The sequence below is a fragment of the Haematobia irritans genome, chromosome 1, assembly GCF_050003625.1.
Source record: "Haematobia irritans isolate KBUSLIRL chromosome 1, ASM5000362v1, whole genome shotgun sequence".
Lineage (NCBI taxonomy): Eukaryota > Metazoa > Arthropoda > Insecta > Diptera > Muscidae > Haematobia > Haematobia irritans.
The window spans coordinates 71752054-71824142 of NC_134397.1; the positions used below are offsets into that span (position 1 = coordinate 71752054).

The following is a 72089-nucleotide window of genomic DNA, read 5'->3' on the forward strand; positions in this document are numbered from 1 at the left end:
TTCGATTGTGCATGAAAGTCTTTAGCGGAACTTTGTGCGGTTGTATATACTTGTTTATTTTTTATACAAATGTAAAATCGTAAATAGGTTTTCAAATTCTGGGGGGGCTAAATTTTTTCTGGGGGGGTCTAAGCCCCCTCCCCAGAGGCCTTCCTACGCTTATGGTCATTCCGTTTGTAACACATCGAAATATTGCTCTGAGACCCCATAAAGTATATATATATTATGGGTCGTGGTGAAATTCTGAGTCGATCTAAGCATGTCCGTCCGTCCGTGTGTTGAAATCACGCTAACTTCCGAACGAAACAAGCTATGGACTTGAAACTTCGCACAATTAGTTGTTATTGATGTAGGTCGGATGGTATTGTAAATAGGCAATATCGGATCACTTTTACGTATAGCCCCCATATAAACGGACCCCCAGATTTGGCTTGCGGAGCACCTAAGAGAAATTTAGAGAAATCTCTAAATTGTGTTGGTATATGGTCTCTAACAACCATGCAAAAATTGGTCCACATCGGTCTATAAATATATATAGCCCCCATATTAACCGATCCCCCGATTTAGCTTGCAGAGCCTCAACGAGAAGCAAATTTCATCCGATCCGGCTGAAATTTAGTACATGGTGTTGGTATATGGTCTCTAACAACCACGAAAAATTTGCCCACCTCGGTCCATAATTATATATAGCCCCCATATAAGCCGATCCCTAGATTTGGCTTGCGGATCTCCAAAGAGAAGCATATTTCATCCGATCCGGCTAAAATTTGGAACATGGTGTTGGTATATGGGGCTAAACTGCAGTTTATGGGCCCCTCACCGATTTGCTTGAAATTAATATATGTTATGTAACTTAGTGTGCTGATTCTAACAAGGTACAATTTTTGTCCCGGAAATACCCGGGTCTTGAGATATAGCCCTCCAAAGGGTCAATAAAAACTGGATATATCTCCCTTGTTTTTGGTCCAATCTAAGCAAACTTGGTGTCATATGAAAGCTTATTTTACGCACTTTTATACGCAAACTATATTTTTTAAATATTTAATTTAGTTTGGGAGATATAAATAAAAATAAGAATTTTTTACCCTAATTTTTTGTTATTTTCGTTATATCTCAAAAAGTCTTCGATTACACCCAGGTTTTTTTATACGCAGTTTGAAAGCCTAAACTCTGGCCTTTTGTTTGATGTATAACATATCTTTATAGGTCCACTCTTAACAAAGTTATTGAGCTTTTATTCTGAGTAGGAACAAAAAAAAAAGATTATTAGTGAAATATTTACCCTTTGGACTCTGTCCATAGGAGAAAGTCTTAAACCCCGGCCAAAGCCGGCTACTTTTCCCCCCTTGGGATTGCGTTAGCCCACTTTGGACTCTGTCCATAGGAGAAAGTCTTAAACCCCGGCCGAAGGCCGGCTACTTTTCCCCCTTTAAGATTGCGTTAGCCCATTTTGGACTCTGTCCATAGGAGAAAGTCTTAAACCACGGCCGAAGGCCGGCTACTTTTCCCCCTTTAAGATTGCGTTAGCCCATTTTGGACTCTGTCCATAGGAGAAAGTCTTAAACCACGGCCGAAGGCCGGCTACTTTTCCCCCCTTGGGATTGCGTTAGCCCACTTTGGACTCTGTGCATAGAAGAAAGTGTTTAACCCCGGCCGAAGGCCGGCTACTTTTCCCCCCTTGGGATTGCGTTAGCCCACTTTGGACTCTGTCCATAGGAGAAAGTCTTAAACCCCGGCCGAAGGCCGGCTACTTTTCCCCCCTTGGGATTGCGTTAGCCAACTTTGGACTCGGCCGGAGTTTAAGACTTTCTCCTATGGATAGAGTCCAAAATGGGCTAACGCAATCCCAAGGGGGGAAAAGTAGCCGGCCTTCGGCCGGGGTTTGAGACTTTCTCCTATGGACAGAGTCCAAAGGGTAAATATTTCAGTAATAATCATTTTTTTTTTTTGTTCCTACTCAGAATAAAAGCTCAATAACTTTGTTAAGAGTGGACCTATAAATATATGTTATATATCAAACGAAAGGCCAGAGTTTAGGCTTTCAAACTGCGTATAAAAAAAATGGGGTGTAATCGAAGACTTTTTGAGATATAACGAAAATAACAAAAAAATTAGAGTAAAAATTCCTTATTTTTATTTATATCTCCCAAACTAATATATTTTGCGTATAAAAGTGCATAAAATAAGCTTTCATATGACACCAAGTTTGTTTAGATTGGACCAAAAACAAAGGAGATATATCATTTTTTTGCTGACCCTTTGGAAGGCTATATCTCAAGACCCGGGTATTTCCGGGACAAAAATTTTACCTTGTTAGAATCAGCATACTAAGTTACATAACGTATATTAATTTCAAGCAAATCGGTGAGGGGCCCATAAACTGCAGTTGCTCCCACTGCTCTTATCTGAGACCCCCATTACATATTCTTTCCCATGATGAAATTCTAAGATGATCTCTTCTATGGTGGGGAGTAGGTTTTCTTTTTCCCTGACTTTTACCATTCCCGGGAAAGCGGGAATTTTTTCTAATTTCCCGGGATCCCGGTCAAAGGGAAACTTGCTTCGATGTGGCTAGGGATGCCAGATTTTGAAGATGCAAAAAGAGCACATTCAGTTTATAAAAAGAGGGAAAAACGAAAAAAAAGAAAAAAATTTTTCAAATAAAATAAAAACATTTAATTCCATAATAATTCATTTAAACATAAAAAAGGTTCATAACAAATACATAAAATAAACCACTTTCAACTCAAGCTAATTTTCTTACAGTACTTTGTAAGTCATTTGTTTGGGTTTTTTGTGAAAAATGTTATTGAAAGAAGTTTGTTTACATTTAGAACAGAGTACAAAGTGGAGAAGCAACATCGGCGTGCTCTTCTTCGACTCTGATATATAAAGTAAAACACTATTTAATTAGAAAATAATGGCGTAGAAAAATCTCGTAGTGTGACATTTACGTATGTTCAGTTTACTTTTACCATTTATTAAATCGAGTTGGAGTAATATTTGTTGTGGTGCATACAAAGAGCACAAACATAGTACATAACTAAAAATAGACCACTTTTGCGTGTTCTTTTTGTCCATCTTGTTTTAAGAGCACATATTGTAAAAAATAGTCTTGTAAATTTTGATTACTTTTGACTACTCGTTACTTTTGAATTGAGTACTCGTTACTACTCGTTACTTTTATAAAAAAATTAAAAAATGTATTGTGGGCACTTTTTAATAATATCTTCATCTTTTTTAAATTTAAAAACAGCCCAATAAACACAAACGTTTGAAAAATGCTAAATTTCAACAATTTTTCAAACATTTTTTCAAAGGATTAGGGTAATATTCAAGTTGAGAAATTGTTGAGAAAATCGCGTTCTCAACAAAAAACAGACATTACCCTCAACAGTGAAGTTCAAGACATTAGCAATAATATCTCAAGTGTTATCCTCAAATTGAAATGCATCGCTACTCAATAATTTGTCAAACAATTTTCGATGCGAGTCAAATTCAAAATTAACATAGTTGCAAATATTTTTCAACCTAAATTTGTATGAATGATATCCCCACATCAAATTGAAAGTCAAAGCCAAAATTCTATGAATTTTGTATAATTTATCCATTTTTATCAAAATAAAATATATAATAATACACTACACTACATAATACACTACAATACCAATTAATAAATAATAATCTTATTAAACATATCAACAAATAAGAACAAAAAAAAAACAAACAACAAAACATTAAATATCTTAAACATTATTAGTAAACACTTTTGTATTGATAATTCGATTTCCTTCCTTTTATTAACATGCGGGCAATTTAAAATTGGGAACGTACTGGACCGCGTGTTAGAATTGATTTCCAGCAGAAGGAATTCACAAAATATCCATTTTAAACTGATAATAGCATATGAATTAAACTGACGATGTGATGCACATTTTCATCCAGAAGTTGTTGATTTCAACAATTTGTTGTTTTTAACAACTTTAATTGGTTGCACTTGTAATGTTTCTGGAAACTTTTTCTTGTCGATAAGCCACACATTTTTATTGGTCAGCTTCTTATTGTTTGCAAGAACGTAGCATCCAAAGATTTTAGTTTTCTGCAAAGAGATTTAAATTTAGTGACTTCTTTAAAGTGTTGATTTAATTTTTCATATTGACGTACCAATTATTATAAACTATTTGAAGCAGTTCCAGTTAATTGTCCACCATTTTTTCATTGGTCAGCTTTTTATTGTTTTCAAGAACGTAGAATCCATAATTTTAGTTTTCTGCAAAGAGATATACATTTAGTGACTTCCTTAAAGTTTTATTTCATTTTTTATTTTCACTTACCTATTTTTATAAACTATTTGGTTATTTGTCTAAAATTTTCCATTTTTTTTATTTCTTGCAATTGACCACGAACTTCGTTGCACAAATAAGTATTGAAAACCACATGGTTTTTTCGTTGCATTTTAGGGTAGTGTTTTGTCAAAGTTTTCTCAAATTATCTTCAACACCTTTTCAAAGATTTCGTCAACATTTTGGCAAATTGGAAGTAATTCGCAAACAATTTGAAGATGTTTTGAAGATGAGCTATTTCAAGTCAAGTTGAATTTATGTTGAAAATTATATTTACCCTCAAACTGAAAAGTTGTTGCATTTGAAAAACGCTCATTCTGTGTTTATTGGGAGTATAGAAAAGCTAATTACATTATCCAGTTTTATTCTAGTGTTATAAAATGTGATGTTGTAGATATATGGGTCTCGTTAGAAAAAGATTTTCACCAATCATTAAAATTTTAGAGCCAATTTCGTATTTACTATTTGGTATTTTTTCGTCAGGGTATATTGTGTATTACTGATGCTTGCAATTTGCAAACTTTTTAAATCCACCATTTTCCACCATTGACAGTGGATGAAAATATTAAGCGATCATTTTTATCGTGAGACCCAATGTTGAAATTTTCCGAGGGTTTTTGAATAAGCTTGGGTACCTTCTCTGAAAACAATTGGATTGAACCAGCTGAAGTCAACGGCATTATTATTCATACTATTCGCATGAGACGTGATCCATGTGGTGCTTTAAATTATAGCTCCCACCTACACCCAATGCAAATTTTTTCAAATGCAAACGTTTTTAAGAAATCAGATAAATTTTTCACTTTCTTCAAAGGAAGAAGCCATATATCATTTTCGTGTTATTTTAACTGATAAAACGATTTTCGAAAACTTCAATTAATATTTTCCAAGAAGTCAAGAATTTTACTTCCAAACCGCCAACTTACTTACCGTCAGAAGAAAACAACTGGCATTGAAGATATTGATTACTCATTTACTAGTAACGAGTACTCAAAAAATTAGTCGGTAACGAGTACTTGTAATCAAATACTCGTTACTTTCCCAACACTAGTAAAAAAGAGCACATGTGCTCTTTAAAAGAGCACGTCTAGCATCCCTATGATGTGGCATATATTTAGACTTTTGAATAAATTAGAAATCGCCTAAAGCTACGGTTATAAGGCGCTGTCCAGACAATGTATTATTATGTTAACCGCTTATATCAGCCATAAATGATCTTGTAATACACAAAATACAAAAAACTTTTACAATGGTTACAATGGAAGTCTCTTCCGGTATATTGGGATTTTTTACATTTAAAAAATTGTATGGAAATGTTAGAAACTTTTTTCGATGTCACCATCATAAAACAGAGTCACTATACTTCACTATACGTAAATTTTCGATCAATATTCCCGAAAGAAATACACCACCTATATTTGATATTAAAGTAACTATCATAATAAATGTTGCCATTTTTATGAACACATCCTTGCAATAATTATGAAAATATTTTGAAATTATGCATTTGAAAAAGTGGATATATAAGGTAAAATTACCAATTGTTCTTAAAGGTTTACTTAGTGTACCAGTCTATTGGAATGTCGGTTTATAGAAATATGACGATAATAAATTAGGAAGAGCAACCTTCTTTTAAACAATTGGAAGGCCTGGGCTAGAACCCACGACTAAATTATATCCCGTTCATATTAGACTCAAAATCTACTAAAAATTGATTTGAAATCCCTTATTTACATAGAAAAATACAGTTAAAAATTGTTAAAGTATATTTTGGAAGTGTAAAGAGAATGATGATTTACCAAATGGTACTAAAACAAAAATGTTTTTTGTAGTATTTATCCCTCCATTTTATATAAAATGTTGTAAAGAAAAAATCCCGGGAATTCCCGCATTTAATTGCCGGGAAATCGGGAGCGAAAAAATAGCGAATTCCCGGGATCCCGTTCCCGGGGAAAAAACCCTAGTGGGGAGCCATCATGGTGAAATGGTTAGCATGCCCGTCTTGCATACACAAGGTCGTGGGTTCGAACCGAGTTTCCAAACACCACAATTTTCTCAGTGGTGGGTTATCCCACCTCAGTAGTGCTGGTGACATTTCTGAGTCTTTCAAAGTGGTTTTACTGTAATGGGGAACACCGTTCGGACTCCGCTATAAAAAGGAGATCCTTTGTCATAGAATCGGGCAGCACTCAGTGATAAGAGAGAAGTTCACACTGTGGTAACACAATCCATAGACCTTATAATACATAGGATGGCCATGGCCCATGGGTGTCAAACTATGTTTGACAGTTCCGAAGATTAGGAATAAACGAGAAAAATAAGAGCACGCTTACAATCTCTTTCGTATTCTATTTTGTAGTTTGCCAATTTTACACAAAATTAGAACGTTTATGATGCAACAGAGGATTTATAAATAAATTAATATATTAAAAGTTCATATTTGAACAAAAAATTGTGACCAAAACCGCGAAAATACAAAATTTAATTTTGAGCTGCATTGATCTTTACGAACAACACAAAAGCAAATGCGCGAAAATTAATGTTTGGGACTGACTCTTTACGAAAAAATCAAAACGAAATGTCAGAAAATTAATTTTTGGAACTGACAAATTTTTTTTAAGAGAATAGTGGATCATCTATGTATTATAGGTCTATGACACAATCGAATAGTCTAAGTGAGGGGGCTGCCACTATACCTATCCTGAGCATGGGTTGTGGAAAATTTCGACAACAATTATACAGTTTAACTGCCAAAAAATAGTTTGTTTATAATAAAAATACGTTAAATTTAGCATTAGTTTAACTACAGACTTTTTTCTGTGTTTTTTAGGGATTTACCCTCAAATTGATTATTCTGCGGTGTAAACTCGCCATCGTGTGATTCAATTTTATTCTACGGTGTAAAATCGACAAGTTCTACATTAACACACCACATGTGATCGATAGGATCGGTCGATATGGACGCCGTCGAAATTGTCGGAAAGGCTCTGTGGAACAACGTTACTAACCAAACAGGGAATTGACCGTTATTTTTATGACGCTGCACGCCTTTAGTAGGGAATTGACCGTTTTTATAGTGACGGTAAATCAAATTGCAAATAAATAGAATGTCTCATCTGGTTGAGCTTCAGTATAACATTCAAAGTCTTTGGAATAATAATTGTTTGGTACGCGGAATATTCTCTTTTGTGAATAAAAAAATGAGTGTTAAGTTAAATCAAGCAGTTGAGCAAACATCACATCAGGATCCCAAAGAAGATATAGTGGATCCTTGGACAGTAGCAAGTAGCAGTGATTCTGGTATAGACTATGGAAAGCTAATTGGTATGTAAACCACAATCCACATGAGTCAACTTTTTGTCTCATATGGAACGGTACCTTGGACTTGTTTCTCTTTACAGAACGCTTTGGTTCAAGTCGCATCGATGATGATTTAATTAGACGCATTGAAAAGATAACTGGGAAACCAGTTCATCACATGATTCGAAGAGGCATATTCTTTTCCCACCGCGAATTGGATACCATACTAAAACTGAAGGAAGAAGGCAAGCCATTCTATTTGTACACTGGCCGAGGACCAAGTTCGGAATCATTGCATTTGGGTCATTTAGTACCCTTTATCATGACGAAGTAAGTAATTTGTAATACTTAGGGCTCATTTTCATTTAATGGTTATTTTAAGAAAGAAGAATTTTGAGAATTGGCTCCTTCACGGGCGAAAATGTTGCCAAAGTAGACAATGTGATATTCAAACGAAAGTAATGACGCATTCCAGAGAATCTTAAAAATCCAGGATAATCCATATAAAAATTAAGAGAAGGACAGAAAATATACTCCTTGGACGTTTAGAACTGTTTTTTAGTACACAATTAAATTTCTTTTGTTTACCATATTGCCCATAACTTGGCTTAAACATTTTCCTCATCTCTCTTGGTTTCCTATCGTTAATATTTTTGACCTATTGCAAAGATTCTTGTATGTAATCTTGTAGTACAAAAGATCTTTTAACATTCGCCTTTCTTATATCACATATAAACTGTAATTAACTGTAATCTTGTTTATTCTATTGTTAGATATCTCCAAGATGCTTTCGATGTACCTTTGGTAATTCAAATGTCCGACGATGAGAAAACCGTATGGAAGGATCTGAAAGTAGAAGATGCTATAAATTTGTCCCATGAGAATGCCAAACATATTATTGCTATGGGATTTGATCAAAAGAAAACGTTCATATTCAATAATTTAACCTTCATGGGGTAAGTGAAAAAATATAATCAAAACATGCTAAGTACAGAATTTGAAAATTAAGGATTGTAATGAAAGTCATTAGAAAATCCCTCTTTAGAATTTTCGACTCTTTAAAAATTTGGAAAAGTCGACGTTTGCGATTATTGACACGTCGACTTTTGATGTCGCAACCTTTGGATTTTTGATGGATTTATTTTTTCAAAATTTGGAAAAGTCGACTCTTGAAAATACAATTTTCCACTTTTTATAAAGGAAAAGTTGACTGACGACTTTTGCGATTATTGAAAAGGCCGCTTTTGAAGTCGCAACATTCGAATTTTTGATTTAATGTCCACCTGATAACCTAAGCGGATGACTGTTCCATAGTTACACAAGGTAGAGAGCTGTTCCATAGTTACATGAGTTAGGAGCTTGAGGTAAAGATTAATTACAACCTCCCTGGACTTAGGTATTTCTTTGTCATATGAAAACTTTCTGCGCATAAATCGACAGCAACTAATTTCACATTGTGGACCAACGAAGTGAACCTAGAGCTTGATATCTACATTCGTTGCCAGAGCAAGAACTCCAAGGTTCTTGTTGTGACGTTTAATAGTTTGTTCTTTTTTTGAAAGCATTTGGAAATGCTTGCTAAAAACGTCGGATCCTGCTGGCATTGTCTGGTAGCACTTGGAGGAAAAATATAAAGAGACGATTCAAAAGACCTATGAGTCTATTGGTCCCCTTATCGATGCAAAATACTGCGTTACGGATTGCCACTGGATGTCACTCCAAAACACCACAACAGAATCTACTGCATGAGTCCAAAATGCTCTAGGAGAGGCAACACTGAGAACTCCTCACCCACCTGAGGGATAAACCACCCAACTATGCCATATCCAGGAGGCTACCACTGAACGAACCAAGCCCGTCGGATTCGATTTCAGGAAAAGACTACAATCAATTGACCACATGATCGGCGATGACAGTGATGAGGGAATAAGGATGGCATTGAGAGCGGTACACACGGCAGCGGTTCAAACAGAAGGGCACCTAATAAGTGCAACATAATGCTGGGTGGAAGACCACAACCTGTCAACGATAACGAAAGACGGCTGTTTATCTCTGCTTTTTGAATCCTATAGTCCAAGATGTCTTCCCAAATTGTGGATATTCGCCGCACATCACAAGGCATCTTTTGCCCATATGAAATACATCTACATTTCATTAACATTGCGGGAACTTCCCACCCAGTGTTATCGTATAAAGTCGATTTTTTTTATTCACTACTTTAGTTCGATACTGCGGGAAATGTCCCGAGTCCCGTATGTGTATTTAAGTATGTGCACTGTTCGGTACAGCTTAATATGTAGGAAAATTGTTGTTTAATAAAATCATAAAAATTCGTAATCACGGAAAATAAGTTAAGATATTCAAATGATATCATAGACATTGTTAATTCCGTGATATCAATCTATTCCACATAAATTGTGAAATTTAATTGATATTTTTTAACAAATCATAATAATTGAAAAATCATAAAATTATAAACTTACTCATTAATAATTTCTTTCATTTTTCCATTTTCTTTGTTATATTTCAGCCAATGTCCTGCATTTTATCAAAATATTGTACGAATGCAAAAATGTGTTACCTTCAATGAAATCAAAGATATCTTTGGTATGTGTGAATCCTATGCGGTCGGTAAGATTGCCTTTCCCATAATACAGGCAGCTCCAGCGTTATCTTCTACATTTCCCTTTATTTTTGGCAATCAAAAAGTTCACTGTTTAGTTCCCTCTGCTATTGATCAAGATCCATGTTTTCGTATGTGCCGTGATGTTGCACCAATTTTGGGTTTTCCCAAGAGTGCATTAATACATTCGATTTTCTTGCCTTCTTTGCAAGGTGCCAAATCGAAAATGTCATCTACTGTAGAGAATTCTGCTGTATTTCTTACCGATACACCTAAGACAATTGCAGATAAAATCAATAAATATGCATTTTCTGGTGGCCGTAATACCATGGAGGAACATAAGAAGTTTGGTGGTATACCCGATATTGATGTTTCCTATCAGTTATTGAAATTCTTCATGGAAGATGATGACGAATTGGAAAAGATACGAGTGTCCTATATGAAGGGTGAAATGCTGACGGCCGAAATTAAAAAACTGGCAATTGATGTAAGAGAAGTGTAATATTATTATTTTTTTACTATATATCCAAAAATATCATTCCAGGTTATCACACCCATTGCTGAGAAACACCAATCTGCACGCAAATTGGTGACAGATGAAATTCTGCAAAGTTTCATGGAAATACGACCACTACAATACGGAGGATGCAACTGAACATGGTTACACACAGCTGAGAAAAAAACATATACTTTTATATTAAACTTTCATTTGTGTGTTTCCAATAAACAAATTGGGCATTAAGCCATCCTGCATTAAAATCAGGCTAACATAAAAATAGTTTTCCGATGTGTTTAAATAGAACCCAGTTCTAAAGTCAAAGAAAAAGGTCAGCTAATAATAGCTGTCGGTGTCTGAAGTAATATTTTTGTACTTCAGGGTCTAGCGAACAACAAGTTGTACATTTTTTAGGTTTTAAAATAAAGGATGTTTAAGATCCAAAAATAGGTTTTTGTGTATTATGTCTTAATTTGATCAATATTTTTGGGCAAAAACTCGACATATTCTTCAAATATTATTTTAATTGTGTTAATATCGTAACACAATTAAAATTTGACATTTTTGTGTGTTTCAGCCAAACTAAAACATGGTTTAGTGTAATCGAGCTTAAAAATACCAAGGCAAGGTTTTGCTATCTCAGCAAACAGTGGCTGGTTTCCCTTTTTCTCCAGGTGTTTTTGCTGGTTTAACAGACTTCAAATTTCTTAATGGTTAGTTATGATATAGCGGCCATCCGTTTTTAGGCTCACATAGACAATTCAGTACATTGTGGTACCACAAGTGGTGAACTTCTCTCTTATCAATGAGTGCTCCTCGATTCTATCTTAAGTTCAATGACAAAGGAGCTCATTTTTATGGCAGAGTCCGAACGGTGTTTTACATTGCGGTGAAACCACTTTTTTGGTGTTTGATCGAAACTGGGATTGCTAAGACCTAGATATATACTAGGGCTGTCGCCCGGGATAAATCTGTTCCGAAATCCCGGGATTTTCGGGACGGGATTAGTCCCGAATCCCGGGATCCCGAAAACATAATTCCAATTTGTTAAATTTGTGGCTTTTTAGCATTATTTATTAATAAATTTGAGTTCTCATTCAGTGCAAACGGCCCTTAGATTTCATACCTGACAAATTGAGTTAATAAACATTAATGGTTCACCTTGAGTAAGAATTTAATTTCATCAAAATCCGAAGAAAAATATAAGGTCCCCCTTTGAACAATGAGTTCACGTGCAACATAAAATAAAAAGCAATGATAAAACGATCGCGTATATCGGAAAAAAATTTGGATGCCTTGATATTTTTAAGAAGTTACTTAAAACGATGAAGTACAAAAGGATTAAACCAAGTGTACGAAAGTATACCTAATCTAATCAAAATCCTTCAAATGTTTTGTTGAGTAATATAGCGGTATGAAATTGTTTTTTCATTTATTTTTTTTTTCATATTGTTTAGTTTGACTTGTTTTGTTAAGTGATAGCAATGTTAAATTGCTTTTTAATTTACACTATTTTTTTTTTGTTAAAAAATTAAATTAAACTAAATTGGTTTAATGTACAAAAAATGCTGTTGGCGATGCATATAAAGAATCCCGAAAAAAATCTCGAAAAATCCCGGGATTCTATATTTTGAAATCCCGAATCTCGGGATTTATAAAAATCGATCCCGAATGACAGCCCTAATATGTACTAAAATGATTGTAGTTCATATCTTTGGAATAATTAACCATTATGCTTTGAAAATTGTTTGAATTAAGTACACTTTCAAGCCCGTTCAGTGACATCTACATTTGTACAAGTTACTCTCGCGACAATAGAGAGCAAACTGTTATTCATCTTTGTCGTAAACACTTGACACATTTCTCTTTACTCTGACATTCGTTTGAATCGCATTGTCGTTGACCAACACTGGATCACCATTACTGAACAACACTGAAAAGCTATTGGCAACTACCAAGTAGCAACTTCAATTGTCAGTAAAAGTTGACTAGCAATTAATGATTTGTTAAAAAATAATTGTTATATACTTTAAATTAGCAAATACATAACAAAAGTAAGTAACTTGTAACGCCACACAACTAACACAAGGATTTAACAGCAACAACGTACTGAAAAACACCAACAATTACGTGGCGAAAGTTGGTCAACGAATCGAATTCTTTTTTGGTTGGGAAGCGAGAGAAAAAAAGGTTGTAAGCAGTGCAGCGATTGTAGCAGCAGATAGCGTTGGCAGAATTGAGGGATAGCAAAAAGGGAAAGGAAAAACAAAGGAAAACGTGAAATTTTGCAGCGAATTACAAGGCAGAAAAAAAGAAAACTTCACTCGAAAATAATACAAAGAATTAAACAAAATTCCCGGAAATCACAAGCGGTCTTCATAAAGAAAAGGTGAGTGGTTCGAGAGTTTTGACTGATGTAGACGACAGAAGAGGATATAGAGGCCTTTGAATGCAAAAGAAAAAATTAAAGGAAAAACAATCAAAACAAGTTGAGGAAACTACTACAACAAAAATAACCACCATCATCATCACCAATAGAAAAGAAATCAGAAATCATCGAGTGCATGCAGCAGCATATTGCACCACAACAGACACTTAATTTACCAATTATCATTGTACAATAGTGAAGTAAAGCAAGAACAACAACAACAACAAAGCAATATATAAAAGAAAAATAGCAAAAACGAACAAATAATCACAGAGAGTGTGCCTATAAAACATTTTTTTCTGTTGTCTCTCCTCTGGTTGCAGCAGCGGATTTTGGATTTTCCATATTTCCTTTGGTAAATCTAGCTTCGGAACAACAAAAACAAAAAGTAAAAGAGACCACTGCAACAACACCAATAAAAGAAAAAAACAGCCTCACAACATAATTATGAACAACAATAAACGCAAAAATCGCCCAAGTGGGGGTGGAGGAGGAGGTGGTTTAACCACTGGTGGTGGAAATATCTCAAGGTAAGCAAGAAATGCATTTTTTTTTGGAGCACTACTATTTTTATTTGGCATAAATTGCTTCCCTTATCTTAGACTAAGTTAATGACAGCAAAGGGCCCTTCAAATCTATTATGTAATTTCCAACATATGGAAGAAATGGAAGTTCACTCATCATGGTATTCATTTCTAGCCCTTTTTCCCATTTTTGTTTTATTTTCTACACATGTGGAACCTTAAATATTGATGTGGTATCTTGAACTAATTTCTTGGGATTGCTGGGGATTTAAAGAAATTAAAAAAAATATTTAATGTGGTTAAAAAAAAAGAACAATGACGAAAGCAAGGTGGTATAAAGGCAAGTAGGTTAAATATGCGAATGCTAAGACCATCTTAGTAATATATTACGAATTGCGAATAGACACTGGCACATGCAAACTGTTGATGGAAATTCTATGAACAGTGGCCCACAGTAGATTTATGGATATATAAAACAATTCAAAATTATCGTTCATCTTCGTTTAGAATGTAATAAATGTGGTCATTTTCTCAATTTGTGTGTACGATAGCTTTAAAAATGTTAATAGCACTTTCAGTTTTTTTTGTTTTTACCAAAAACAACCATATGCCGTTATATGTTTCCAATACATTCGGGTCTGGATATAGTGAATGTCTGCTATAGTGATCGCCTCGATATGTTTTATACACGCAGTATTCTAAACAGTGAACAGCCAAAATGCTTGTTTGGAAACAGCTGCAAGCAAACGTAAATTTGGAAGCCACTGTGGTGCAAAGGTTAGTATGCCCGCCTTGCATACACAGGGTCGTGGGTTCAAACCCAGTTTCGGCCAAACACCAAAAAGTTTTTCAGCGGTGGATTATCCCACCTCAATAATGCTGGTGAAATTTCTGAGTGTTTTAAAGCATCTCTAAGTGATTTCACTGCAATGTAGAACGCCGTTCGGACTCGGCTATAAAAAGGAGGCCCCTTGTCATTGAGCTTAACGTGGAATCTGGCAGCACTCAGTGATAAGAGAGAAGTTCACCACTGTGGTATCACAATGGACTGAATAGTCTAAGTGAGCCTAAATATCGGTCTGCCATATACTTAACCTAACCTAACGTAATAGCGAAATATTGAAGCGTTTATTAGAATGTATCAAGGCAACTGAGCTAAAATCAAAGCGATAATGGAGATGGTTTTTACGGACCCTTTTTGCTTTGTAACTTTTTTCTATGTGTTTCAGAAATTGTTATTGGAAATTTAAATGAAATTGAAGCCTACAAACCGTTTCATTTTGAGAAAGATACCTAGAATATTGTAGAACTTATGAATATGAAATACAGACAACAAATCCTGCAAAATTTTACAAAGCTATCGCTTGGGCTGAGTCCAAGGTGGTGAAGGTGGTTAATGAAATGAAAAGTTTCGTGTGATTGAATGGCTATACAAAAACTTAAGAAAATTGTCAGCAGCGTTGCCAATTTAGCTTTTTTCCCCCTAGATTTGGCTTTTTTTGAAGACGTTTAGCGGGAAAAAAATGCATTTAGCTTTTAGCTTTTTTTCTGGCTTTTTTTCATGACCCTTTTAGCTATTTTTGGCTTTTTTTATTTTCGACATGTTTCTATTGAAATATGGATAAATCGGCGTTTTTATCTAAACCTTGCTGCAAGTATAAGGGTTTCCACATATTTCAAAGCTCAGTTGAAACATTAATAATGAGCCCAGCCATTATGCGGGCATTTTTGTAGCAAATACACCTTGTTGTAAAGTTTTTTCATTATATACATAAAAGTTATCGTAAACTTTAAATCTACTATTACCATACAAATTTGTTAGATAAACTGTCAGTAAATTATTGGGAATATTATCATTTGACTCGTTTATCCTTTTTATGTTATTATAATATTCTAAAGTTATCGATATTACTAAATTAAAATAGTAGATGTGAATAGCTTTGTGCACTGAAAAAATATTGTCGTCTCCTTAAAATACGAACGCGAACTTTGGTTATAATAGCATTTGTGAATTTCTTTTATATAAACTGTTTTCCTTGTCCAAAAGACGATAAAGTCGTTTTGTCCTTATAATTAAGTGATTCAACTTAAAAATGGGTATGTTTTCATGAAAAAAGGAAGAATTAATGAAATAGTCTTTAAATGTGAGGAGTTTTTGCATCTTAACCACAAACCAAAATAGCGTTCAAAAATAGAAGATGTTTTTCAACACTTTATTTTAAAAACGTATATATACAATAATTTCTACTTGAAGTCGAGTCTGAATTTGGAAATTTAAGTTGGCGTTAGCACGTTTTTAAAGCACTTTGATAGCTCATGAAGAAAAGGAAAATGTTTTTACTGGGAAATGTAAACTATAGGTATTTTCTACAATTTAAATAAAAGTAATGTATTTCGAATTTTTCACAATTTCAAATCCAAACTAAAATTTTATTTAAAAAAATGACATCATTTTTTACCAAATCCAAAGCATGCTTAGATCATTTAATATTTTAAAATAACAAGTAAATAAAATAGAGGTGTTGGGAAGGTAGCTCCCACAAAACGAAGGACTTCCAGTAAAAAAATTGTGATAGTAATCAAAATGTATCGAATACGCAAACAGAGCTAATATGCCTTAGATATTGTTACAGTCTCACAGAAGTGGAATTAAAATGAAAATAATATGCATTGTAAATGAAATAAAGCCTTTAAGTTTGTTAAATTTCAATCAAAAATGTGACTTTTGATACAAAAAAATTTAGCTTTGTTTCTAGCTATTTTTTTAGCATTTTTTAGCTTTTTTTAGCTATTTTTTTTGGGCAAATCTAGCGGTTTTTGGTGAAACAATTCTGGCAACGCTGATTGTCAGTGTACAATTTCCTGGCTTGGTCTTCTGAAAGTGGACTGTATGCGGTTTTATCGAAGCTCGGAAAATGTAAGGAATGCTAAGTAAAAGAAAAGCAAAAGAAAAAGAACAAAGGCAGGTTTCAGAGTATGTAACAGTTTTTATTTAAGGATCGCTGCTGCTTACCAGGTTGAAGTGATAAATCCAAGAGAAGAAAGTAAATTATGGTAACTTATGAAGAACTATTACTATCAAAAGCGAGTACAATTCAGTTGGAGTAAGACAACTAGGCTTAGAGTATAAAAAGCTTTTCTTGCTTGACGACTTAAAGTAGAGTCACCACTAATAGATATAAAAAAGGGCAATTATTTTCAATGAAAGTTAAGATGATAAATTCATTATTTCAATTCATTTTCATGATCTTAAAGATACATTTTAAAATGTGATTAGAAAATAAACGACGACTGTTAAACTGTGTATAACAGTCAGACAGAGCTATTTTTAGATTGGAGACCACAAGTTCCAACCAATTTTATATTGCAGCTCATTTGTTTACAGTGGAACTAGAACACTTTTATAAAATGAATTTTTATGCAGTGAAACAGTTTTGTATGCGCAAAACTGTCCGATTTTTATCTCCTCCCTATGAATTTTTCAAACAATTTTATGTTTCGTACACGAACAGGATTCTAAAGTTGAAGAATATCGTAAACAATACGAGAAATTGGCATCAATAGGATGCAGCGCAGTAGCATCTAAAAACTGCTTAATAAGAAGTAGATTATCAATTTAAAGCTTCGAAACTATTTGATGAAGCAATGGTCTAATGGGTATTTGTTTGATGAGTTAATCATATAGATGACGTGTTTCTTATAGCCCTTAGTCAAAGTTGGGAGACACGAAACAGCATTTCCGTTGTACCAGTTTAGTACATTTGCTACAGTGTCCTTGTTCAATGAACTTGAGCTTGATGAGAAGTGCTTTCGATTTTCATCAAGAAGTTGGCGGATTTTCAGTCGAAATCGTCTAGCAAAAATAATGTTATTATGTTCATCTTTTGCTAGCGTGTCTGCAGAAATATTCAAAACCAAGGATCATTGTCTCAGCTTCAGAGAATGAAACCGCCGAGTATTTTTGCCGACCCTTTTTTGCCAGTCGACTCGCCGCCGAATATGTCGACTCATCTCGACTCAAATTTAGTCCTCAATTAATGTTTTGTAATCGTTGTATTTTCTTTCAAGTTTTTTTATTATTTAGTTCTATTACTGATAAAGTGCATCTCAAAACAGTTTCAACATGAAGACAAGGCCGATATCTTGACTTTAACCCTTATATTATGTTAGGGTCATTTGATGACCCACATCGTAATTTTCATCAGCTCATTTCTTACTTTTGGAATATAAATTAAAGTAAACCTAAATTTGATTTTGTAATGAATAAATATCTGTTGCCGAATATACAAATATATATCGGCTTAGCCGTCAAAACTTTAATATCAGCCGCCGCCGACAAAAATGTGTCGGCCTCGGAATAATTTTGACAGTCACTATTTGCATTTCAGCCGAAATAACTCCCTAATTTTCGAATTTTTAAACAGTTCGAAGCTGCCGATTCCAATATAATTTCCTTCGCATTAAAAATATTGATATTAGGTGTGTGTCTGAATAGGAAGCAATGTGTTAAGATTGGAGAGTGTAAAAGCAATTACAAGTTTGTGAAGTGTGGTGTGACACAGGGCAGCGTGCTTGGCTCTCTCCTTTTTAAGATTTATATAAATGATCTGCCAAACTTAAATCTCAATGGAAAAGTATTTATGTATGCAGAAGATATTTGTATATTGTATAATTATAAATATCAATTAGCATTGAAAGCAGTGATTGAATATGACGCGTCCATATTATGTGAATATTTTCAATTGAATAAACTTATTTTAAATGCTGATAAAACGCAGTTTATACGATTTCGTCCTTGTGAGCTAAAGGGAGATATTGAAATGTCCATTCACGTCGATGGTAACCTCATTTTGGAACAGCAAGCAGTAAAATACCTGGGAGTTTATTTGTCATACAACCTTTCTTGGGCAAGCATATTGAGATGATAAAATCTAAAGTATCCAAGGCAACAGATCTTGCGAAAATTCAAAAGCAAACTATCAACGGATACTATATTACGCTTTGATCCACTGTCATTTTGTCTACGCCACTACTATTTATGGCTATAAAAAGTGTAATGCTATTAAATCCTTACAGTCAGCACAAAATCAAGCTTTATAATGTGTGTACAATTTACCGAAGGATTACTCTACAGCACTGCTCTTTAAAAACTATGCAAAAACTGTGCTCCCCATTAGAGGAATATACAAACAGCACATTTTAGTTGCTATGTTTAAAAATTTGAGAGTCAATAACCCATACTTGAATTTCAAATGTAATAATGATGTCTCCCATATGCGTACTAGACAATATGGTAACTTGATATCAGCCCGATGTAGAACTAAACTCACAAAACAGAGAATCGAATATGCTGGACCTCATGAATTTAATGAACTACCACAGACTCTTAGAGATACTGCTATAATTTCTGTTTTTAAAACCCGATTGAAAATTTATCTCTTTAGGCCGGTACTCTGTTCGGTTTTCGCGTTGAAACTCCCCGTGTAAAAATTGGGGGATCTGATTTGATATGGTTAGATCTGAGCCAAGATATGGTCAGATCTGAGCAGATCCGAAAAATGGTTATATCTGGTCAGATCTAAATACTATGAAATTGGATCTGATCAGATCTCAAAAATGAGACACATCTAATCAGATCTAATTTGATATAATTGTATATTATTTGATACAATTGTATCTTTCGAGATCTTTCAACACATAAAAGCCCATAATTTGTATATAAAATGAGATCAATTGTTTTATTTAATAATACAGACAAAAAGTATGTGCATAATAAATATGTTTAATTTAAATTGATCCATCAAAGCTATTTAAGAGTATTGACAGTTGAGTTAGAGTGTTGTCCAAGGGTTTTTTCGTTTGTTTCTTCTGCTTTGGACTTAGACACGCGACTAAAGTATTACAGCGTTAAGGCAATCTGCAACAAAATTAAGTAAAAAAACAATTATTAAACAAATATAGGAGTAAACAAATATGGGAATATATTGAACTATGTAAGCAAGTATTAGTATTGTTTTGGATCATTCTTCTTTAAGTTGCAATAAAAATTGCCATATAATATTATGTTGCTTTTAATACTCACATTTAAAGTGTATTCGGGATTAGGTTAGGTATAGCGATAGGCTGTTATTTTAGGCTCATACATACTATTCAGACCATCATGACATCACAGTGATCAACATCTCACTTATCACTGACTGCTGCTCGATTCAATAATTAGCTCAATAACATGGGACCTCCTTGCTATAATCGAGTCCTATCGGCATTTCACGTTGCGCTGAAACAACTTAGAGAATCTTTGAAGCAGAAATGCCACCAACATTACTGCGAGGAGTTAATCCACCGCCGAAATAATTTTTGGTGTTGGTCGGAACTGGGATTGAACCCGTGACCTTTTGAATGCAAGGCTGGCATGTTAACCACTACACCACTGAGGTTACCTTTTTTTTCCAAATCTAGAAAATAGTAAAACAATATGAAAATGACTACTAAGGAAATAACAAATACAATCTACTTACCTACATAATCTCCGCAATAAAGGAAACGATATACACTTTATCAAAGGAACACATTTAAAACAATTATATTAAATTTCTTAATTTTCTCAGCTAGTCTGGCGTTAAATTTGTTTAGAAGTGATGCCCCTGACGGCGTTGACATTTGACATAATGACATTGAGGTTTAGACGTGTATTTCAAAAATCTTTTTAACTTGTTCATGATTTTTTTATTATATTTTTGACCGTATTTAACCCCATATATAGTCAGATATGATGTTATATCTACCATATCTTATTAGATATAGTGCTATATATGGTCCTATCCAAGCATATATTATTAGATATGCCAGATATAATTAAATATTATACTATATATGATGAGATCTGCAATTATATCTAACCAGATCTAGCACCATATATAGCATATCTGTGCATATCTAATTATGTCTGAACCAATATCTGAACAGATCCAATTAGATCCAATTTGATATTATTAGATAGATTGGATCCTCCAATTTTTACACGGGTCCATACAAAATTAAAAAATGCGAAAAACTAGCGAAATTTTTCCATTTGTGGTACTTTGTTTTTTCGAGTTGAAAAACTGACGTTTATAGCATGGCGCCATTTGCAATGTGAATTAAGAAATAATTTATTTATTAAAACTATTTGTGTGGGTTTATAACACAAACACGGATTATATTTTTGTTCCGAAACTATACAAAGGATCAAAGGAGTAGCAGATCAATTGCCCAAGGAAAATAAAATGTTTATTTTGTAATAACAAGCAACAACCACCAACATAATTCAATATCGCTCCCTGTAAAATAGCGCTCCAAGTTACCTAAATAAACACCGCTTTCTATGTGTGAAATAATGGTTTCTATAAAAGTTTTTCGCAAGAATGAACATAGTACCGGCCTTTTGAGAGAATTGAAACGTTACTTAAAAAATCATATATGCCCATGTTCCCAAATCCACTTCCAGGTGAATGTGAATCAATTCCACGATTTTCGTGTCCTACAATCCACTTTCACCGGAATTTTCGTGAAATCAATTCACTTGCAAAAGTCTTGGTGAAAGTTGAATTATGTCCAAGATGGATGTATTTCCAGTTAAAAAAAGTACTCGCGTAAAAAATTTGAAATGTTTTGTATTAAATACATGAGTTTTATAAAACTGCGTCATTTTTAATTAAAAAAATAATAAATTATAATAAGTCTATTGATACCACTTATATTGATTTCCGGCTTAGTGAATTTTTGGGTGATTTGTGCAACCCATCTGGTTACAGAAGAGTTCAAAAAAGAACGTGGAATTAAGAACACCAAATTTTCACGTTCGTGGATTTGACGTGAATAGTGGAAGTGGAATTGAAGTGAATATCGGAATATGGGTCATAATATTGTATCTCTATATTTAAATGAAAACTTTGAGTAATTTCAAAATGTTTATGAATTGTAATTAGAAAATTGCCAACTAGTCTAAATCCTTTATGGCACAGAGACAAACATTTCTTTGTAAATATTGAATTATTGAATAAAATAAATAAATAAATAAAATAAAAAAAAAATAATGTCACGTTGTCATAGAAGTGGTTCGAAGCACCTCGATCCTTTTTTCGGGGTTTTTTTTCGATGTAATTGTTTGGGTTTCAATTGACAAATTGTGCGGGATACAACGCGAACAATTTTTTTACGGTCAAATATTCATGCAATATTGAATGTTTGTTGGACCAACTAAAGCCTAATGTTGTCTCAACCTCACAATAGGTCATATGACGATCTTGCAATATCAGTAGGCGCAAAGCATCAATGGTTTTGGACGAACTTCACGAAATTCGTCTTAGAGTGAACTAAGATCTCGGTTGAATACCATTGATTTGCTTGGTCCATGACTTGAGCTACATAGCCAAAAATTGAATTAAGTTCATCGATGGAATGCTGCTGAGTTAATCCAAGTTTACATTTTTAAAAATAATCGCACCAACGTGTTTACGATTTAATTCCATTATTTGGGCGAGTAAAGCTCGTATGTCAAAACGTTCTGATAAAACTCATATAAACTCAAAAATTTCAAGCTTTACGATAAAGCTTTCAGTTGACAGATTGCACCACTAGAGTCGCCCAATCCCGAAATATAAAAGACAATTCTTGTAGCTGTCCCAGTCATCTGGTACTCGAGTGGATATTGCATTGTTAAAGGGATGCCTGCCGGATTTCCCCTCACAAATAAACATTACGATCAACGGCGTTCCACTTCATTTCAAGTCTTGGGTCTTTCCAATACCATTATCATCCCCACTCAATAATGCGCTTTACAGACTATCAATTATTCCGGACGACAGTGCTCAAACATATCCCATATATTGTGCACATTATAAGTTAAGTCCGAAGGCATAATCGATACTGCTGCATGTTTATGGGATCGATAACACATTTACCGATTATTTAGTCATCGCCGACAAGTCGTATCGATCCGACACACTGTAAGATTCTTTACAAACACCGACATTCCGTCCGGAATAAGTGATAATCTGTAAAGCGCATAAGAACTAATAAAAGATACAGTGAAAACTCTCAGATGTGAACACTCATGGTCGCCTAAACTTTGTCCACATTTAGTAGGTGTCCAGTTATGAGAAGTCAATTTTAACAAACGTGTCACGACAATTGTGTACTTATTAGATGTGTCCGGAATTCGAAGTGTCCAAATTTGAGAGGTTCCACTGTATATAAGGTATGTGTGAGATATTTTCATTTCAGAAAAATGTGTTTGATGTGCCACACATTGTGAGCTTCACCATATCCATTACAGCTTACGCGATTATACTTATTCACATCATAATTGTGATGTAACCTAATTATCACTCTGTTCACTTTCTGAGACTGTCTTTGGTCTTAACGATTTGCCAAGCATGTTACTTGCATTTTTTTTTATTATTGCCAATTGACCCTAATTACATGCAGCAAAATGTGCATTTCCTCTCAATACAATGTTGTTATCAATTATTGTAGATTGTTCGTAAAGATACGTGTTTTCTTTTGGCATGCAATCAGTACGGTACTCAAATAGTCGGAACTTCGTTGGATTTCTTCCTCTAAATTTGAGCAAAAATAGATGTATGGCTATTTTATTAATGCAGTTTTGCTGTTGCGTATTGCCGCCGTTAACGCTATCGTCTTTCTCATTGTCGCTGTTGTCTTTGTGTTCGTAATTCATGCTTGCTTTTGTTTACTTTCATGGCCTCATTCGATTCCCACCATGCCCTCGTCTTGTTCCGAGCTGACTTGAGTTTGCTTCGCTGTTTATTTATTTATTTGTTTTTGCTGCAATTGTTATTGTTGTATTTAGCCCATTATCATAGCTAAAATTTCTTAATTACTTTGTTTACATTTTTGTATGTTTTTTTACTTGAATTCGTGAACACTCCATTTTTTTTAGAACTGCATATGTATGATTAATTATGTCTATGACCGCCTTATACTGAGAGGTTCGATAAGGTTGTGGGGGGGGGTAAACTAACTTTGGCATTCCGTTTGTAACACATCGGTTTCATATTGGTCTCAGACCCCATCAATTATTACAGTGAAACCTCTGAAAAGTGGACACCCGCGGTCGTCAAAATTTTGTCCACCTTTCAATGGTGTCCAGGTATGAGAGGTTAATCTTGATGTGACGTTTGCTATCCCCAGACAACTGTCCATGTTTGGGAGGTGTCCGAGTTTCAGAGTGTCCAAGTTTGAGAGGTTTCACTGTATATACATTCTTAGTCGTGGTGAAATTCTGAGTCAAAATAGCTATGTTCGTACGTAGATCAGTTGAAATCACACGAACGAAACAAGCTATCGGCTTGAAATTTGGCACACGTTAGCTGTTACTAATGTAAGTCAGATGGTATTACAAACACAGTTGCCACTCGTGCTAAAAATAATCTACCGAAATTTTTCACGAATCTACCAATTTAATAAAAAAATGTCTTATTTTGGAGTTTTTAATCAATTTTTTGTGGTTAGTATGAAAAAACAAACGACGCCTGCTATTGGCGACAATTTTTGGGGTGCTTCAATATCCATCTAATTGTAAATGTGTTGAATTTTAAATGTTTTAACGATTCTAGCTTGTACCAACAAGGGAAAGTTGCTACTACTACAAAAAGGGAGAACTTGGAATTTATTTTAGCAAAATTTTATTTCTTTAGAAAATTTTGTCAAAGTTCTATTTCTATAGGAAATTTTGTCAAAATTTTATTTCTATAGAAAATTTGGCACATTTGTTTTATTTCTTCTATATATATAATTTTTTTTTTTATTTCTATATAAAATTTTATCAAAATTTTATTTCTACAGAACATTTTGTCAAAATTGTATTTCTATAGAAAAGGCAAGATGCCAAGATCGTAAAATTGAAAGAAGTATCTCTGTAAAATTAATATATATGCAAAAATTGTTTCATTTCTCATTTGGACGAAAATAACGATACTTAACTGTTCACTTTTTAACGATGTTTATCACCCTCTATGCCATGATTGTCATTAGCGATTTTATCGCTAGACACCAAGTTCAATAGCAAATAGTTATATGTGCATTGTACATCATTTACATTTTTTTCGCTGAAGAGTGCACAGGCCCATTACTGTTTCGTTGTGAATAATAAATATAGATTGTGAGTGAGTTACATGTATGTTCTTTTTGTGTATTCAGAAGTAATTTAGTGCAAATTTTTAATCTTTAGTGAAAAATGCCTCGAAGAAGTGAAGAGGAAAAACGCGGAAAAATTATCGGAATGGACCTAGCTGGCAAAAAAATTGGAGAAATTGCATCGGCGTCAAATCGTCGCCGCAATACGATTAGTAATTTTTTTAAAAAATCCCACAAACTATGATTGTGCTAAACGCAGTGGGCGCATTCCAACCATTGACCAAAGGATAAAGCGACATATACGCCAACTTGTTGCCAATACAAATATGAGCTGCAGAAAAATAAAAGTAGAATTGGATCTGAATGTGACTATACAATGAATACAGCAAATTATCAAGTACGATATAGGACTAAAATACGAAAATAAAATTCCTAAAACGCAGTTAACACAACACCATAAAAATGCTCATATTTCTTTTGCAGAAAAATACAAGTTTTGGGACTAAGAGTTCGAAACGGTTATATTTAGCGACGAAAAGAAATTCAATTTGGATGGTCCTGATGGCCATCACAAATATAGGCGACATTCTCGGTATACTCGTCAAACTCGCTGTAAACGCACCCACGGGGGTTGATCTCTTATGGTATGGTTAGCTTTTGGAGCACGAGGAAAATCTTCAAAAATTTTTTTCCCCACTGAAATGATCGCAGATATATATGTCGATTTATTGGAGAACAATTTAATAGATTTTGCAGATGAGTTATATGATGAAGTTTGGACTTTCCAACAGGATAATGCCCCCATCCATGTTGCATGCCTCACAAAAAAAACTTTTTTAAGTCTCGTGATATACCTTTAATGGACTGGCCAGCGCTAAGCTCCGATCTAAATCCTATAGAAGATCTCTTGGGCATATTATACGCTAAGGTATTTGCGAAGTCAAAGCAATATACACCCAAAGAACTGAAGTCTGCAATTACGGCGGAATGGTGAAAAAATCGATATGGCAACTCTGAAAAACTTGGTATTTTCTAGTGCCTCACCGACTACAGCAAGTTCCAATAAACAAGTGCTATATCATATTAGTTAATCAAACTATCTTAATTTTATTTTGACATATAACTAAAATATAATTTTGCACATATAAATATTTTCTATGACTAAAAATTTAAGTATGGATTTTCTATAAAAGCAAACGTTCATTAACCCCCATATTCATAAAAGTTAACGTAAACTTTAAGCCTACTATTACCATACAAATTCCTTCGATAAACTGTCAGTAAATTATTATGAATATGGGCATAAATTTATATATTTTAGTAACGTACAAAAGTGTAATTAAAATAAGAAAAAAATATTTTCAATAAAAGTTCTTTATAAGACTATAACATAAATTTACACGTTGCCCATATAACAGGTTGGCTGATAAGTCCCCGGTCTAACAAAGAAAAACACATTTTATTTTTTTTGTCAAAATTATTTTTTATTATTCAACATAGTTCCCTTCAAGGGCGATACAATAATTATAACGACCTTCCAATTTTTTGATACCATTTTGGTTTCGGCGATCACCTCTTCATTGCAGCCAAATTTTTTCCCTGCGAGCATCCTTTTGAGGTCTGAGAACAAGAAAAAGACGCTGGAGGCCAGATCTGGAGAATACGGTGGTTGGGGAAGCAATTCGAAGACCAATTCAAGAATTTTTGCAATAGTTCTCAATGACTTGTGGCATGGTGCGTTGTCTTGGTGGAACACTTTTTTCTTCTTCATATGGGGCCGTTTTGCCGCGATTTCGACCTTCAAACGCTCCAATAACGCCATATAATAGTCACTGTTGATGGTTTTTCCCTTCTCAAGATAATCGATAAAAATTATTCCATGCGCATCCCAAAAAAACAGAGGCCATTACTTTGCCAGCGAACTTTTGAGTCTTTCCACGCTTCGGAGACGGTTCACCGGTCGCTGTCCACTCAGTCGACTGTCGATTGGACTCAGGAGTGTAGTGATGGAGCCATGTTTCATCCATGTCACATATCGACGGAAAAACTCGGGTGTATTACGAGTTAACAGCTGCAAACACCGCTCAGAATCATCAACACGTTGTTGTTTTTGGTCAAATGTGAGCTCGCGCGGCACCCATTTTGCACAGAACTCAATCAGCGAGCAACTTCATTTTACGGTCATTCAAAATCATTTTGTGGATTTTTTTGATGTTTTCGTCGGTAACCACCTCTTTCGGGATCCACTGCATTCACCGTCCTCCGTGCTCATTTCACCACGCTTGAATTTTGAATACCAATCAATTATTGTTGATTTCCCTGGGGCAGAGTCCGGAAACTCATTATCAAGCCAAGTTTTTGCTTCCACCGTATTTTTTCCCTTCAGAAAACAGTATTTTATCAAAACACGAAATTCCTTTTTTCCATTTTTTTTCACAATAACAAAAGTTGCTTCACAAAAGACGCTCTATCTCACAAACTAATTGACTTACAGACGTCAAATTTTGACACGAATAATTTGAAGGTTGGTACTATATAAAAATAATATGCATTTAATACTGGCGACGCCATCTATGTGTCAGACCGGGGACTTATCAGCCAACCTGTTATATATAAAGGTTTGTCCCAAATACATACATTTAAATATCATTCTACCTGGACAGAATTTGATAGACTTCTACAAAATCTATAGACTCAAAATTTAAGTCGGCTAATGCACTAGGGTGGAACCCAATGTTAGTAAAAAATATGGGAAACATTTAAATCTGAAGCAATTTTAAGGAAACTTCGCAAAAGTTTATTTATGATTTATCGCTCGATACATATATTAGAAGTTTAGTAAAATTAGAGTCATTTTTACAACTATTCGACTAAGCAGTGGCCATTTTACAAGGAAAATTTTGGTATTTTGACCATTTTTGTCGAAAACAGATAAACATATATATGGGAGCTATATCTAAATCTGAACCGATTTCAACCAAATTTGGCACGCATAGCTACAATGCTAATTCTACTCCCTGTGAAAAAATTTGAATGAAATCGAAGTAAAAGATTGGCCACTGTGGTCGTATGAGTGTAAATCGGGCGAAAGCTATATATGGGAGATATATCTAAATCTGAACCGATTTCAACCAAATTTGGCACGCATAGCTACAATGCTAATTCTACTCCCTGTGAAAAAATTTCAATGAAATCGAAGTAAAAGATTGGCCACTGTGGTCATATGAGTGTAAATCGGGCGAACGATATATATGGGAGCTATATCTAAATCTGAACCGATTTCAATAAAATTTGGCACACTTGACTACACTACTAATTGTACTTCTAGTGCAAAATTTCAACCAAGTTGGGGTAAAACTCTAGCTTCTGGGACCGTATTAGTCCATATCGGGCGAAAGATATATATGGGAGCTATATCTACATTTGAACCGATTTCAATAAAATTTGGCACACTTGACTATAGTACTAATTGTTCTTCTTGTGCAAAATTTTAAGCAAATTAGGGTAAAACTCTGGCTTCTGGGGCCATATAAGTCCATATCGGGCAAAATATATATATGGGAGCTATATATAAATCTGAACCGATTTCTTCCAAAATCAATAGGGTTCTATTCTGAGCCAACACACATACTTTTGCCAAATTTGAAGTCGATTGGACTAAAACTACGACCTAGACTTTGATTACAAAAATGTGTTCACGGACAGACGGACTATATCGACTCAGGAGCCCACCCTGAGCATTTTTGCGAAAGACACCATGTGTCTATCTCGTCTCCTTCTGGGTGTTGCAAACATATGCACTAACTTATAATACCCTGTTCCACAGTGTGGCGCAGGGTATAGAAACAATATCTAAACCATATGTGGCTTTTTTAAGTTGGATGTACTTTGTATTAAAAATTGTTTATGATATTCCGCTCCAATGAGACAAATCGAAAATAAAATCATGAATTTTTCTTTCTGTGTTATTTTTCAGATATTCGAATGATAATCGACATCCGAATAAAACCCGGCCACAGGCTCAGGGTATTTATAACAATGCCTTCTTTATGCATGCTGCCACAGCGTTGGTTGGCAATGTCGTCCAAATGCGACTACGGTCGGGTAATATATACGAGGGGGTTTTTCGTACATTTTCACATAATTTCGATGTAGCTCTCGAGTTGCCAACATGCATTAAACTAAGCAAAAATTCACCCGATGAGTCAAAGACTGTACCGAATGTTATGATATTTCCCTACGATACTGTTGTTAGTATTTCTGCAAAAGATTTTGATTCACAATACGCCACGGGTGGTACATTTCAAACGGATGCAGCCATATCAGAAAAGTGTAATGGTAAGTGTGTAATGCTTCAAGAGGCAAGCGATTTAACGATTTAATCGTAATTTTTACCGACAGGTTCACGTTTTGATGAAAAAGAATTGGAGCCTTGGGATCCTTCTGGCATGAATGGGGATATCGATATTGAGCTGGATGATGCTGCTAATGGTTGGGATCCAAATGACATGTTTCGTAAAAATGAAAATGCGTTTGGTGTCACATCCACTTTCGATGACTCGTTATCGTCATATACAGTGCCCTTGGATAAAATTGACACCGATGAATATAAAGAACGTGAAGCTAAAGCCGAAAAACTGGCGGCTGAAATTGAAAATAATCCTGCATGTCGAGATCGTCTAGATCTGGAAAATGGTGATGAGGAGTCTATGTTTGCAGCTGTTTCAAGACCCGATTTGGAGCGAGAACGTGAAAGGGAGCGTGAACGAGAACGTGATCGTGAAAGAGAGAGGGAGAGAGAAAGAGAGCGGGAGCGCGATATGGAAAGAGAAAGAGACCGCGAGGATAGAGAGCGGGAACAACGAGAGCGTAAACGCTACGAACCTCCGGTAATGACCGAACGTTATATAACGAAGCCAACGCGTTCAATTACCGGACCACCACCACCTGTTGCCATCGATCGATCTCAGTCAATGGGTGGTCAAACACCAAGAGGCGGTGGCGGCGGACATGGCGGTCATGACCGTGACGATCGCAACGATCGTATGGATCGTAATGACCGCAATGAACGCAACGATCGCATGATGGGCAATAGCCTATCGTCATCAGTTTCGAGCATGGGCCAAGGCCCGAACTCTACGCAATCATCTGCCGGTAATATGGCAAGTGGTATGAAGGGTTCGGCCCCATCCTCGTGCCAGATGTCGCAACAAGATGGTGGTAACAAGTATCAAAGTGGTGGTTCGATGATGAAACGCAAATCAAATCCACCTCTCAATCAAAAAATGGTGCGCAATACTCCTCCACCAAACAGCGGAAGCGGTCCAACCGTTATGTCGCAAGGTGGAGGTAGCAGTAACGTTGGCTCTGGCGGTATGTCACAAAGTGGCAGCAATTCCGGAGGTCAAAAGCAAATCATGTACAACACAATGCCAATGCAAAATCAGCAGCAATCCCAATCATCCTATCAACCTTATACGCCTCCGGCAATGCATGGCGGCGGTCCGTCACAATACCGGGGAGGTCCTTCTAAACTCAATGGTGAAAGTGGTGGCGGCGGTGGAGGCGGCAATAACCTCGGTGCAGGGGGTGCTGGTAAACCATTGCCTCAAAGACCAATGCGCCAATATTCTGGATCGTCTTCAAACTCTTCGATGACTTATGGCAATGATAATCAAAATCAAGTCAGACATTCACAGCATGGACCCTCGCATGGTGGCCAAGGTGGAGGAAGTGGAACTTCACCACCTCTCCAGGGTAGTGGAGGAGCTTCGCATGGTCCGAGTATGTCAGGCCCTGTTCAGCAAAATCCCCCTCCACAATCACAACGCCCAATGCGGCCTCGTGATAGCCAGTTGCAGGAGCTGAGAACATTTGGTCAAGATTTCCAATTGGCCAATACTTCACCTTCACCAGGTCCTCCAACACAGCAGCAGCAGCAAGCACCTAATGTGCAAGCGCAAAATCAACACATGAATCCAAACAAGGGTCATCATCCTCAGCCATCCGTTTCTCCTCCACAGAATCATCACATGAATCAAAACAAGGGTCCCCAGCCACAGCCATCTGTGTCGCCTCCCCAACTACAACAGCAACAACAACCCCCACCACATATGCAACCCCAACAGCCTCCACCACATGTGAATCCACATCCGCCTCAGCAGCAACATCATGCAGGACCCCCGCCAACCCAACAACAACCGCATCATAATGCTCCCCAACAGCAACATTATGTGCCACCACACATGCAACATATGCAAGCAACCATAGTTCCACCCCCGCAACAACAGCCGCAGCAGCAACAGCAAACACAAAAGCAAATGCAACAGCAGCAACATATACCACAGCAACATAATTCGGGACCATCATCTATGCCTCCAATGCAACAACATGTGCCACAGACAAGTGCACCCCCACAACCACAACAATCACAGACTCAGCAAAATATTTCTCCACAATCAGTCACAGGTCAAGTGATTCAGCAAACACAGACGACTCCACCCGTGGTCGATAATTCGCCGCCACAGCAGCAGCAGCAACAGACACCGCTTGCTAAGACGGACACATCAGTGGCTACACCTGCATCATCGTCAAATAATTGTTCGACACCCTCAGACAAAACGACACCTCCTTCGAGCAATACGACTGTTGTGGTTTCTGCTGCGGTACCACAGTCGGCGGCGACAAATAATACAAGTGCAGGTTCTACGGGTACCACAACAACTGCACCACCAGTGAAGAAAACGCATGTTTTGAATCCATCAGCCAAACCTTTTACTCCTCGTAGTCCAAGCACTCCAAATCCTTCGCGCCCTCATACACCCCAAACTCCGGTGACCCTAACAACGATTTATACCCAAGGTGCTCCGATACCAGCAGCTGCAGGTCAACAAACACCAATCTATATGGTGCCAAGTCAACAGCCAACTTCATTCCATGCTCCGGCTCATCCACAGGCCCCGCAACAACCACGTATGAGACGAAACAATTATGGTGAGTATAACAGGCAAAAAATATTTATTTTTTGGAAGAGTTTTTCTTTGTGCGAATTTACTTCCTGGCATCAGGAGTAGAAAATTTCAAAGATACTCTTCGCAATCACCCAAGTGAACAGCAATATCGCCTAAGTGAATTTTTAAATTTTGGGTATTTTGTTAGAGTAGGTATATATGGCGTTTCACATTGCACCTAGAGACGCTGAAAATTTTTTTGCTGTTCGGTCGAAAGTGACAAGACCCTTTGTATGCAAGGCGGATATGCTAATCATATACCAAGACCATTTTCTTTGGCCTATTTCCTAGTGTAGCGAAGGGTTATCTGGCTGTCTGTATGATACCTTTAATTATATCTGCGAATTCTCCATGGTCTAAACTGATATTGATCCCATCACCTTTTGAATGAAAGGCGAACATGTAAACCATTGAACCACGTTGCACCTAAAGATAGGCCTTCCATTACTCTAGGAAACCCTTATCTTTCCTTATATGGCTGCTTCTATATGTCGGGTATACAGAGTAGTGACATAGATAGTACAGCAAAATATCCTCATCCTCTACTTACCTCATGTTTCGCAGCTTCTATAGGACACTGAAGTGCTTGGTCATGATTCCCTTATTTTTCTGTTTTTTTGGTCACACCATAGCATTTCCCTTCCAACCGTTGCACAGTTACATATCTTTCTAGGTGTCTCCAGTGTCCATTCATCCAACTCATGCCGCATAAACTCTATGGACTATGTATTCTCTAAGTCCACAGCCTTTTACCACTGCGTTTTCTTTTATTTCGGTTGTAGAGGAACACAACATTCTTGGACCGAATTGATGTCCACTTAGACTACTATAGGTCCATTGTGGTTCCTCAGTGTAATTTTCCCAACATCTTCATCCTGAAGTTGTCTCCTTTACAGTCGCTCAAGATATTCCATATATCCGTTTTCTTTAAAGTTGCTTAAAACATCCAAAACGAGGCCCTGATGAAGTCGAGTATGTTCCTTAATGTACACTCCGGCAGATCGGTAAGAGCCTGAGAGAAAGAGTAGCCCAGAATTTTTTTCTAAAGAATAATGTTGGACTGGCACATGAAGTGGTACGAGTCTTCTGCAACTTCGAGGTCCATCTGCAGATGTCATCATCTTCAAGGCCTATTCTTATCATATATTTCTCAAGTGTGTTATGTCCAGTTAAATAGCAATTAGTTCATCGCCATCAGAATTTTGCAAATCCTACGGTTCTTTTCGTCTTATATCAACTTGTTTTTTTCGCAACCATCCGAAGAGATCCAACATCCTCGCCATAGTTAATCATATTTGACATGAATCCTGTATAGATTTGAAGACAGCGGAGGAAAAACGTCCACAAGGACATTATGCGATCCACGAGCTCCCTTCTTAGCCAGCACATGCTTCCTCATTTCTCATTATTCACATTGCTAAGAAAACCCTAAGTTCTCTACGATAGCGGCTGACTACCTTGGGCCTTATGTCCACATCGCCCAAGGCCTTTGTAGCTGTAGCTTCAGCAATAAATGCCACTACCAGTGCCTTCGTCCATTTAAGATCCATCTGTATACATATAGTCCAACTCTCTATAACTCTCGGCAAAAAGTTCCGCTTGCCTGCCAATAGTGCTTTCCAATGTATCAAAGCTTTTGAGTCTCGCGAGTATCAACCCTGTTGTTTTCTTTATGTACAAGTCGAGTGGGCAGACTCCCATCTGTACCTTTAAAGCGGCTTTGTCTGTGCCCTTCAAAGCGCCTGTCATATAAATAAGTGCCGTTCTATTATACCTTTCTATTTTCTATATATGATTCTGGTGGTTCACGATTGTCCACCAAACGTGGCATCCATATGTTTCCACAGGTCCACCGCAGTATATGCCAATTACCGACCAATTTCTGACAAGAATACAATGCCGCATAGGCCTTCTTTATGCGGTATTCTCCATTCAGTTCAGTTTTGAGTCCAAGAGAATTCCCAAGTATCTTGCTGATTTTGAGAGACTCAACTTCATTCCTTGAAAATTTGGAGCTTTGTATCCAATAATTTTTCTTCTTAGAGGAAAAAGTAACAGCTCTGTTTTCCCAGGGGTAACACCAAATAAAAAAAATAATAATAATTGCAAGAGTAGTTTTTATACCCTGCGCAACACCGTAAAACAGTGTATTATAAGTTAGTGCATATGTTTGCAACACCCAGAAGGAGACGAGATAGACACATGGTGTCTTTGGCAATAATGTTCAGGGTGGGTCCCTGAGTCGATCTAGCCATGTCCAACCGTTTGTGAACACATTTTTGTGATCAAAATCTAGGTCGCAGTTTTAGTCCAATCGACTTCAAACTTGGCACAAGTTTCTGTTTTGAGTCAGAATAAAACCCTATCGATTTTGGAAGAAATCGTTTCAGATTTAGATATAGCTCCGATATATATCTTTCGCCCGATATGCACTTATATGGACCTTGAAGCCAGAGTTTTACCCTGACTTGCTTGAAATTTTGCACAAATATAACACTTGGTCGTATAGTCAAGTGTGCAAAATTTGATTGAAATCGGTTCAGATTTAGATATAGCTCCAACATATATCTTTCGCCTGATATGAACTTATATGGCACCAAAAGCTAGAGTTTTACCCCAATTTGATTGAAATTTTGCACTACATTTTTGCAATAAATTTTATTGAAATCGGTTCAGATTTAGATATAGCTCCCATATATATCTTTCGTCCGATTTACCGTCATATGATTACAGAGGCCAATGTTTTGCTCCGATTTAGTTGAAATTTTGCACAGGGAGTAGAATTAGCATTGTAGCTATGCGTGCCAAATTTGCTTGAAATCAGTTAAGATTTCGATATAGCCTCCATATATATGTTTTTTCGATTTGGGCAAAAATGGTCAAAATACCCACATTTTCCTTATAAAATCGCCACTGCTAAGTCGAAAACTTGTAAAAGTGACTCAAATTTTGCTTTATTTCTAATAAATATCTATCGACCGATAAATCATAAATACACTTTTGCGAAGTTGCCTCAAAATTGGTTCAGATTTAAATGTTTCCCATATTTTTTACTAACATTGTGTTCCACCCCTGGGCATTAGCTGACCTTAATTTAAAGTCTGTAAATGTTGTAGAACTCTGACAAATTTTGTCCAGATCTGGTCAGATTTAAATATATATGTGAATGGGAACATAAACCTTTATATATAGCACCCAACACATTGGATATGCTATCGAGAATGTGCATCTACAAAGTGGTGCATGGTATAATATAGTCGGCTCCGCCCGAAATTTTGTAATCCAGATATTTAATATTTAACTTTGTTAATTTTTCCAGGCCCTATGACGCCAGCACAGATGCATGCTTCGGCAGCTACAGGACAACCTTTACTAGCTTCTGGACCTTTGCCGACTCAATTCATACCTTATCCTCAAACACCGCATGCGCCACATTTCCAACAGCCATATGCGCCTCAAATGGTATGTAGAATTTGATGATAATCAGTTATAAATAATAAGCCATGGACTTTTATTTTTCCAGGTACGAATGTTTGATTCGCAACCATTACAATTCCTAGCACAGACACCACCATCGACCACACCTTCACCTGGCCAACCGCATCAAACGTTCCACCCTCAACCACAGCCATCCCCCGCTGGCGGGGGTCCACAGCCAACATTTGCCCCACAGACACAACAATATCATGTTGTATGTCCCCTAACATTACATCCCACACAGCTTATGCATAGTCCCTACTATCAGCCTGCGACGACGCAACATCCCACTCAAGGTCAACAGTTTCAGTTTATAATGCCGCAGCATCCGGCCCAGTAGAGGAGAAGGATTGTTAGAAGAGTCATGTGTGTTCGTAAATTAAATTTTCATTAAAATCCTCCCCTTACATAGCCATGCAAATAAGTGAAAACATACAACAAAAACCATAATAGGGAACCAGCAGTGTTATTTTTTGGGCCATTTTGGACAGAGTGTCGTCGATTTTAACGCTGTCGTTGATTTCTCCAAAAAGAAGTTTTCGTCATTTATCCCCTAAGGAAGAATCCCAGAAACAAAAATAAAAACACATTGTCCCGCTAATGTAACATTGCTTTATAATGTGAAAGAATATTGTTGCCTGTTTTAAAGCTTAACATTAAATGGATAGATTGTGAAAATAACACATTAAAAAGCAAACAACAAAGGATGAACAAGAAGAAGAAGAAGAAAAAAAAAACAACACAAAAATCAAAACATTATTTCATGTAATTCTTTGCAACAAAGATGGAAATATTCCCCCTTACATATTTAAAGAAAAACAAAAAAAGAACAAATGGTTCTCTTGGTTTATTTTGATTATCTCACATCGTTTTTCCTCACCACATGTCCTTTATTATTTTTTCTATTTCAATTTTTTTGTTTTTAGTTTTCTCTTGTTTACTTCTTTATTTATCTTTTCATTTTGTATTGCCTTGCTCCTTAGATAAAGGAAAATTTTGCTCAACATGTTGAGAAATTGAAAAAAATGAGAAATGTAAAAGGAAATCCAACAGTGCTTTTGAGCGTTTGAACAAAACAAAAATAATTGATTTCTTATTTTTTTTTTTCTAATCGTAAATGTATAATTTAAAATGTCTCAAATAGATAAAACATGTCTTATGTTCTAAAATAAAAGACATATAAAAAAATAAAAACAAAACAACAAATACATTAAATAATAAAAGAAAAAACCAACAACCAAAACACATTGGACAAAGACAATCTCTAGCATTTATTGTGGTACTCGGGGGCAATGTTGTTATTGTTGTTTGTAGAAACTTCAAACACCGATCTGGATTTACATTAAAAGCTGGAGTTAATAGAAAAAAAGGAAAATGATGGCAACAATCCATGGAACGAACTGATGTCAACTTAGGTCCATTGAGATGTATGGTAAATTCCTTAAAGTTGCTTAAAACATTCAACCAGAGGCCTTGATGAAGGTGCGTATGCTCCTTAAGCTACAAAGTGGCACATTCTTTTTATTAACTTATACAAAAAAAAACTTAAAAAATAAATACTGCTATGAGGTAAAGTTAAAATATATTTAGCGAATTCATATAAATTGGTAAACAAATGCTCTAAAATAATTTTTTTAAGCGTTTATAAAATCTTTAAATTCATTTACGATATAATTTATATCATTATTGCCGATCTAAGAAATTTTTATTCATGCATATTCTGGGTCTCATCGCACTGTACATCACACTACACACATTCTTCACACCTCACAAAAAGTTCGTTGTTCTGACTTACACCTGAGAACGCATTTTTCGGACTTCTGATCCAAATATGAAAACATTAGGTTTTTTTCTGCAATGTATTTTATTTCCAGACAGAAACTATAAACTACCTATTTTGCCGGTTAAATTACAGTACAATGGAATAAAAAGTGAAAACAAATCCTAAATATATACACCAGTCGCAAGAAATTTTTGTTAAAATTTTAGATGTTATTTTAAGCCGTATTTCGTGCAATATGCAAAATGTCCAAAGATTGTAAAAAAGTCCAAAGATAGTAAAAAGACATACACAGAAAAAATATCTCCAAAATATTTCCAATTAAAAAATTAATTGAAGTTGAAATTTTTGTCAATTAATAAATTAATTGATACAATTAACTTTTTAATTAAGATAGAAAGAAGCATTAAGTTAATTAAGTCAGTGATTGAAAATTTTTAATTAAAAAATTTATTGATACAATTAACTTTTTCATCAAACTCGAAAGACTAATGCCCATATTTGTATGGTAATAGTAGGTTTAAAGTTTACGTTAACTTTTTTTGAATATGGGGGTAAATCAGTTAAAACAAGTATATACGGCCGTAAGTTCGGCCATGCCGAATCTTATGTACCCTCCAACATGGATTGCGCAGAAACTTCTACGAAAGACTGTCATCCACAATCGAATTACTTGGATTGTGGTATCTTAAAACTTCTTAACATCGTTTTCTAAATTGTGAGTTAGTCCATACGTGGTATAAAGGGTGATACGGTCAAAATTTGGTCAATATAAACTTCACGTATTTCTTTCAAATTTGCATTTAAAAAACCTGAACAACCCTCATTTTGAAGGTGTGTGTGTGTAGAATGTTGCTCCTATTTTGATTTTGGAATTCACTCTTCAGTTGTCAAAATGCCGTCCAAGCAAGAAGAGCAGCGTATCAAAATTTTGCTCGCGCATCGCGAAAATCCGAGCTAATCGCACGCAAAGCTGGCAAAATCGCTAAAAGTTGCCAAATCAACCGTTACAAATGTAATTAAAGTGTTTGGGGAACGTTTGTCGACAGCCAGGAAGTCTGGATCGGGAGGAAATCGAAAACCGGAAGCCGCTGATACGACAAAGAGAGTTGCCGGTAGTTTCAAGCTAAACCCTAACCTCTCTCTCCAAGATGCCGCAAATAAGCTGGGTGTATCGTCTACAACCGTGCATCGAGCGAAAAAACGAGCCGGACTATCGACTTACAAGAAGGTAGTGACTCCAAATCGCGATGATAAACAAAATACTACGGCCAAAGCGCGATCCCGGAGGCTGTACACGACGATGCTGACGAAGTTTGACTGCGTGGTAATGGACGACGAAACCTACGTCAAAGCCGACTACAAGCAGCTTCCGGGACAGGGGTTTTATACGGCAAAAGGAAGGGGAAAGGTAGCAGATATTTTCAAGCACATAAAACTGTCAAAGTTCGCAAAAAAATATCTGGTTTGGCAAGCCATCTGTACCTGTGGCTTGAAAAGCAGCATTTTCATAGCTTCCGGGACTGTCAACCAAGAAATTTACGTGAAAGAGTGTTTGAATAAACGTCTGCTGCCTTTCCTGAAGAAACACGGTTTTTCCATACTGTTTTGGCCGGACTTGGCATCTTGCCATTACGATAAAAAGGCCATGGAGTGGTACGCTGCCAACAACGTGCAGGTGGTTCCCAAGTACAAGAACCCTCCCAACACGCCAGAGCTCCGCCCAATTGAGAAATACTGGGTTATTGTCAAGCGGAACCTAAAGAAGACCAAAAAAACTGCTAAGGACGAGCAGCAGTTCAAGGCAAACTGGCTTTCTGCGGCGAAGAAGGTGGACAAGGTGGATGTACAAAATCTGATGGCAGGGGTCAAGGGTGAGGCCCGGCAATTCGGATTTGGAAAAGCGAAAGCCTAACTGAATATTTTTCCTGAATTTTATACTAATTGAACTTGAAAAAGAAATTTAATTTGATTTTTTAAATAAACGATTTCACCGATTTACACGCGTTTTCCCTTAACCAAATTTTGACCGTATCACCCTTTATATTAGACAAAAAAGGTATGTATAGGTAAGTCTACAAATAATTACGAATCGATATGGACTTTTGCACGGTACGTAGAGAGCCAAAATTGGGGGCTATATACAATTATGAACTTGATATGGACCAATTTTTGTGAGGGCTATACATATATAACTATAGACCTAGTTGGGCATGGTTGTTAACGGCCATATAACATACTAGCACAATGTACCAAATTTCAACTGATTCGGATGAAATTTGCTCCTCCAAGTGGCTCCAAAACCAAATCTCGGGATCGGTTTATATGGGAGCTATATATATTTGTTGGATACCATATACTAACATCACGTACCAAATTTCAACCGAATCGGATGAATTTTGCTCTTCCAAGGGGCTCCGGAGGTCAAATCAGGGGATCGGTTTAACAGGTTGGCTGATAAGTCCCCGGTCTGACACATAGATGGCGTCGCTAGTATTAAATGCATATTAATTTTATATAGTACCAACCTTCAAATGATTCGTGTCAAAATTTGACGTCTGTAAGTCAATTAGTTCGTGAGATAGAGCGTCTTTTGTAAAGCAACTTTTGTTATTGTGAAAAAATCGAAAAAAAGCAATTTCGTGTTTTGATAAAATATTGTTTTCTGAAGGGAAACAATACGGTGGAAGCAAAAACTTGGCTTGATAATGAGTTTCCGGACTCTGTCCCAGGGAAATCAACAATAATTGATTAGTATGCAAAATTCAAGCGTGGTGAAATGAGCACGGAGGACGGTGAACGCAGTGGACGCCCGAAAGAGGTGGTTACCGACGAAAACATCGTATAATTCATCAATATTTGGATATGCGGAAGCTCTGTGCAAAATGGGTGCCACGCGAGCTCACATTTGACCAAAAACAACAACGTGTTGATGATTCTGAGCGGTGTTTGCAGCTGTTAACTCGTAATACACCTGAGTTTTTTCGTCGATATGTGACAATGGATGAAACATGGCTCCATCACTACACTCCTGAGTCCAATCGACATTCGGCTGAGTGGACAGCGACCGGTGAACCGTCTCCGAAGCGTGGAAAGACTCAAAAGTCCGCTAGCAAATAATGGCCTCTGTTTTTAGGGATGCGCATGGAATAATTTTTAATGATTGTCTTGAGAAGGGAAAAACCATCAACAGTGACTATTATAAGGCGTTATTGGAGCGTTTGAATGTCGAAATGGCGGCAAAACGGCCCCATATGAAGAAAAAAGTGTTGTTCCACCAAGACAACGCACCGTGCCACAAGTCATTGAGAACGATTGCAAAAATTCATGAATTGGGCTTCGAATTGCTTCCCCACCCACCGTCTGGCCTCCAGCGACTTTTTCTTGTTCTCAGACCTCATAAGGATGCTCGCAGGGAAAAAAATTTGGCTGCAATGAAGAGTTGATCGCCGAAACTGAGGCCTATTTTGAGGCAAAACCGAAGGAGTACTACCAAAATGGTATCAAAAAATTGGAAAATTGGAATCCTGCTAAAGATATGCGGATATGTTCTGGGTTTCACGTGAAACACTTGTGGGGAATTGTTCCCGTCGGGATTCTTCTGTAAGCTACAAAATTTCTATAATTTTTTTTGTCAAAATTTTATTTCTATAGAAAATATTGTCAAAATTTTATTGCTATAGAAAATTTTATCAAAATTGTATTTCTATAGAAAATTTTCTCAAAATTTTATTTCTATAGGAAGGAATAATATTTTGAAAAAATTTTCGATAGAAATAAAATTTGTACAAAATTTACTATAGAAATGAAATTTTGAGAAAATTTTTGAGAATAACGCTCTGAAAAAAAAATTCTATAGAAATAAAATTTTGAGAAAATTTTCTACAGAAATAAAATTTTGGGAAAATTTTCTATAAATTCAATATTTTAAAAAAAATTTAATTTTTGTGTTATATCATACTATCAAAGTCCACTGTGAGTACACGCAAAAAAAATAATTCTTTCCTCCCAAACGAAATTTTAGACAAACAAACTTCGTTTCTCATTTGCTTTTCGCTGTAAGGAAGTTTAATTTTGTGATAAACGTTTATTCTTTTCCAGGATGTAAAAACAATTTCATAAAGACTAACTCAAAAAAACAATCTTTTTTCCCTCACATCTTTCTCTTCCACGAGGTTTTTTTAGTTCTTAGCGCCTTTTTCTGTAATACAAACAATGTAGAAGAAATTATTCGATATTATAATTTTTTTTTATAGTTTACCTTTCGCCAGGACGGAGAATCGAACCGCGGATCATGCAATTTGTAAGCCAACACACTATCCACTGAGCTATGTTGCTGTTATTGTCATCAATAGACAATTATCCAAATGAGTTATATTTATATAGCATAGCTTGCGGCACCCACGAGCCGATTAAACAAACTTTATTTAACAGGAACATACATTTAGTTGGGCACCGTGGAGCAGTGGTTATAAGTTACATTTATATAGCATAGTTTGCAGCGCCCACGAGCCCATGCAAACATAACATTATTTAACAGAAACATACATTTGTTGGCCACGTGGAGCAGTGGTTAGCATGTCTGCCTTGCATTCAAAGTTTCGTCGGATCAATCCCTGCTCCGACCGAACACCATTTTTTTTGTTTTAATTTACACATTTATTTTTATACTATATTAAATTTTTATAATGAAACTTCGAAATGTGGGTTATTAAAGATTTACAGTCAGAAACAGTGCTTGATATAAATGAAACGAAAGCTTTTGATAAAATATTATTTTTTTATTGCAAAAATAACAATTTTGTAATAAAAAACTGTTTTTGGTATAAAAGTTTGAAATTTTGGAAGGAATTCAAAAACGCTAACAAAAGAAGAACGTGGAGTCGAGTATAAACATACATAAATAATTTTATAATGCACACATAAATTTATTTAGGCGTGAACAGTTTTTTACTAGCATTTTAAATGCATTTAAAACTTATCGTGTTTTGTACTTAATTTAATTTTTACCTTTAAGGCCGGTATTAAGTTGGCATTTTCGCTCTAAAATGTCCCTGTTTTGCCTTTTATTTTTCTTTAATAATTCATGTTAAAGAAAATAAACTTTTTCAATTGTTTTAGCTGCAAAACTCGAACTTAATTCCCGCTTTTATATTTGAAGGTGTCCGTCAACTTCTCTTGGACTACTTATTAATAAAGAGGAACTAAACTTTGTTTTTATACATTTTACTGTTTAATTTGTCACTATTACCTCCTTTTTTCATTTTACTGTTCCAACTCTAAAAAAAAGTATAGTGCCTTTTCGTTATTTTTATGAAGATCCCTTTGTAATTTTTGTATATTTATCACCGTTTTTTTTTTTTTAAATTTCTTTTGCCTGAATATTTTGACTTACTCCTCGTACTCGATTTCTTTTAACGAACCAAGAAAAAAAAATTGTGCCCATAATGCCAAAATGATAAACAAAACACATGTCCACACATATATTACATAAAATGCTGCTCTCAAGGCGAAAACACATGTCTTTTTTTTCAAATGTCTATTCTCTTGGTTCCGAATGTCTATTCTCTTTACTCGGAATACTCATTCTAATATTCAAATTAAATAATATTTAGACTTAAGCATTTCCCATTCCCTTAGGGGGTACTGAAATTCCCTTTGGTGAGTGTGCAAAATACCTTGGCGTTATTTTGGACAGGAAGCTGAATTTTAGGCTTAATATTGAAGAGAGGGCGAGAAAAGCCACGGTAGCTTTGTACTCGTGCAAAAAGGCAATAGGGAAAAAGTGGGGACTAAAACCAAAAATTGTGCATTGGCTATACACGGCAGTAGTTAGACCTATAATGCTATATGGTGTTGTAGTCTGGTGGCCAGGACTTCAGAAACCGACTTGTTTAGATAAAGTTCAGCGTATGGCGAGCTTATGTATCTCAGGCGCATTTAGTAAGATAGGAACAGACTCCCTTAATGTCATGCTACATCTATTGCCTTTAGACATTTTGGCCAAACAGTCAGCTGCAACAACGACTGTGCGGTTGCGCGAGCTATCGCTGTGGTCGGAAAAAATGTACGGTCATAGTTCGGTCCTCAAAGTAATGCCAGATGTGCCTAACGTAGTGGATTACACCCTGGCAAAACCACTTTTCGACAAAAAGTTTGAAACTCTAATTCCCAACAGTGAGGCGTGGTGTACACAGACCCCGGGGAATAAAAGATATATAGATTTCTATACTGATGGCTCCAAATTGAATGGACAAGTGGGGTTCGGAGTATATTCTAAAGATCTGGAAATTCGAATAGCGAAAAGATTACCTAATCACTGTAGTGTTTTTCAGGCTGACATATTGGCAATAAGAGAGGTGGTGAATTGGCTGAGAAGTAATGTTCCAACAAATATTGGCATTAATATATACTCAGACAGTCAACCTGCAATAAAATCCTTGGACTCTGTGTTCCTTAACTCGAAAACGGCCATAGACTGCCGCAAATCTCTCAACGAGTTGGCTGAGCAGTACAATATTCACCTAATATGGGTGCCTGGCCATAGGAACATACCGGGGAACTGCGAAACAGATGTGTTAGCAAGGCTAGGAACTAGAATCTGTTGGTATAACTCTGGCCACCTGCAAGCTCTTACTGCGTGAGAAGGCTGTTATGATGGCCAATATTCGGGAAAATTGCAAGGGTTGTAGCGACACCAAGCAAATATGGCCCCATTTAAACTTAACCCGCACACTAGATATGCTAGTGTTCTCAAGGCGTCACATAGCACTCCTGATATCTGCTATAACGGGTCGCTGCCTGATAGGCGAATTTGCAAAAACTATAGGTGCTATTGTATAGAATCACTATTGTAAAGGGTGATTCTTTTGAGGTTAGGATTTTCATGCATTAGTATTTGACAGATCACGTGGGATTTCAGACATGGTGTCAAAGAGAAAGATGCTCAGTATGCTTTGACATTTCATCATGAATAGACTTACGATCTGCCACAACGTCGAATTTTCAGTGAATGGGCCCTAGAAAAGTTGGCAGAAAATCCGCTTTTTTATCGACAAATTTTGTTCAGCGATGAGGCTCATTTCTGGTTGAATGGCTACGTAAATAAGCAAAATTGCCGCATTTGGAGTGAAGAGCAACCAGAAGCCGTTCAAGAACTGCCCATGCATCCCGAAAAATTCACTGTTTGGTGTGGTTTGTACGCTGGTGGAATCATTGGACCGTATTTTTTCAAAGATGCTGTTGGACGCAACGTTACGGTGAATGGCGATCGCTATCGTTCGATGCTAACAAACTTTTTGTTGCCAAAAATGGAAGAACTGAACTTGGTTGACATGTGGTTTCAACAAGATGGCGCTACATGCCACACAGCTCGCGATTCTATGGCCATTTTGAGGGAAAACTTCGGAGAACAATTCATCTCAAGAAATGGACCGGTAAGTTGGCCACTAAGATCATGCGATTTGACGCCTTTAGACTATTTTTTGTGGGGCTACGTCAAGTCTAAAGTCTACAGAAATAAGCCAGCAACTATTCCAGCTTTGGAAGACAACATTTCCGAAGAAATTCGGGCTATTCCGGCCGAAATGCTCGAAAAATTTGCCCAAAATTGGACTTTCCGAATGGACCACCTAAGACGCAGCCGCGGTCAACATTTAAATGAAATTATCTTCAAAAAGTAAATGTCATGGACCAATCTAACGTTTCAAATAAAGAACCGATGAGATTTTGCAAATTTTATGCGTTTTTTTTTAAAAAAAAAAGTTATCAAGCTCTTAACAAATCACCCTTTATGAGCTGTCATGATGTGGAGAAAAAGGAATCAATTAAACACCACTTGTGTGAGTGTCCTGCTTTTTGTATAAGGCGTAAGCGAATTTTAGGAGCATATAGCTTTAGATTACTGGCTGACCTGGAAAACGTTAACTTAAGCAGTTTGTTAATGTTTTTGGAGCAATCTGGTTGGTTCCACAAAAGTAAATAATAGAGAAGGTTCAGTGGTTAAGACTAGAAGTGCCCATATGTAATATGTACTTTTAGTTAAATGTGGCATCACAATGGACTGAATAGTCTAAGTGAGCCTGGAATTTAATCGGGCTGCCACTTTAACCTAACCTAGACTTAAGCATATAAAATTTTTCGCCTTATCATAAAACAGTTTTCCGAAACAACATACAAGCGGTTTCATAGAAATTGCTCTCTTTTGATTCTCTCGCTGTGTTATGTTGATATCTTTCGTAAACCTTCCCAGTTTCCATCTCTATTTCTTTCTTTATACTCTCTCTCTCTCTCTGTCGCTCCCTGAATAAAATATCACAACATATATATGTTTACTCGATATTTGTAAATTTATGTATGTTTACATTCACACATATTATTTTTATGAAACATTCTTGCCCCAAACATAATATATTCTAACATTTAGTGATAGTTTAGGAACATTACATGTTTGCACTTAAATATATTGTGTTAAAAAATTGTGCCCGAAACACATTTTGTTTATATCGGAACATATGGAAAACATATTTTTCTAACAGTGTATGAACTGTAAAATGTGTCTTTTTAAAGACTTAAAGTCAGAAAAGAATATTGCTTGCTATAAACGAAATGGACTGTGTTGTTGGTTCAAAAATAATTGTTTTCATTGAAAAAATAAAAATTTTGTAACAAACGATTTTTTTGGTGATAAAAGTTTAAAATTTTCGAAGCAATTGAAAAAACTCTAACAAAAGAAAACGTTTTCGGTACACGTTTTTCAAACGTTTTTTTTTTCTTTGCGTGTGCAGGTCTTAAAACAGCCAGTAGAACTGGGAGGACTTCATTCACCAACGTCCTCCAACTAGCTTTTGGAACGCATACAGTGCCGCGTAGGCCTTCTTTAATCTAACAGCTGTATTCTCTAGTCTTTTTGCTTACGACATTTTTTCAATATGAATTCAGCAATGCTTCTAATAAAGCTATAGGAAAGGATGAGCTGCACGCAGAGAAGGAATATGATTACCCCAACCATGTTCCAAGAGCAAAATGTTACTATTTCACGGAAAACATGTAGCATGTTCGTCGAAACCATGTTCTTTTCTCGGAAATTATGTATCTGATTTCGGAAAGCATATTATGTTTGGCGAGAAAAGAATACATGGTCGCTGTGAAAAAGTAACATGATGCTCTTGAAACATGTTGGAGGTGATCATATTCCTTCTCTGGGTGTGGTTCTAGAAATTATTTAATTTGGAAAGATCATTTCTCGTATGTTATTTCTATTAGAAGTTAGTATATTATGTCCGTGTATAATCCCATGCAATATTCATTGAAGATAATTCAAAACACTCCCATGAAAGTCTTTTTTTTTATTGTAGGCCACCCACTAAATACACCAATAAAGTGACCTTTGCATGCAAATAACTATAGGAATTCCCTTTTTTGACTTATTAGCTTCATGAATTTTTAAAATATTCTCCATAAGTGCTCGAAATATGTATCATGCTATTGAAAGCAAAAACTACAAAAACAATGGATTATGAACCACACCCCATTGAGGTCAAAAAATTATGAAAATAGTTAACATACTTTTTGTGTTTTGCCAAAAAAAAAAGAGTACATAAATAAAGTACGATACTTATATGTATGTTATATGGAAGCTGAAAAACGAAAGGATTTATAATTATGTATATACGGATGCATGTTGTGATATTTACGAGACCATGTGGATATTGTAAGCATAAAATTGCTATACAAAAGACATGTATACGTAACTGAATCTCTTCTCTACCCAGTAAAACTATTGTCTCCAGAAAGTAATGAAAGTGGTGATTTTGGATCCGGAAGTAAAGCAAAACCGGATTGGAAGCAATGAATTTTACATGGGCTTGTTATAGAGCGGAAGTCATCCTGTAAAACATCAGCTGCTTTTATTTCTCATTATAAAAACAAGTAAGGAAAGTCTAAAGTGGGACGGGGCCGACTATATTATACCCTTCATCACTATGTATACCAACATTTTTGATACCATCGTGACACCTTCAAATTTGTTAGGAGCTATATGAAGGTTTATATTCTCATATACAAATATTTAAATATGAACCGATTTGGACAAAATTTTGTAAACTTTCACAAAATGTCTAGACTCAAAATTTAAATTGGTTTATGACCGGGACGGACCACAATGTTAGTAAAAAACAAGTAAGTAAAGTCTAAAGTCGGGCGGGGCCGACTACATTATACCCTGCACCACTTTGTAGATCTAAAATTTCGATACCATATCACATCCGTCAAATGTGTTGGGGGCTATATATAAAGGTTTGTCCCAAATATCACTCGATTTGGACAGAATTTGATAGACTTTTACAAAATCTATAGACTCAAAATTTAAGTTGGCTAATGCACTAGGGTGGAACACAATTTTAGTAAAAAAAAATATGGGGAACATTTAAATCTGTAGCAATTTTAAGGAAACTTCGCAAAAGTTTATTTATGATTTATCGCTCGATATATATGTATTAGAAGTTTAGGAAAATTAGAATCATTTTTACAACTTTTCGACTAAACAGTGGCGATTTAACAAGGAAAATGTTGGTATTTTGACCATTTTTGTCGAAATCAGAAAAACATACATATGGGAGCTATATCTAAGTCTGAACCGATTTCAATCAAATTTGGCACACATGACTATATTACTAATTGTACTCCTAGTACAAAATTTTAGTTAATCGGGATAAAACTCTGGCTTAGGGTCCATATAAGTGCATATCGGGCGAAAGATATATATGGGAGATATATCTAAATCTGAATCGATTTCAACCAAATTTGGCACGCATAGCTACAATGCTAAATCTACTCCCTGTGCAAAATTTCAACCAAATTGGTCCAAAACTCTGGCTTTCAGGACCATATTAGTCCATATCGGGCGAAAGATATATATGGGAGCTATATCTAAATCTGAACCGATTTCAATCAAATTTTGCACACTTGACTATACTACTAATTCTACTCCTAGTGCAAAATTTCAACCAAATTCGGCCAAAAATCTGGCTTCTGAGGCCATATAAGTCCATATCGGGCGAAAGATATATATGGGAGCTATATCTAAATCAGAACCGATTTCAATCAAATTTTGCACACTTGACTATTTCAAGCAAATCGGTATAAAACTCTGGCTGCTGGGTCCATATTAGTGCATATTGGGCGAAAGATATATATGGGAGCTATATCTAAATCTGAACCGATTTCTTCCAAAATCAATAGGGTTCTATTCTGACCCACATTAGGAACATGTGCCAAATTTGAAGGCGATTGTACTTAAATTGCGACCTAGACTTTGATCACAAAAATGTGTTCACAGACAGACGGACGGACGGACGGACAGACGGACATGGTTATATCGACTCAGGGATCCACCCTGAGCATTATTGCCAAAGACACCATGTGTCTATCTTGTCTCCTTCTGGGTGTTACAAACATATGCACTATCTTATAATACCCTGTTCCCCAGTGTGGCGCAGGGTATAAATATTGGAAATATTTAAATTGCATAAAATTTCGCAGATCTGCATTTCTGAATTTGAATCATTTTTGCGAGTTTTCGAATTAACAATGACGATTTTACAAGGAACATGTGGGTATTTTGGCCATATTTGTTAAAACCGGAAAAACATATATTTGGGGTGTTTATCTAATTCTGAACCGATTTTGATAAAATTTGGCACCCATTGCTAAACTTATAAATGACCTCTCAGTGCAAAACTTCAACATTTTCGAACTGAAACTTTGGCCTCCGTGCTCATATGAATCAAAATCGGGCGAATATATATGAGAGTTATATCTAAATCTGAACCAAATTCGGCATGTGTAGCAAGAATGTTAGTCCTACTCTGTGTGCAAATCCTCAAGTAAATCGGAGTGAAATTTTGACCTCTGGGGCCATATAAGCGCGTATCGGGCGAAAGATATATATGGCAGCTATATCTAAATCTGAACCAATTTCAACTAAATTTGGGATGCATAGTAAAAATGTTATTTCCATTCCCTGTACACAATTATAAGTAAATCGGAAGGATTTACCGTAGGTTTTGATCTACGGTGGTCATATGACTGTAAATCGGACGACAGATACATGGGAGCTATATCTAAATCTGAACCGATTTCAACCAAATGCGGTATGCATATTTATAATGTTAGTTCTACTCCCTATGAAAAATTTTACGTAACTCGGGGTAAAACTTTGGCCTCTGAGACCATAGGAGTGTAAATCGGGCGAAAGCTATATATGGGATGGACTCAGAATTTAATTCTAAGCCGATCGGTATACTAAAAGGTGGGTCTATGACTAAGAGGTTGGGTGATAAGTCCCCGGTCTAACAAAGAAAAACACATTTTTTTGTCAAAATTCGTTTTTATTATTCAACATAGTTCCCTTCAAGAGCGATACAACGATTATAACGACCTTCCAATTTTTTGATACCATTTTGGTAGTACTCCTTCGGTTTTGCCTCAAAATAGGCCTCAGTTTCGGCGATCTCCTCTTTATTGCAGCCAAAATTTTTCCCTGCGAGCATCCTTTTGAGGTCTGAGAACAAGAAAAAGTCGCTGGGGGCCAGATCTGGAGAAAACGGTGGGTGGGGAAGCAATTCGAAGCCCAATTCATGGATTTTTGCCATCGTTCTCAATGACTTGTGGCACGGTGCGTTGTCTTGGTAGAACAACACTTTTTATACCCACCACCATAAAATGGTGACGGGGTATAATAAGTTTGTCATTCCGTTTGTAACACATCGAAATATCGATTTCCGACTATCGGTCCGTATCGGTCCATGTTTTAGTATAGCCCCCATATAGACCGATCTCCCGATTTTGCTTCTTAGGCGTCTAGAAACAGTATTTTCTATCCGATTTGTCTGAAATTGAATATCTAGAGGTATTTTAGGACCATAAGGAGGTGTGTCGAAAATCGTTCGTATCGGTCCATGTTTTGATATAGCCCCCATATAGACAGATCTCCCGATTTTGCTTCTTGGGCGTCTAGAAACTATATTTACCATCCGATTTGCCTGAAATTGGAAATCTATAGGTATTGTGGGACTATAAAGAGGTGTGTCGAAAATGGTCCATATCGGTCCATGTTTTGGTATAGCCCCCATATAGACCGATCTCCCGATTTTGCTTCTTAGGCGTCTAGAAACAATATTTTCAATCCGATTTGTATGAAATTGAAAATCTAAAGGTATTTTGGGACCATAAAGAGTTGTGTGGACAATGGTCCGAATCGGTCCATGTTTTGATATAGCCTCCATATAAACCAACCTCCCGATTTGGAGTCTTGGGCCTATAAAAACCGTAGTTTTTATCGAATTTGCCTGAAATTGGAAATATAGAGGTATTTGAGGACCATAAAAAGGTGTGCCAAAAATGGTGCTCATCGGTCCATGTTTTGGTATAGCCCCCATATAGACCGATATCCCGATTTTGCTTTTAGGGCTTCTAGAAACTATATTTACCATCCGATTTGCCTGAAATTGGAAATCTAGAGGTATTTGAGGACCATAAAAAGGTGTGCCGAAAATGGTGCTCATCGGTCCATGTTTTGATATAGACCCCATAGAGACTGATTTCCCGATTTCGCTTCTTGGGCTTCTAGAAACTATATTTTCTATCCGATTTTCCTGAAATTGAAAATCTAGAGTTCTTTTGGGACCATAAAAAGGTGTGCCGAAAATGGTGCCCATCGGTCAATTTTTTGATATAGCTCCCATATAGACCGATCTCCCATTTTGCTTCTTGGGCTTCTAGAAACTATATTTACCATCCGCTTTGCCTGAAATTCTTGAGCTACAATAAACTGTATTTATTACATGATTTGCCTGAAATTCTAAATCTAGAGGTATTTTTAGACCACAAATAAGAGTGCCGAAATTGAAGTATATCGGTCCATTTTTTGGTATAACCCCCATATAGACTGATCACTCGATTTTTACTTCTATATTTTCTGGCCGATTTGTTTGAAATTGAAAATCTGCAGGTATTTTAAGATCACAAATATGTGAGTAGCAAATGGTGCCTATCGATCCATGTTTTGGTATAGCCCCCATATACACCGATCTCCCGGCTTTATTTCTTGGGCTTCTAGAATCCGTAGTTTTTATCCGATTTGCTGGAAATTAGTAATCTATAATAAAATTTTAGACAAACGAAATTTCTTTTTCTTATAAAGTGTTTTCGTTTATTCAACGATAGTCTCTAAAATTTGTGTCAAAAGAAAACTTTGCTTGTCTAAACTTACGTTTCTCAAAAAAGAAAACACTTCTTTCAGGGTATAGCAGGCGAACTGATCATGAAAATTGCTTCAAACTGAAAGTAAAAGTTCCAGATTTTACTCATCATATTTAAATAAATGCGGAAAAATCTACAGATTTAAGATTTTAAATCAAGGCGTAATTTCAACATATATATGATATGTTTATATTTTCTCTAAAACTCAAACAAAATTGGTTCTCATAAATCTAGAATCTTATCTGGTCTTCATAGGTAGAATCTTTAAAGTTTGTCTTCGGGAGCTGGCTCGTTTGGGAGAAGATTTGTCATCAAACCCCCTACAATTCTATATATTATCAAGTAACCCACTACGACGAAGAGTTTTCATAGTAAACTATTATACTTGATTCATGGTGGTGGGTATTTAAAATTCGGCCTGGCCGAATTTACTGCTGTATATACTTTTTTCTTCTTCATATGGGGCCGTTTTGCCGCGATTTCGACCTTCAAAGGCTCCAATAACGCCATATAATAGTCACTGTTGATGGTTTTTCCCTTCTCAAGATAATCGATAAAAATTATTCCATGCTCATCCCAAAAAACAGAGGCCATTACTTTGCCAGCGGACTTTTGAGTCTTTCCACGCTTCGGACACGGTTCACCGGTCGCTGTCCACTCAGCCGACTGTCGATTGGACTCAGGAGTGTAGTGATGGAGCCATGTTTCATCCATTGTCACATATCGACGGAAAAACTCGGGTGTAGTACGAGTTAACAGCTGCAAACACCGCTAAGAATCATCAACACGTTGTTGTTTTTGGTCAAATGTGAGCTCGCGCGGCACCCATTTTGCACAGAGCTTCCGCATATGCAAATATTGATGAATGATATGACCAACACGTTCCTTTCATATCTTTAAGGCCTTTGCTAGCTCGATCAACTTCATTTTACGGTCATTCAAAATCATTTTGTGAATTTTTTTGATGTTTTCGTCGGTAAGCTATATCTGAATCTGAACCTGAATTTGACTGATATTTTGCAAAATTTACGAGACTCACAAAATATTCGATTATACGAAATTAGAAGAAGATCGGTTGATAAATACGTCATTTATGACCAGATCGGTTATAAATATATATGGCAGCTTTATCTAAATCTGAACCAAAATCAATAGGAATCGTCTTTGAGCCGAAAAAGGACCCTATGCCAAATTTAAGGACGATCGGACTTAAACTGCGACCTAGACTTTGATCACAAAAATGTGTTCACGGACAGACGGACGGACGGACAGACGGACATGGTTATATCGACTCAGGGATCCACCCTGAGCATTATTGCCAAAGACACCATGTGTCTATCTTGTCTCCTTCTGGGTGTTACAAACATATGCACTAACTTATAATACCCTGTATAAATATTGGAAATATTTAAATTGCATAAAATTTCGCAGATCTGCATTTCTGAATTTGAATCATTTTTGCGAGTTTTCGAATTAACAATGACGATTTTACAAGGAACATGTGGGTATTTTGGCCATATTTGTTAAAACCGGAAAAACATATATTTGGGGTGTTTATCTAATTCTGAACCGATTTTGATAAAATTTGGCACCCATTGCTAAACTTTTAAATGACCTCTCAGTGCAAAACTTCAACATTTTCGAACTGAAACTTTGGCCTCCATGCTCATATGAATCAAAATCGGGCGAATATATATGAGAGTTATATCTAAATCTGAACCAAATTCGGCATGTGTAGCAAGAATGTTAGTCCTACTCTGTGTGCAAACCCTCAAGTAAATCGGAGTGAAATTTTGACCTCTGGGGCCATATAAGTGCGTATCGGGCGAAAGCTATATATGGGAGCTATATTTAAATCTGAACCGATTTCAACCAAATTCTGAGTGCATATTTATAATATTAATTCTACTCCCTGTGCAAAATTTCGCATAAATCGGAACAAAATATTGGCCTCTGGGGCCATAGGAGTGTAAATCGGGCTATAGCTATATATGAGAGCTATATCTGAATCTGAACCTGAATTTGACTGATATTTTGCAAAATTTACGAGACTCACAAAATATTCGATTATACGAAATTAGAAGAAGATCGGTTGATAAATACGTCATTTATGACCAGATCGGTTATAAATATATATGGCAGCTTTATCTAAATCTGAACCGATCTTTTCCAAAATCATAGGGATCGTCTTTGAGCCGAAAAAGGACCCTATGCCAAATTTAAGGACGATCGGACTTAAACTGCGGCTGGACTTTGCACACAAAAATACATCAACAGACAGACAGACGGACATCGCTAAATGGACTCAGAATTTAATTCTAAGCCGATCGGTATACTAAAAGGTGGGCCAATGACTAACAGGTTGCCTGATAAGTCCCCGGTCTAACAAAGAAAAACACATTTTTTGTCAAAATTCGTTTTTATTATTCAACGTAACATAGTTCCCTTCAAGAGCGATACAACGATTATAACGACCTTCCAATTTTTTGATACCATTTTGGTAGTTCTCCTTCGGTTTTGCCTCAAAATAGGCCTCAGTTTCGGCGATCACCTCTTCATTGCAGCCAACATTTTTCCCTGCGAGCATCCTTTTGAGGCCTGAGAACAAGAAAAAGTCGCTGGGGGCCAGATCTGGAGAATACGGTGGGTGGGGAAGCAATTCGAAGCCCAATTCATGAATTTTTGCCATCGTTCTCAATGACTTGTGGCACGGTGCGTTGTCTTGGTGGAACAACACTTTTTTCTTCTTCATATGGGGCCGCTTTGCCGCGATTTCGACCTTCAAACGCTCCAATAACGCCATATAATAGTCACTGTTGATGGTTTTTCCCTTTTCAAGATAATCGATAAAAATTATTCCATGCGCATCCCAAAAAAACAGAGGCCATTACTTTGCCAGCGGATTTTTGAGTCTTTCCACGCTTCGGAGACGGTTCACCGGTCGCTGTCCACTCAGCCGACTGTCGATTGGACTCAGGAGTGTAGTGATGGAGCCATGTTTCATCCATTGTCACATATCGACGGAAAAACTCGGGTGTAGTACGAGTTAACAGCTGCAAACACCGCTAAGAATCATCAACACGTTGTTGTTTTTGGTCAAATGTGAGCTTGCGCGGCACCCATTTTGCACAGAGCTTCCGCATATCCAAATATTGATGAATGATATGACCAACACGTTCCTTTGATATCTTTAAGGCCTCTGTTATCTCGATCAACTTCATTTTACGGTCATTCAAAATCATTTTGTGGATTTGTTTGATGTTTTCGGGCGTCCACTGCGTTCACCGTCCTCCGTGCTCATTTCACCACGCTTGAATTTTGTATACCAATAAATTATTGTTGATTTCCCTGGGGCAGTGTCCGGAAACTCATTATCAAGCCAAGTTTTTGCTTCCAGCGTATTTTTTCCCTTCAGAAAACAGCATTTTATCAAAACACGAAATTCCTTTTTTTTCCATTTTTTCACAATAACAATAGTTGTTTCACAAAAGACGCTCTATCTCACAAACTAATTGACTTACAGACGTCAAATTTTGACACGAATCATTTGAAGGTTGGTACTATATAAAAATAATTTAATACTAGCGACGCCATCTATGTGTCAGACCGGGGACTTATCAGCCAACCTGTTATTCCTTCTCGGCGTTACATACAAATGCACAAACGTAATTGTTATACCCTGTACCACAGTAGTGGTGAAGGGTATAACAATTAGATAAAACACTTAGACAAAAAAAATAATAAAACATTTTCTAAACGTTTCCACATATTTTATTGCAAACTAAGTGAAACCGGCCGCGTTGCTGCGCTTTCGTAAATTTTTAAAACTGACAGACTATTCAGTTAAGTAAGTCAATCATATAGAAGAGAATCCCAGCAAACAAAGAGCTTCCAAAGAAGTAGATTGGATTCCCAACTTTCGATCCGGAAGTAGTGCCAATTTGTAACATTTCTAATGAATTTTACAAGAATTTCGGATCCTTTGTATTGCTTTGGAAGTTGTTCGTTTGAAAGAAAAAATGCACTTTTATTTTCTTATTACCCATTTTTACAATTTGAAATTTTTTAGCTCCGTCCGGGGATTGAACCTGGGTTTCCACCATCCCAGCAAAAACAGAGCTTCCAAGGAAGTAGATTGGATACCCAACTTGTATTCCATGTGCAAATTTGGATCATCTCCAATGAATTTTAAATGGGCTTATCATAGGAATGAAGTATTTCGTTTTTGGATCCTTTGCATTGCCATAGAATTTGTGCCTTGGAAGTTCATTTGAATGAAGTAATTTAAAAAACGCAAAACAAAATTTTCACCATTTCACTTTATATTTTTTATTACACTTTTATTTTCTTATTATCTATTTTTTCAAATTTGATTTTTTTTTCAAATTTGAGCAATTTTTCTCCCCGACGTTATATTGTTCCTGGGTCTGTTGGCAGCAAAAACAAAAAAACGCCAGAAAACCACGGTTGCCACCATGGTTGCCACTCGTGCCAAAATAATCTACCTAAATTTGAAGACAATTTTACCAAAAATCTGCCTAATTAAAAAAATTTTGTTTCCTTCCAATGGCATTCATCCATTGGAAGGAAAAATTTTGCGGGGATATTTATCCCTTGAATAGTAAATTAATCGAATTTAAATGTTTTAACGATTTTAGCATGCACGGGCTTTCTCACAATTGATCGTATAAAACACCACGAAATTTAACATTTTCAAAGAAATTGAATTTTGTCAAAATTTTATTTTTATAGAAAATTTTGTCAAAATTTTGTTTCGTTTTTTTTTTTTGTATACCCTGCGCTACACTGTGGAGCAGGGTATTATAAGTTAGTGCATATGTTTGTAACACCCAGAAGGAGACGAGATAGACACATGGTGTCTTTGGCAATAATGCTCAGGGTGGGTCCCTGAGTCGATATAACTATGTCCGTCTGTCCGCCCGTCCGTCCGTCTGTCTGTGAACACATTTTTGTGATCAAAGTCTAGGTCGCAATTTAAGTCCAATCGCCTTCAAATTTGGCACATGTTCCATGTTCCTGGAAGAAATCGGCTCAGATTTAGATATAGCTCCCATATATATCTTTCGCCCGATATGTACTAATAAGGACCCAGCAGCCAGAGTTTTATCCCGATTAGCTTGAGATTTTGCACAAGGAGTACAATTGGTAGTATAGTCATGTGTGCCAAATTTGATTGAAATCGGTTCAGATTTAGATATAGCTTCCATATATATTTTTCGCCCGATATGGACTTATATGGCCCCAGAAGCCAGAGTTTTGGCCCAATTTGGTTGAAATTTTGCACTAGGAGTACAATTAGTAATGTAGTCATGTGTGCCAAATTTGATTGAAATCGGTTCAGAATTAGATATAGCTCCCATATATATGTTTTTCTGATTTCGACAAAAATGGTCAAAATACCAACATTTTCCTTGTAAAATCGCCACTGCTTAGTCGAAAAGTTGTAAAAATGATTCTAATTTTCCTAAACTTCTAATACATATATATCGAGCGATAAATCATAAATAAACTTTTGCGAAGTTTCCTTAAAATTGCTTCAGATTTAAATGTTTCCCATATTTTTATACCCACCACCATAGAATGGTGACGGGGGTATAATAAGTTTGTCATTCCGTTTGTAACACATCGAAATATCGATTTCCGACTATATAAAGTATATATATTCTTGATCAGGGAGAAATTCTAAGACGATATAACGATGTCCGTCTGTCCGTCTGTCTGTCTGTCTGGCTGTCTGTCTGTTGTAATCACGCTACAGTCTTCAATAATGAAGCAATCGTGCTGAAATTTTGCACAAACTCGTCTTTTGTCTGCAGGCAGGTCAAGTTCGAAGATGGGCTATATCGGTCCAGGTTTTTATATAGTCCCCATATAAACCGACCTCCAGATTTGGGATCTTGGGCTTATAGAAATCGTAGTTTTTATCCAATTTACCTGAAATTGGAAATCTAGAGGTATTGTAGGACCACAAATACGTGTGCCAAAAATGTTGAGTATCGGTCCATATTTTGGTATATCCCCCATATAGACCGATCTCCCGATTTTACTTCTTGGGCTTATAGAAACCGCAGTTTTTATCCAATTTACCTGAAATTGGAAATCGAGAGGTACTCTAGAACCGTAAAGAGGTGTGCCAAAAATGGTGAGCATCGGTCCATGTTTTGCTATGGTCCCCATATAAACCGACCTCCCGATGTAGGGTCTTGGGCTTATAGAAACCGTAGTTTTTATCCAATTTGCCTGAAACTGAAAATCTAGAGGTACTTGAGGACCATCAAAAAGTGTGCCGAAAACGGTGATTATCGGTCCATATTTTAGTATAGCACCCATAAGAACGATCTCCCGATTTAACTCCATGGAAACCGTATTTTTTATCCGATTTGCCTGAAATTGTAAATATTCTGGTATTTTACACAGAAAAAAATATCACCAAAATATTTCCAATTAAAAAGTTAATTGAAGTTGAAAATTTTTTCAATTAATAAGTTAATTGATACAATTAACTTTTTAATCATTATAAAAGCATTAAGTTAATTAAGTCAATGATAGAAAATTTTAAAAATTAAATTAATTTAAAAAAATTTTTTATTAAAAAATTAATTGATACAATTAACTTTTTAATCAAATTCGGAAGACTAATTCAGTTAAAAAAAGTGTTGATTTTTTTTAAATTTTTAATTAAAAATGTATTTCAAACAATCATTTGTTAATCCAAATAAAAACTCTAAGCCAATTCAGAAAGTAATTAAAAATAGTTACCTTTTTTAATTAATAAATTACTTGAGTTTTGCAATCAACATCAATTAAATTTTTAATTGAATCAATTAAAAAATTAATTGAAATTTGCTGAAAAATCAATTAATTTTTTAATCAAGATTTTTTTCTATGCCCAATTAAAACTGTGATTGATACTATCATTTTCGTGATTGAAGACATTTCAATTAAAAAATTAATTGGATCAATTAATTTGGTGATTGAATCAGAAACAAGTATATACGGCCGCAAGTTCGGCCAGGCCGAATCTTATGTACCCACCACCATGGATTGCGTAGAAACTTCTACGAAAGACTATCATCCACAATCGAATTACTTGGGTTGTGGTATCTTAAAACTTCTTAACATCGTTTTCCAAATTTTTGATTTAGTCCATACATGGTATATATTAGAAAAAAATTATGTATAGCTAAGTCTACAAATAATTATGAATCGATTTGGGCTTTTTGTACGTAGAGAGCCAAAATTGAAATATGGGGGTCGCTTATATCGGGGCTATATACAATTATGAACTTGATATGGACCATTTTTTGTGTGATTGGTGATCGATTTATCTGAGGGCCATATATAACTATAGACCGATATGGACCTAGTTAGGCATGGTTGTTAACGACCACATACTAGCACAATGTACCAAATTTCAACTCACTCGGATGAAATTTGCTCCTCCAAGAGGTTCCAAAACCAAATCTCGGGATTGGTTTATATGGGGCTATGTACGATTATGGACTGATATGGACCACTTTTGGCATGGTTGTTAAATATCATATACTACCACCACGTACCGAATTTCAACCAGATCGGATGAATTTTGCTTCTCCAAAAGGCACCGGAGGTCAAATCTGGGGATCGGTTTATATGGGGCCTATATATAATTATGGACCGATATCGACCAATTTTTGCATGGGAGTTTGAGGCCATATATTAACACCACGTACCAAATTTCAACTGAATCAGATGAATTTTGGTCTTCCAAGAGGTTCCGGAGGTCAAATCTGGTGATCGGTTAATATGGGGGCTATATATAATTATGAACCGATGTGGACCAATTTTTGCATGATTGTTCGAGACCATATATTTACACCATGTACCAAATTTCAGCCGGATCGGATGAAATTTGCTTCTCTTAGAGGCCTCGCAAGCCAAATCGGGGGATCGGTTTATATGGGGGCTATATATAATTATGAACCGATGTGGACCAATTTTTGCATGGTTGTTAGAGACCATATACTGACACCATGTACAAAATTTCAGCCGGATCGGATGAAATTTGCTTCTCTTAGAGGCCTTGCAAGCCAAATCGGGGGATCGGTTTATGTGGGGGCTATATATAATTATGAACCGATATCGACCAATTTTTGCATGGTTGTTAAAGACCATATACTAACACCATGTACCCAATATCAGCCGGATCGGATGAAATTTGCTTCTCTTAGGGGCCTCGCAAGCCAAATCGGGGGATCGGTTTATATGGGGGCTATACGTAAAAGTGGACCGATATAGCCCATTTGCAATACCATCCGACCTACATCAATAACAACTACTTGTGCCAAGTTTCAAGTCGATAGCTTTTTTCGTTCGGAAGTTAGCGTGATTTCAACAGACGGACGGACGGACATGCTCAGATCGACTCAGAATTTCACCACGACCCAGAATATATATACTTTATGGGGTCTTAGAGCAATATTTCGATGTGTTACAAACGGAATGACAAAGTTAATATACCCCCCATCCTATGGTGGTGGGTATAAAAAAAATTTTTGTGTGTAGGCTCACAAAAACGTGTATCGGATTAAGTTTTTATTGGGCCATTTAGTAATGCCTCCATATAGACCGACTTCACTTCTTGAGGGTATAGAAGGCGCACTGATCATGAAAATTGCTTGAAACTCAATGTAAAATTTCCAGATTTTACTTCTTGGGTGAAAATCTACAGATTTAAGATTTCAAATCAAGACGTTATTTTATAATTTTCTTGCACACTTGCAAGAGATGTTAATGATTCCTCTAAAACTCAAACAAAAATGGTTCTTATAAATCCAGAATCTGATATAGTCCTCATAGGTGAAATCTTTAAATTTATCTTCGGGAAGTGTCCTCAAGTCCTCAAGCACTCCTGAAATTTCAGAGGAAACCCTAATATTTGGTTCATGGTGGTGGGTATTTAAGATTCACTCGATTTGGACAGAACTTACTGCTGTATATACTTGTTTTTACTAAAATTGTGTTCCACCCTAGTGCATTAGCCAACTTAAATTTTGAGTCTATAGATTTTGTAAAAGTCTATCAAATTCTGTCCAAATCGAGTGATATTTAAATATATGCATTTGGGACAAACCTTTATATATAGCACCCAACACATTTGACGGATGTGATATGGTATGGAAAAGTTAGATCTACAAAGTGGTGCAGGGTATAATATAGTCGGCCCCGCCCGACTTTAGACTTTCCTTACTTGTTTATTATTGGTTTGTACTTCAATCATATTTGTTGTTTTGATCTCAGCTTTAAAACCATTGTGTTGACTAAACTACAAGAGTAGCTTAACCAACAGAGGAAAAGAATGTTTGCCAAATTTATTTGGACAAAGCCCTATAGACTGCAAGATGGTTGGATGGACGCACGTTTCGGAATTACCACATTCCTCATCAGCACCCTCTATTTGCAGCAAAACTGTCAACCAATTATCAGAATAAATTAAGGCAGTTCACTAAATTTTTATTTCTATAGAAAATTTTGTCAAAATTGTATTTCTATAGAAATTTTGTCAAAATTTTATTTCTATAGAAAATTTTGTCAACATTTTATTTCTATTGAAAATTGGAGCGCCTCTTAAGTGAAGAGGAATATTTTGCAAAATCTACCAAAACATCAGGAATTCTACCAATCTATCAAACACTAAAAAATCGACCATTTTTGCTAGAATTCTACCAATTATGGTAACTGTGGCAGCCAATCTTTCCTACACTGAAAAAAATACTAAATATTACACAACTTAAATTTTAGGATCCGAAATTTACAAAATAATAAGGACAAATTTCTTTAAAATAATGAAATTTTAATTAAAATAAAATGTATGATCATTGCTTCAAAACAATTTTTTTTTTCATTAAATTTAGGACACACATTTTGTAAATTTGCGTCCCTCCCGTAAAGTCGCATGTCTTTGAACTAAGGCTAATTTTCCTAAGAGAAAAGAAACACATTTTTGATTTAAAGAAATTGTCCTTAAATTAACTGAAATATTGAAACTTTAGACTTAAGGTAAAAACGCTTCAAATATAGGCTAAGACTTGTTTTGAGGATTTAGCGTCTTTGGTTTAAAGTTCTTTTGGAATTAAGAGAACCTTGTTTACTTTGAAGTATCTGTTATAATTTGAATTTTTAAACTGGCATTTGTTTGTACGTGAGTACCTTTATTAATAAACCGTGAAAAGAGAATGAGAATTTGATTAATGAGATCTGTATCCTAATTTTAATTTTATTGGTCCTAGATTTAAAGCCAGATAGGTCGCTAAAAAATTTCTTTATTTTAAAGAAGTCGCATCTTTGGCTCGGAATCAATACCAAAATCCTTAAGGGAAGGTCAAACTCTTTGGATCCAAGTAAACTTTTTTTTTGAGTGTAAGTTTTTGATCAAATTCGAATTTTTGAATTTTAAATGTTTTAACGATTTTAGCTTGCACCAATAAGGGAAGGATACTACTTCTCCAAAAAGGGAGAACATGCTTACAATAGACTTTGATAATATGATCTAACAAGAAAATTAAAGATATTGAATTTATAGAAATCTAGAGTAACCCGGCTCGCTTTGCTGCGCCTTCCCTCCTTCGATCTGAAAATAAATTCGAAAAGATTTGAACTCTTTTGAAGGGTAGGGTCAGGGGAAGTCTGGCACAAAAACTGATGTACTGATTATTCACTCCATGGTTTCCACACACGTGCCCCGTACATTTCAAAAAAAAAAAATTGGACTACTTGCTTTTTCGTTTATATACAGAAATAGGGCAGTTATGCAGATGTAAACAGGACCGGCTTAACAAACGTCGGGTAGGGGGTGTTCCCTTTTCAACCAATTTTTTGTTGTTTATACCCTCCACCATAGGATGGAGGTATGGTATTGCAAATGGGCCATGTCGGTCCACTTTTAGGTATAGCCCCCATATAAACGGACCCCCAAATTTGGCTTGCGATTGCTCTAAGAGAAGCAAATTTCATCCGATCCGGCTGAAATTTGGTGTATGGTGTTAGTATATGGTCTCTAACAACCATGCAAATATTGGTCCACATCGGTTCATAATTACGTATAGCTCCCATATAAACCGATCCCTCCATTTGGCTTGAGGAGCCTCTAAGCGAAGCAAATTTCATCCGATCCTGTTGAAATTTGGTACATGGTGTTAGTATATGGTCTCTAACGATCATGGAAAATTGATCCACATCGGTCCATAATTATATATAGCCCCCATATAAACTGATCCCCCGATTTGGCTTGCGGAGCCTCTAAGAGAAGCAAATTTCATCCGATCCGGCTGAAATTTGGTACATGGTGTTAGTATATGGTCTTTAATGACCGTGCAAAAATTGGTCCACATCGGTCCATATAAACCGATCACCAGATTTGACCTCCGGAGCCTCTTGGAAGACCAAAATTCAAATGATTCAGTTGAAATTTGGTACGTGGTGTTAATATATGGTCTCAAACACCCATGCAAAAATTGGTCGAAATCGGTCAATCACCAGATTTGACCTCCGGAGCCCCTTGGAAGAGCAAAATTCATCCGATCTGGTTGAAATTTGGTACGTGATGTTAGTATATGGTATCCAACAACCATGCAGGAATTGGTTCATATCAGTCAATAATTATATATATCCCCCATATAAACCGATCCTCAGATTTGACCTCTGGTGCCTTTTGGAGAAGCAAAATTCATCCGATCTGGTTGAAATTATATATATATATATATATATATATATATATATATATATATATATATATATATATATATATATATATATATATATATATATATATATATATATATATATATATATTCTGGGTCGTGGTGAAATTCTGAGTCGATCTAAGCATGTTCGTCCGTCCGTCCGTCTGTTGAAATCACGCTAACTTTCGAACGAAACAAGCTTGAAACATGGCACAAGTAGTTGTTATTGATGTAGCTCGGATGGTATTGAAAATGGGCCATATCGGTCCACTTTTACGTATAGCCCTCATATAAACGGACCCCCAAATTTGGCTTGCGAATCCTGTAAGAGAAGCAAATTTCATCCGATCCGGCTGAAATTTGGTACATGATGTTACTATATGATCTCTAACAACCATGCAAAAATTGGTCCACATCGGTTCATAATTACATATAGCCCCCATATAAACCGATCCCCAGATTTGTCTTGCGGAGCCTCTAAGAGAAGCAAATTTCATCCGATTCCGCTGAAATTTGGTACATGGTGTTAGTATATGGTTTCGAACAACCATGCAAAAATTGGTCCACATCAGTTCATAATTATATATAGCCCCCATATAAACCAATCCCCAGATTTGGCTTGCGGAGCCTCTAAGAGAAAAAAATTTCATCCGATCCGGCCGAAATTTGGTACATGGTGTAAGTATATGGTCTCTAATGACCATGCAAAAATTGGTCAACATCGGTCCATAATTTTATATAGCCGCCATATAAACCGATCACCATATTTGACCTCCGGAGCCTCTTGGAAGACCAAAATTCATCTGATTCTGTTGATATTTGGTACGTGGTGGTAATGTATGGCCCCAAACACCCATGCAAAAATTGGTCGAAATCGGTCCATAATTATATATAGGCCCCATATAAACCAATCCCCACATTTGACCTCCGGAGCCCCTTGGAAGAGCAAAATTCATCCGATTCGGTTGAAATTTGGTACGTGATGTTAGTATATGGTATCCAACAACCATGCATGAATTGGTTCATATGAGTCCATAATTATATATAGCACCCATATAAACCGATCCCCAGATTTGACCTCCGGTGCCTTATGGAGAAGCAAAATTCATCCGATCTTGTTGAAATTTGGTACGTGGTGGTAGTATATGATATTTAACAACCATGCCAAAAGTGGTCTATATCAGTCCATAATCATATATAGCCCCCATATAAACCGATCCCGAGATTTGGTTTTGAGGAGCAAATTTCATCCGAGTCAGTTGAAATTTGGTACATTGTGTTAGTATATGACCGTTAACAACCATGCCTGACTAGGTCCATATCGATCTATAGTTATATATAGCCCTCAGTTAAATCGATCCCCAATCACACAAAAATTGGTTCATAATTGTATATAGCCCCCACATAAGCGACCCCCATATTTCAATTCTGGCTCTCTGCGTATCGTGCAAAAAGTCCATATCGATTCGTAATTATTTGTAGACGTACCTATACATAACTTTTCTGTCTAATATATACGACGTATGGACTAACTCACAATTTAGAAAACGATGTTAAGAAGTTTGAAGATACCACAACCCAAGTAATTCGATTGTGGATGACATTCTTTCGTAGAAGCTTCTACGCAATCCATGGTGGAGGGTACATAAGATTCGGCCTGGCCGAACTTACGGCCATATACTTGTTATATAGTAGATTGTTTCAAAATTTTATTAAAATATAATTTTATAAAAAAAAATTGTCAAAATTTTATTTCTATAGAAAATTTTGTCAAAATTTTATTTCTATAAAAAAATTTGTAAAAATCTTAGAAAATTTTGTCAAAATTTTATTTCTATAGAAAATTTTGTTAAAATTGAGATATTGAATCTTTATATTATGTTAAAGATCAAAATGCTTCAAAAATAGGCTAATACGTATTTTTAGGATTTCCATCTTTGGTATCGCAAAAGGAAAACGAAAATTCCATAAATGAGATCTATATCCTGAATATATAAAGCCTAGATTTAAAAGCCGATAGCTCTCCAAAAAATGTCTTTATTTTAAAGAAGCCGCATTTCTGGCTTGTACTCAATAACAAAATCCTTAAGGGATGGTCAAGATCTTTTTTTTTTTTTGAGTGTAGAAGAGAATTTTTGAATTTACATTAAAAGTTATAACTTGGCAAAGACTTCCAATTTTTTTGTTTGCTGGGTGTTTATGATGCAATTATCATTAAAATGTTGTATTTTTCCATTTGCTGTCATACACCAATGAATCTGTTGCTATTGCCGCTAAGGCAAAATTGGTGCTCGTAACATTGTTTCAGCGGCTGATGAGGATTTTTTGGTTTTTGTTTGTTGTATTTGCTCTTTAACTGTTGATATTTTCTTTATCCAAACTCGTCAAAATGGCTGTGATATGTGTTTTCAAAATGAACAATAAAATTTGAAGATTTTGGCCTTCGAATTTAAAGTTATACATAAATCACCAACCCTTTTAACGAAGTAGTGTAAAAGAAGCCAATAGAAATGTTCACTTTGTTTTTCGTTTTGAGAGTTTAAAATATGCTGTTGGTTAAATATAGGGGAATAATTGTATTATTACATTGCTTTTCATATTGTTTAAAATGAATTTGTAAAGATTATTATGATTTTTGTTTTTGTGTATTTAAGATTTCCGCATAACTCATCAAAATGGCTGTGATATGAAGGAATTTTATAACATTTCACAACATCTTGAAGAGTTACGCAAGAATCATAAGCTATTTTTGTTGTTGTTGTTGTTGTTAATATTTGTATTACATGGATGCACTAGTTTCTTAGTTTGCATTAAAGTAATATGGTTTTATTAGTTTTTCACTCTATTTTTGCCCTTTTTTAATGTTACTGTGGCAAACCTATGGGGGCCTTCAAGAAGAAAATTGCGTATGTATGTGTTGCCAAGTATAAAAACCCAAAAGGAACAAGAAAAACAATGCAGGATAAGGAAAGAGATGGCATTTATTTAATTTCATCCTATACTTGTTGTAGTTTGTTTTGTTGTTGACATTTGTATGTTTGTTACTTTCCATCCATTACTTTTTGGGGAGGGGATGACAATTAAGAATTTTACAAACACAATGATGATAATGTAAATTCTGTTTCTCACACGCACACACTCGCGAACTTGTCTCTATAGAAATGTTTACAACAGAAAGTAATAGCGTTACCGTTAGCATTGTTGCTTGTTATATATAGGGAAGGTAAGAGAGAAACACCTTCTTGGGTATCACACAAACATAGATATATCTCTGAGTATAATGTATTGGTGATGATTTTAATAATAATGATGATGATGATGATGATGAGGTAAAACACTAACAACTTGTTTGAATCTCACCGGAAGATATACACAAAAAAATTGAGAAAAAAAAATACACTCACACACATATTCCAAGAAGACACATTGCACATACAAAACAAGGTAAAAGGTATGTATCAATTTAAATTATGGTAATATGTATCAATTTAAATTATGGTAATAATACAAAGCATATTTTTAGGCTTTTCTCCATTTTTTTTCGGGGGGATCTATAATAACGCTTTCAATTATTTCATTTGTTGTTTTTATATTATTTTTAAATTATTCACTACATATATATATTTGTTTTGCTGGTCTTTATTTGATGAACTAATGATGATTTTGGTGTATTTTGCAATGCTCATCAAAGCTGGCTGTGATACTCAATCGAATGCAAAATATCATACAACAGCCCTTTTTGATGACATTGAAATTGCCTTTTCGGTTGGTGATGGTGGTGGTAGTGCTACTGCTGCTGCTGCTTCTGCTTCTGTCGCTAATGTATTTCGTTTCTCTTGATACGACCACCACACAGTATGTTCGTTATGAGTTGGTTAAAGTACACAAAATAAATGCGCGTCCATATATGAACATTATGACAAACACATGCACACTCTAAACAAAAAGTAACTATAACAGCTTGCTTGCTATTTCTCTCAAAGCACTCTCAACATTTTGATAAACTCTCAGCATTGTCCATATAGACGTATACTTAACAGCGGCATATATTACGTATACACAATAATGTTATGACAGTAAGTTAGAGAAATTCATACATACACTATTACATGGATTTACAAACATTTTAACAGAGATGTTAAAGTAAATATTTAACAGTAACAATAGTAACTAAAAACAAATCGGGGATAGAGAGAGAGAGAAAAAAACAAATATTCTCTCACCACCAATATGCATTGCCTTTTTTCACCTTAGCTTAGCTGTTTGCAAAAATAAACGAAAATGAGGGAAGAAAGAATCAGAGTTCGAGCATGACAGTAAGTAACGAAACCAATGACATTGTCCATATGAGTGAGTTCGTTGGTTTCATTAGTTTCGGCTTTAGGCTAAAGGTGGGGTGTTTGTGTGTGGTATTTCTTATTTGGCTTTTGTTCTCTGTGTTAATGTTGGTTTTCGAGAAAAAAAAAATAAACCCTCACGCATTTACTTTATATGCCGTATACCAACTTAATTGTACACTTGTGTGCAAAAGTGTTTGTCGTTAATTGTTTTGCTTCGTTTCGGAATTCTCTGTTTGAATAAATTGTTTTGTTTTCATTTTCATCGAATGCAACAAGTACGAAAGACCGATGTAAAAACGTTTAAACCCTAGGCTATTAAATTATCATATGGTGGTATTTAAAACGAGCTATCGAATACATTATATTTGGAGATTATTTACTTTTTTTACTTTTAACTATGATAAATGTAAAGGTAGTAATATAAATATTTTATACATATTCTTTTATTTTTGTTTTTAAACAAAAAATTATGGAATTTAACATATGTCGAAAACAACATATTGCATGATGTATTAAAATTACAAAAAGAATAAATAAAAATATATCATTTTACAAACAACTTCACCTTACTATTTGCCTACAGTAATAAATCAGTTTTTTAATTGAATTTTTCTAAACTTTTTACACTACAAAAAGTGAACCCTACATGGCACTTATGCCAATTTAATTTTTTAGTCCATGGAATGGTTATGTTATTAGAAAGTTTGCTTGATTTAATAATTTTGTATGTACGTTAGTTAAATGAACTAAAAAAGAGGAAAATTATACACAAATGAAGCATGGGGATTTACTAAATTTGTGTCCCCAATAAAATAGTTCAGAATTTCTTAACATTTATAAAGTTTACCAATTATGCGCTCATTTTGAACTTCGTGTAAAACTAATTTGCAATTTTATGTCTGATAAATTTTCTTCAATTTGTCTAAAAATATTTACTTATTTTTGTGATATCTGCATTTATAAACCAGTTTCGTTACATTTTTGTTAATTAACCTAAATATTCTAAAAATGGCCAAAAGTTTTATTCTTAATGGGTTCACTGTTATTTATCGAAATTTCGTTCTTGTTTGGCGATATATTAACAAACAAAAAAATATCCGTATAAAAATCCAAATTATTTACTCACAAATTATAACATCAATAATGTTTTCTTAATTTAAAAAAAAAGTCAACCTATTTTTGAAAGTTTTTTTTCTTTAATCCAAAATTTAATGTCTCAGTTAATTTAAAGATCCTTTCTTTATGTTTTCTTTACTTTAACCCTTATACTCTACATTGGAAAATATTGATGAATATTTGGGCAACCTAAAATTTAAGACACACCATTTACACAATACCAAGAACAAATTTCTTTAAAATAAAGAAATTATAATGAAAAGAAAGTCCATAATCTTTACTTTAAGAATTCATTTCTTTAAATTTAGGACGCGAATCTTTAAAATTTGAGTCCCTTCGTTAAAGTCATATGTCTTTCAAGAGAGGCAAATTTTCTTAACCCTTATACTATGTTGGGGTCATTTGGTGACCTAAGTCATATTTATCATCATCACATTTCTTACTGTTGGAATATAATTAAAAGTTCTTGCTACACTCAAAAAAAAGTTTACTTGGAACCAAAGATTTTGACCTTCCTTTAAGGATTTTGGTATTGATTCCGAGCCAAAGATGCGGCTTCATTAAAATAAAGACATTTTTTAGGGACCTCCCTGGCTTTAAATCTACACACAAACAAATTTTTTTCTGATTCAATCACGAAATTAATTGATCCAATTATTTTTTAATTGAAATGTCTTCAATCACATAATTGATAGTATCAATTAAAAAATTAATTGAAGGTCAATTAAAAAGTTAATTGATCCAATTAAAAAAATAATTGATACTATTATTTTTGTGATTGATTTTTGTTTCAATTAAAAAATTTGTTGAATCGATTAAATTTTTAATTGAATATTTTTTAAAACTCAATTAAAATTTTAATTGGAAAATTTTTCGTGAAATTTTTTGTGTGTAGGATCGATAAAATTAAAATTGGATACAGATCTCATTAATCGAATTTTTATTCTCTGTTTGCGATATATTAATAAAGGTATTCATGTACAAACAAATTCCAGTTTCAAAATCCCAATTATGCCACGTACTTCAAAGTAAAACCTGTTTTCTTAATGCTAAAAAAAAACTTTAAACCAAAGATGCAAATCCTTAAAATAAGTCTTAGCCTATATTTGAAGCATTTTTATCTTTAATTTAAAAATTCAATATGTCAGTTGAGTTAAAGACGATTTCTTTAAATTAAAAATGTTTTTCTTTATTTTAAGGAACATTTACCTTACTTCAAAGATCTAAAGATTTGTGTCCTAAATTTAATGAAAAAAAATTTTGAAGCAAGGATTATAAACTTTCTTTTAATTAAAATGCCATTATTTTAAAGAATTTTGTCCTTAGCATTGCGTAAATTTCGAGTCCTAAAATTTAAGTTGCATAATCTTCCATATTAGGCCAATATTTTTTTCAGTGTACTCAGCATGATTTTAGTATATGTCAACAATTCATGCATTATAGTCTAGTTATAATTTATACATAAAGTCGAGCGACTGAACACGGTTGACAATCGTGCCAAAAATAATCTACCAAAATTTTGAAGAAAATTTTATCAAAAATTTAGCAAATTAAAAAATCTTATTTTGAAGTAGTTGATAACATTTTTGTGCTTAGTATAAAATGTATAAAATATTTGTAGTTAATATAAAACTTAATAGAAAATTTTGTTAAAATTTTATTTCTATAGAAAATGTTGTTAAAATTTTATTTCTATAGAAAATTTTGTGAAAATTCTATTCCTTTAGAAAATTTTGTTAAAATTTTATTTTGTTAAAATGTTATTGCCATAGAAAATTTTGTCAAAATCGTTTTGTTTTGTTATTGTCGGTTTTTTTCTTTAATCATTGTTGTTGTTTTTGATTTCAGCTTAAACCCATGCATTGACTAAACTACAAGTGTAGCTTAACCAACAGAGGAAAAGAATGTTTGTCAAATTTATTTGGGCAAATCCCTATAGACTGCAAGATGGTTGGATGGACGCACGTTTCGGAATTACCACATTCCTCATCAGCATCCTCTACTTGCAGCAAAACTATCAACCAATTATCAGAATGAATTCAAGCAGTTCACTAAACCCAAAAGTAAACCACACTTGAAGCTTCCGAAAAAAGGTTTCCATGATAGCCGGCTTATGCCGAAATAAATTCGTACAAACAAGGAAAAGAGGTATGTTTGTCAAAATTTTATTTCTATAGAGAATTTGGTCAAAATTTTATTTCTATAGAGAATTTGATCAAAATTTTATTTCTATAGAAATTTTTTTGGGAAATTTTATTGATTATTAGTTTTAATAATAGTACTGGGATCCACCGTGGGTCAATGCATACGCGCCGTGCATACTAAGGGTCCTGGGTTAAACGCCAGTTTCGACCAACAATTTTTTCAGCGATGGAAATTTCCACTCTCAGTAACACACAAAAAATCAATGAATTGTATTGTCATTACAATTAAAATTATGTTTAAATTTGAGCTAACAACGTAATTTGTAAATACAATTATGATTTTAGTAATATTTTGTCACATTAGCAACCAATTTTGTTATATCAACAAAAATTCTGTTGAACTTAAAAATTTTCTTTAACAACAATTTATTGTAAATTCAAAAATTATTATTTTATTTATTTATTATAATATTATTTTGTGTGAATGCTGGTGAAATTTCACCGTAATGTGACTCAGAGGATTTGGATATTGATTTCGAGGCAAAGATGCGCATATTTAAACTATCTAAAATTTAATTAGGATACAAATCTCATTTATAGAATTTTCGTTATCTTTTTACGATATATCAACAAAGGTATATGTGTACTAATAAATGTCAGTTTAAAAATCATAATTATAACAGATACTTCAAAACAAAAGATATGTTCTTAATTTGATTAAAAAAAAAACTTTAAATCAATGATGTCAAATCCTCAACATAAGTATTAGACTAATTTTGAAGCTGTTTTATCTTTAATCTAAAGATTCAATATCTCACTTAATTTTAAAATTATATCTTCAAATTAAAAATGTTTATCTTTACTTCAAGGGACATTTGCATAAGGCCTACGACTTTAACAGAGGGATGCAAAATTCAAAGTTCATGCCTCAAATTTAAAGACAAATTTTCTTATAGATACGAACTTTCTTTTAATTAAATTTTAAATTTTATTTCATATTGGGTAAATATTTTTCCCATGTACTCTCTTTCTTTAAATCTAGTTTCTATAAATTTAAAATTAGGATACAAATCTTAGTTATCCAATTTTCGTACTCTTTTTCCAATATATCAACAAAAATATTCGTGTATAAATAAATAAATAAATAATTTCAGTTTAAAAATCCAAAATATAACAACTACTGAAAAAGCAAAAAATTTTTCTTAATTAAAAAAGGAAACTTTAAATCGAAGATGCAAAATCCTTAAAATAAGTATTTTAAGCTCTACATATTACACTCAAAATCCACATTTTCGAGATTTGAAATCTCTTTTTTTATAAGGCAAATGACAGTTAAAATCTTGATTTCGGAAGCATAATGTGAATG

General features: G+C 35.2%; 2 protein-coding genes and 3 long non-coding RNA genes across 7 annotated transcripts; 3 read left to right on the plus strand and 2 right to left on the minus strand.

Moving 5' to 3' along the window:
• Positions 1-3816: 3816 nt before the first annotated feature.
• On the minus strand, positions 3817-4615 carry LOC142239034 (uncharacterized). Its single transcript, XR_012722898.1, has 3 exons — positions 4335-4615; positions 4165-4270; positions 3817-4099 (listed from the first exon to the last, which is right to left on the minus strand). It is a non-coding gene; the product is annotated as an uncharacterized LOC142239034 (long non-coding RNA).
• A 2820-nt stretch (positions 4616-7435) lies between these two features.
• LOC142221154 (tryptophan--tRNA ligase, cytoplasmic-like) lies at positions 7436-11044 on the plus strand. The gene is made up of 5 exons (XM_075290731.1): positions 7436-7667; positions 7745-7973; positions 8417-8599; positions 10174-10753; positions 10811-11044. Exons 1-5 carry the CDS (start codon positions 7451-7453, stop codon positions 10919-10921), a joined length of 1320 nt encoding a protein of 439 aa, XP_075146846.1. The 5' UTR covers positions 7436-7450; the 3' UTR covers positions 10922-11044.
• Positions 11045-12691: 1647 nt separating this feature from the next.
• Atx2 (Ataxin 2) lies at positions 12692-36601 on the plus strand. 3 transcript variants are annotated; one of them, XM_075290734.1, is made up of 6 exons: positions 12692-13151; positions 13514-13720; positions 28830-29191; positions 29255-31846; positions 35183-35325; positions 35387-36601. In XM_075290734.1, the coding sequence occupies exons 2-6, from the start codon at positions 13638-13640 to the stop codon at positions 35678-35680; spliced, it is 3474 nt and encodes a 1157-aa protein (XP_075146849.1). In that variant the 5' UTR covers positions 12692-13151; positions 13514-13637; the 3' UTR covers positions 35681-36601. The 3 variants fall into 3 exon arrangements, with proteins under 3 accessions (XP_075146849.1, XP_075146848.1, XP_075146850.1); XM_075290735.1 differs by having other exon boundaries at positions 12702-12816; XM_075290733.1 differs by having other exon boundaries at positions 12692-13720.
• On the minus strand, positions 19426-20154 carry LOC142239042 (uncharacterized). Its single transcript, XR_012722901.1, has 2 exons — positions 19797-20154; positions 19426-19631 (listed from the first exon to the last, which is right to left on the minus strand). It is a non-coding gene; the product is annotated as an uncharacterized LOC142239042 (long non-coding RNA).
• Positions 24630-26147, plus strand: LOC142239050 (uncharacterized). The gene is made up of 3 exons (XR_012722902.1): positions 24630-24878; positions 24948-25250; positions 25337-26147. It is a non-coding gene; the product is annotated as an uncharacterized LOC142239050 (long non-coding RNA).
• Positions 36602-72089: the final 35488 nt, after the last annotated feature.

Coding starts and splice junctions, on each gene's coding strand:
- Atx2 (XM_075290733.1), top strand. CDS start 13,638: ATGAACAACAATAAACGCAAAAATCGCCCAAGTGGGGGTGGAGGAGGA. Junction 13,721..28,829: donor GGTGGTGGAAATATCTCAAG/GTAAGCAAGAAA, acceptor GTTATTTTTCAG/ATATTCGAATGATAATCGAC. Junction 29,192..29,254: donor CATATCAGAAAAGTGTAATG/GTAAGTGTGTAA, acceptor TTTTACCGACAG/GTTCACGTTTTGATGAAAAA.
- LOC142221154 (XM_075290731.1), top strand. CDS start 7,451: ATGTCTCATCTGGTTGAGCTTCAGTATAACATTCAAAGTCTTTGGAAT. Junction 7,668..7,744: donor AGACTATGGAAAGCTAATTG/GTATGTAAACCA, acceptor TTCTCTTTACAG/AACGCTTTGGTTCAAGTCGC. Junction 8,600..10,173: donor AATAATTTAACCTTCATGGG/GTAAGTGAAAAA, acceptor GTTATATTTCAG/CCAATGTCCTGCATTTTATC.